Below are 72089 nucleotides of genomic sequence, written 5' to 3' on the forward strand. Positions count from 1 at the left end.
TGACTAGCCAGGATGAGGTCTGTCCCCTTAAATGAACTTCCTGTTGTATAGACAACACAAACCGCGTATCATAAATAACCCGACAAATGACACAAAAAATGAATATAGTTAACAACTGAGATATTTGAGCAAATGCCCTGGCCTCCCACCGATATATTTTCCTGGCTCTCCACAATGACCTGGAGTGATTGAGCTTGCATTCTTTTCTAAAGGCTACTTATACTCATCTACTACTTGTCCTTTACTTTGTCATATTTTGGCTTGTGTGTTGCTGTGGTACAGAAACCTATGCCACTGGTATTTCAAATGTTATTTCAAATACTAGCAGGATCATCGATGGTAGACAGGTTTCAGCTGAGCTTCAAGACAAAGACAGACTAGGAAAAAGGACCTGGCAGTCTACTTCTGAGGAAATCTGTCAGTGAAAACCTTATGAATAGCAAGAGAATGCTGTTGAATATAGTGTGGAAAGGTGAGCCCTCAGGATGGAAGGCACTCAAAATATGATTGGGGAAGGGCTGCTTCCTCAAAGTAGAATCGACTTTAATGACATGGATGAGTAAAACTTTAGGGACATTTATTTGGTGATGTGGCATGACTCAAAATGAGAAGAAACAGCTGCAAACATACACTAATAATCAGGACATGGAACGTATGAATCTAGGAAAATTAGAGGTCATCAAAAATAAAATGGAATGCATAAAGATGGATATCTTAGGTGAGTTGAAATGGACTGGTATTGGCCATTTTGAATTGGACAACCATATAGTCTACTATGCTGGGAATGACAAATTGAAGAGAAATGGTGTCTCATTCAATGTCAAAAAGAACATTTCAAGATCTATCCTGAAGTACAATGCTGTCAATGATAGGATAATATCCAGACACCTACAAGGAAGGCCAGTTAACATGACTATCGTTCAAATTTATTCACCAACCACTAATAAAATAAATAAATAAATAATATGAGGAAATTGAAGGTTTTTACCAACTTCTGCAGTCTGATATTAATCAAACACGCAATCAAGATGCATTGTTAATTATTGGTGATTGGAATGGGAAGTTGGAAACAAAGAAGAAGGATTGGTAGTTGGAAAACATGGCTTTGGTGATAGAAACGATGCCAGAGACCGCATGATAGAATTTTGCAAGACCAACGACTTCTTCACTGAAATACTTGTTTTTACTAACATAACTGATGACTATGCATGTGAACCTCACTGGGTAGATTACATAGGAATCAAATTGACTACATCTATGGAAAGAGATGATGGAAAAGCTCAATATCATCAGTCAGAACAAGGCTAGTGTCAGACTGAGGAACAAACCATCAATTGCTCATAAGCAATTTCAAAAGTTGAAGCAGAAGAAAATTAGAACAAGTCCACGAGAGCCAAAATACAACCTTGAGTATATCCCATCTGAATTTAGAGACCGTCTCAAGGATAGGTTTGATGCATTGAACACTAATGACAGAAGACCAGACCAGTCGTGGAATGACATCAAGGATATCATACATTAAGAAACTAAGAGGTCATTAAAAAGACGAGAAAGAAAGACCAAAATGGATATCAGAAGAGACTCTGAAACTTGCTCTTGAACATTGAGTAGCTAAAGCAAACAGAAGAAATGGTGAAGTAGAAGGGCTAAACAGAAGATTTCAAAGGGCAGCTCAAGAAGACAAAATATTATAATGACATGTGCAAAGACCTGGAGCTAGAAAACCAAAAGGGAAGAACAGTCAGTGTTTCTCAAGCTGAAAGAACTGAGGAAAAAAAATTCAAGCCTTGAGTTTCAGTATTGAAGGATTCTACGGGGAAAATATTAAACAACACAGAAGGCATCAAAAGAAGATGGAAGGAATACACACAGTCACTGTACCAAAAATAATTAGTCAACATTCAACTGTTTCAGGAGGTGGCATATGATCAAGAACCCATGGTACTGAAGGAAGAAGTCCAACCTGCACTGAAGGCATTGGTGAAAAACAAGGCTCCAGGAACTGACAGAATACCAGTTGAGATGTTTCAACAAAGAAATGCAGCACTGGAGGTGCTCACTAGCCTATGCCAAAAAATTTGGAAGACAGCTTACCTGGCTACCGACTGGAAGAGATCCATATTTGTACCCATTCCAAAGAAAGGTGATACAACTGAATGCAGAAATTATCCAACAATATGGGGCAGTTCTACTCTGTCCTATAGGGTCGCTATGAGTCAGAATCGACTCGACGGCACTGGGTTTTTTTGGGGATCATTAATATCACACACTAGTAGAATTTTGCTGAAGATCATTCAAAAGCGGTTGCAGCATTACGTTGACAGGAACTGCCAGAAATTCAAGCTGGATTCAGAAGAGGACTTGGAACAAGGAATATCAATTGCTGATATCAGATGGCTCATGGCTGAAAGCAGTGAATACCAGAAAGATGTTTTCCTGTGTTTTATTGACTTTGCAAAGGTCTTTGGCTGTGTGGATCCTAACAAATTATGGGTAACACTGCGAAGAATGGGAACTCCAGAACACTTAATTGTGGTCATGGGGAACCTGTACTTAGACTAAGAAGCAGTTGTTAAAAGAGAACAAGGGGATATTGCATGGTTTAAAGTCAAGAAAGGTGTGTGTCAGGGCTTTACCTTTTCACCATACTTATTCAATATGTATGCTGAGCAAATAATCTGAGAAGCTGGACTATATGAAGAAGAATGGGGAATCAGGATTGGAGGAAGACTCATTGACAACCTGTGATATGCAGATGACACAACCTTGCTTGCTGAAAGTGAAGAGGACTTGAAGCACTTACTGATGAAGATCAAAGACCACAGCCTTCAGTATGGATTACACTTCAACATAAAGAAAACCAAAATCCTCACACTTGGACCAATAAGCAACATCATGATAAACAGAGAAAGATTGAAATTACCAAGGATTTCATTTTACTTGGATCCAAAATCAACACCCACGTTAAGCACCAGTCGAGAAGTCAAAAGACGCGTTGCATTGGGCAAATCTGCTGCAAAGGACTTCTTTAAAGTGTTGAAAAGCAAAGATGTCACTTTGAAGACAGACTAAGGTGCGCTTGACCATGGTATTTTCAGTCACATCATGTGCCTGTGAAAGCTGGACAATGAATAAGAAAGACCAAAGGAGAATTCATGACTTTGAAATACGATGTTGGCAAAGAATGTTGATTATACCCTGGACTGCCAGAAGAACAAGCAAATCTGTCTTGGAAGAAGTACAGCCAGAATGCTCCTTAGAAGCAAGGATGGTGAGACTTTGTCTCAAGTACTTTGGACATGTTATCAGGTGGCAGCAGTACCTGGAGAAGGACATCATGCTCGGTAAAGTAGAGGGTCAGCGAAAAAGAGGAAGATCCTCAACCAGATGGATTGACACAGTGGCTGCAACAATGGGCTGAAGCATAAAAGTGATTGTGAGGGTGATGCAGGACTGGGCAGTGTTTCGTTCAGTTGTGCATAGGTTCTCTGTGATTCAGAACCTACCGTAAGCCACATAACAACAACAACAAAAATATTTTGGGGCTCTTTCTTTCAAATATTTTCCATATCTATACATACACAAATATTTTACATATGATTTTGTTGTTGTTAGGTGTCTTTGAGTTGGTTCCGACTTATAACAACCGTTTGCATAACAGAATGAAACATTGCCTGGTCCTGCGCCATCCTCACAATCATTGCTATGTTTGAACCCATTGCTGCAGCCACTGTGTCCATCCATATCAGTGAGGGTCTTTTTCTCACTGACCCTCTTCTAAGAAGCATGATGTCCTTCTTCAGGGACTGGTCCCTCCTGATAACATATTCAAAGTACATGATACAAAATCTTGCCATACTTGCTTCTAAGGTTAGGAACTTTCTGGCTGTACTTCTTCCAAGGCAGATTTGTTCGTTCTTCTGGCAGTCCATGGTATATTCAATATTTTTTGCCAAGACCATAATTCATATAATAATTGATACTGCATTTTAATTTATTTTTTCACATAAATATATATGGTAATCATTTTTCTTTCCATTTTACTAAATGAAGATATAAATCAGTATTTAATATTTCACAATGGTCTTTGCTTTTTTTTTATTTAATCAGTTTAAGGAAGTGTCTTTCTATTCCTAGTTCGTTAAGGTTTTTTGACTTATTAATGAGTAGACGTCAGTTTTTATCTAATTACTTTTTTTACATCCATTGAGATTGTCATATTTTCTCTTTTTGTATTCAGTTAAAGTAGTGAAAAATAGATTTTTCTAATATTAAACCAGACTTGCACTTCTTATGTGAGTTCAACTTGGCTAAACTGTATTATTCTCTTAATATATTGCTGAGTTTAGTGTGTTAATATTTTCTTTCAGGTTTCTTTGTCAGTGTCCATGGATAAGATTGGACTATGATTTTTAATATTGACAGTCCTTCTCAGGTTTGGGTTTGAGTTAATGTTGTAGCGAGTTGAGAAGTTCTTCTTCTTATGTTCTCTGGAAGAGTTTGTGAAGTTACTTCTTCTTCAAATAATTTGAAGAAATCTTTACTGTAACCATGTGGGCCAGGGGTGTTTTTGTGAGATGAATTTTGACCATTGGTTTATTCATTTAATGATTATAATGCAATATAAGTTTTCTATTTTTAAGTTGGTTTTAATAGTAGGGGTGGAGCCCAGCCTCTTAAATGGCTCCCAATGATACCTGTCTCCTGGTATTCATGCCATGTGTGTTACCTTATCCTTCAGTGAATAAATGTTGAATTCTTTGATGACTAAGACGAAGGTACTGTCCTTCAGGGAGTATTGCATTTGTTCAAAAAAAAAAAAAAAAAAAAGGAAGCCACAGCATATGGGAATGCTGTCTTTGAGCTGCTGAACTAACTAACTGCCAGTCTGGATCTCTATACCCAACAAAAACAACCTTCAAATACGAAGGTAAAATGAAAACATCTTCAGGAAAACAAAAACAAGATCTACTGCCAATCCACACTAATGGAAATACTGAAGGGCATGTGTCAGAGAGAAAGAAATAATTCTAGTTTAAAGATTGGAAAGGCAAGAAAGAATTAAGGACAACAGTAAGGGTAAATACATAGGCAAATCCAAATAATAACCATAAGATGAAATTACAGAAGAAATAAATCAAGGTTTGAATATAAGCATATATAAAATATATACTGAAATAGAAGTATAAAGTATATAAAGAAAATACGTGGAAAAAAATCTTGTAATTCCGAAGTATGGATAGTACAATTCTAAATTTCTTGCATTATCTAGGAACATGTAAAAGTCTTAAATTATATTAGATTTTGTAGGACAAGGAAAAATGTTAAAATTTTTAAGATAACTGTAGCAGACACTGTTGGTACTCTGGGTATCTTTTGGACCTTGCTATTTCCATATACATTAGTCTACTTCTAACTACCACAATCCGCATATCTTTCACTGAGGTCCCTCTGTAACTGCTGAAGCCACCAAAGCAGACAGAAAATAACTGATAATTAACCAAAGGCAATTGATACCAGAAGTGGTCACAGGAGGCAAGTTCTCAGGGAGGAATTCTGGGTTTGGATCACTCACCAACCAGATGGCAACGAAGACTATGTTGGTGGTAATATGTAAGTAGTGAAAACTCATGGCATGCTTTAGTGTCACAAATGTCAAGACTTTTCTTCTGTGTTGAACTGGGATAGAATACTGGTGGAATGAGATGCTGTGCATTGTGCATTAGCTCCTTTGAAAAAATGAGAGCAATGATAATTATGAGAACTGTGGGATTTGTTATTTGTTTTTAAATGTTATAAAATCAAAGATGGAAGGAAATCACAGACTGAGATCACCCACTCAATGAACAGTGTGAAAACCAGAAGGCCTATATGACAGTGTTTGAAACCCCCTTGCCTTCTGTATACTTTTGTATGTAGCCAAGAGCATGCTGAAAATCAAGCCCAGGGCCAAAGTGAGAGAATAGAAGAATTATAAAGGAGGCTGAATTCACATCCCTGGAAAGTTTTCTACACAAGAGGTTACAGCACTGATAAGAATCCATGGGACACTGAAAGTGAAGTTGGGGAAACCTATGTGGACATGTTGGAGAACTTTAAGACCCTATATTTCCTTGAACTATCTGGGCAGGGAGAAGTGGCCAACTCTACCTTACTAGAGGTTATCAGTTTTCTTTTGCCTGAAGGCCTGTAAAGGCCTTGCCTGTGGCAGATCCTTCACAAAATCATGCTTCCCTTCATTAATACCTGCCCACACCTTTATTGCTTTTAGTCAAATAGTCAGGGTCAAGACATAGCATGGCCTAACTGCGGAGGGTCGGCTATGAAAGGAAAGAGATTATTCACCAAAATGGTAACAGATTTCAAAAACGAGAATGACAGAACTGGGAGGAAATCCTGAGAGTGATTAGGTTTGAGGGGAGTTAAACATTATTAGGCTGAATAAGAGAGAGTTTATTGATATTGCAGCAATATCTTCTGATTCAGAATCTAATACTTTGGCATGCACACCTAGAACTGTACCTAAGATGTTGTTGGAATGACTCTTTGAAGCTAGAAAATAACAGGCCAAAATTAATGAAGTGGGGATGCTAGAATTGCTATGACAGTGTAATGAAGAAAGCATCAAAGTTCAGAGAGGTGGGCATGCAAAAATAAATTTATTATATAAAGCTAGAGAAGCTGTTAGATGACTACATTCCCCAGGCAAGCATAGACAACCCTACCCTCATTAAAACATTAATAAATGCATTGGTGAGGAGATAATGGGCATCATTGAGATGCTCCATGTTGGTTGTCCTCTTAGAGCCAAATTTGACAGCAGCAGAGGTTATTATGGAATAGGGCTTCCTATTGTCAATGTTGATGATAGGATTCCAGTATAGCACACATCAGATGGTGGAACTTAATATCAGAGACAGTGTAAGCATAATTACTCTAACTGGCATAAGATCAGAAGGGCAACCAGAAAATCCTGTCCTGCAGTGATATATGGTGATGACTAAATGACTATAGGGGCCATGAGAGTGAAATAGATGGACAGCCACCAAGGATATTGATTGACTGTAACCAAAACTGATCAAGCGTGGATGAGCAAAAACTGATGTTAGCTACTACATTGGAAAAATGGAGATGTTTTACACCGTTTTCAGGATTGATCAGGTTCTCAGACTTAGGGCTCACCTCTCAAAGGGTGGACATTATCCCCTCAAGGGAAGATCCAAAAGTATATACAGAAATGATTCCTCCAATCCCTTCCCAAAGGAACTAGAGACATTTATACAGACATATACATGCATTTTTATTTTTTTTATCCATACATATATGAAAAGAAAATGCTCAGCCTTTCTAGGGCTGTTCGGTAAAGAATCTGAACCGAAACAGGTATGAGGGTAATCAAAATTTCATCTTTTCTGATTGGATTGTTTGTCTTTTTGTTGTTAAGTTATAGGAGCTTTTTATATATTGGGGGCATTAAACCTTTATGAGGTATATTGTTCCCAAATACTTTCTCCCAGTCTGTAGGTTCTCTTTTCACTTTGTTGACAAAGTCTTTTGATGAAAAAAGTTTTTTGTTTTTGTTTTTTTTTAACATTTTGACAAGGACCCATTTATCTATTTTGTTTTCATTCCTTGTACTTTCAGTGTCATATCTATGAATCCATTGTTAAAAACTAGGTCTTGAAGCATTAGCCCTATGTTTTTTCCTAAGACTTTTATGGTTTTAAGTGCTACATTTAGGTCTTGGATTCACACTGAGATAGTTTTTGTATATGGTGTGAAGTATGAGTCCAGGTTCATTCTTTTGCATGTGGAAATCCAAGTATCAAAACACCATTTATCACTTACACAATTATTTCCCCCTTGAATGGGTTTAGCATCCTTATTGAAAATCAATTGACAGTATATGTACACATTTATTTCTGGACTCTCAATTCCATTCTAATGTTGTCTTGGTTATCTAGTGCTGCTGTAACAGAAATACCACAAGTGTATGGCTTTAACAAGCAGAATTTTATTCCCTCACAGTCTAGTAGGCTAGAAGTCCAAATTCAGGGCGTCAGCTCCAGGGAAAGTCTTTCTGTCTCTGTTGGTTCTAGAGGGAGATTCTTGTTTTCAATCTTCCCCTTGACTAGGTGTTTCTCAGTGCAGGGATCCTGGGTCTTAAGGACACGCTATTCTCCTGGCTCTTGTTTCTTGGTGATACGAGGTCCCCATGTCTCTCTGCTTTTATATCTCAAAAGAGATTGGCTTAAGACACAATCTAATCTTGTAGACTGAGTCCTGCTCATTAACATAATCTAATCTTGCCTTGTTAACCACAGGCAGAGATCAGGATTTACAACACATAGGAACATTACATCATTAACAAAACAGAGGACAACCACACATTACTGGGATTCATGGCCTAACCAAGTTGACATATATTTTTGGGGGGCACAATTCAATCCATGACAAATGTCTGTCATTTTACCAGTCCCAAACTGTTTTGATTACTGTAATTTTGAGATTGGGAAGTATGAGTCCTCCTACTTTGTTCTTCTTTTTCAAGCTTGCTTTGGCTATTTGGGCCTCTTGGTGTTCCAGATTAATGTGAGAATTGGCTTTTCTCTTTCTGTGAAGAAGGCTATTGGAATTTTGACGGATATCCCATTGAATCGGTAGATTGCTTTAGCTAGTATTAACATCTTAACAATATTAACACAACTAACCAACAAGCTAACAAAAAGATGTTCAATATCATTAGGCAAGAGGGAAATGTTTACCAAAACCACAATGAGATATCACTTCGCACCCACCAAGATGGCTATAATTGACAAAATAGGATGCAACAGGTGTTGGTAAAGATGCAGAGAAATTAGACTTCTGATTCATTGCTTGTGGGATTGTAAAATGGTACAGCCACTGTGGAAAACAGTATGGTAGCTTCTCAAAAAGTTAAACTTCAAATTATCATATTACCCAGTAACTTCTCTCCTGGGTATATGCCCAAAAGAGTTGAAATCAGGAACACAACAAGATACTTGTACACCAGTGTTCATTGGAGCACTCTTCACAATAGCCAAAAGGTGGGAACAGCCTAAATGTTCATCAACAGATCAATGAATAAACTCTGGTACACATATTCAATGGAATATTACTGAGCCGTAAAGAAAAGTGAAGTCCAGATGCATGCTACAACATTGATGAACCTTGAAAACATTATACTGAGTGACATAAGTCAGTCACAAAAGTACAAATATTGTATGATCTCACTTATATGAAGTGTCTACAGTAGGCAAGTCTATAGAGACCAAACTTTATCCCCAGGGGCAGATTGGAGGGAAGGGAAAAGGGGAATTCATGGCTTAGGGGACACTGAACTTCTGTTAAGGTGACAGAAATATGTGAAAATGTGTAATATTGATTGTTGAACAACATGATTAAATAATGTCTCTGAATTCTATATTGCAGAAAGTTTAAATATCAATTGTTTTGTTAAATATTTATGTATATATATTTAAAAAATAGAATCTAAGAGGTATTATCAAAAAATCCCAATGAAAAACAGGTGATGAATAGTGTTTCTAGCTTAAAAAAGTTATATTACTTCCAGCTTTAGTAAAAAATTCCATAGGGCTCTTTGATTTATGCTGGTATATAGAAACCAGGTGACAAAGGCATCCTTGCCAACACTATGGAATAGTGAGGATAACAGTTCTGCAGAACACACTATAGTATAACAATGACTAATTTTATAAAGCAGTTTACACTGTGCCAGTAAATAGAAGCACAAGGTTCTAACAATGCAGTCACAAATTATATAAAATAAACTCCATATCTTGATGGAGAAAGTGACGAAGAATGCACTACTGCCTTAATCCACCACAGCCATGAATCTGAAAATGCTTCCAAGGCAAAAACAACATCTAATCAGCTCATCCTTCCACAGTTCTAACCTTTTCTGGAATCTTGGTCCCTCTAATTCTCACTTCTTCAGAAGCAACCTGATGCCTCTAAGCCAATGATTTTGTGTTGTATCTGGCTTTTCTAGTTGTTCTTGGAATGATTATTCAGAAGAGAAAGTGTATCAGTTATCTTTAAAGATTATAGCACTACATTTTTAGTGTTTTTGAGGTTTTTTTGACCAGTTCTTTTTGTCATCATTTTAATGATTCATATTGGAAGATGTCTTAGTCATCCAGTGCTGCCATAAGAGATACTTCAAGTGGATGGCTTTAACAAAGAGAAATTAATTTTTTACAGTCTAGGAGGTTACAATTCCAAATTCAGGGCATCAGCTCCAGGGGAAGGCTTTCTCTCTCTGTCGGCTCTAGAGGAAGGTCCTTGTCCTCAATCTTCCCCTGGTCAAAGAGCTTCTCAGGTACAGGGAACCTGTGTCCAAAGGATGCTCTCTGCTGCTGGTGCTGCTTTCTTGGTGGTATGAGGTCCCCAAATCTCTGCTTGCTTCCCTTTCCTTTTATCTCTTGAGAGATAAAAGGTGGCACAGGCTACACCCCAGGGAAACTCCTTTTACCTTGGATCAGGGAGGTGACCTGAGTAAGGGTGGTGTTACAATCCTGCCCTAATTCTCTCAACACAAAATTACAATCAGGAAATGGAGGACAACCATGGAATACTGGGAATCATGGCCTAAGGAAGTTGACACATATTTTTGGGGGGACACAATTCAATCCATGACAGAAGGGGAAAGGAATATTATTGTATTAATATTCCTTTTGGAAACCCTGGTGGTGTAGTGGTTAAGTGCTACAGCTGCTAACCAAAAGGTTGACAGTTTGAACCTGCCAGGCGCTCCTTGGAAACCCTGTGGGGCAGTTCTACTCTGTCCTATAGGGTCGCTATGAGTCAGAATTGACTCGATGGCAATGTTTTTTTTTTTTAATATTCCTTTTAAAAATTAACAACATTTTTTTGCAAATCTATGTGTTGTTATTGCGAAGGCAGCATTAACTAGGCTAATCTGAAGATGAAGCAGCTCTATATTTCCTGAAAGTCAACGTTCCTATGCTCTTAAAAAAGGAAGACATATTGAAAGAGGTCTAGCCTTGGGAAGGGGAAAATAGTGTCATGGTGAAAATAGTTTCTACACACAAAATTAATTATTAAAGGATATCTAAGAAGATGAAGAAGGGTTAAATGAGTTGCAGATTAGGAAGAGATAAAAAGGATTTGCCAGTTTCAAGACGGTAGAGAAATGCCCATCTGCGTAATGCTGGGTACCTCAGAGTTCTTTCATAGACTTCATTCTCAACTTTCTCTAATGCTCTTTGAGAGTACGTGCAACTCCCATGGCATCAATTTCTATCCACATTTCATCATTTATTTTTTATTCTAATTTGAGTTCCCAATATGCAATTCTCTATTTCTTTGAAAAAAATGCAGATCTTTTGAGGATGTCCTTGAAAGACTGCTTCACTTGTTTGTTTCTCAGGGTGTAAATGAAGGGGTTCAACAAAGGGGCTACAGATGTAGTGAGCAGAGAAACTGCCTTATTTATGGCCACTTCACCCTTTGACGAAGGTTTAATATACATAAATATACAGCTGCCGTAGAAGATAGAAACCACAATCATGTGGGAAGAACAGGTAGAAAAGGCTTTTTTCCTTTGCTGGACAGAGGGCAATCTTAGAATGGTCTTAATGATATATATGTAAGACAGGACTACACACATAAGTGTCATTATGAAGGTCAGCACAGCACAGACTCTAACCAGCTGCTCTATGAACCGTGTATCTGAACATGAATTCTTCAGTAATGGAAGCGGATCACAGACAAAATGGTCAATGACAAAGTCACAAAATTCCAGATGGAGGCTCAAACCAAGTGGTGGAAGAATAATCAATAAGCCAGACACCCAACAGCAGAGAATGAGAATCCTGCAGACTCTGCTATTCACGATGGTCACATAATGCAGGGGTTTGCAGATGGCCACATAGCGGTCATAGGACATGACAGCCAAGAGAAAAAATTCTGTAGCTCCAAAGAGGACAATAAAAAATATCTGACTGAAGCATGCTTTGATGGTGATAGTTCTATTCCCAGTTGATATGATGTGCAGATATGGGGGGACGCATGCTCTCGTGAATGAGATTTCTAAAAAGGAGAAATTTTGAAGAAAAAGATACATGGCTGTTTTTAGATGAGAATCCACCAAGATGAGAAAAATAATAGTCAGATTCCCAATTATACTTAACATATATGTGATAAACAGAAAGATGAAAACCAGAATCTGTAGTTGTGGGTCATCTGTCAGTCCCAGTATGATGAATGTTGTTATTGCTGACCGGTTTCTCATCCCTGACTTCACACTACCGTCCAATCTTCACATAAAAGTTACAGAAATTAAGTCTCAGGAACAATGTTAAAATATGACAGAATCAATCGGTGACAAATAACTGCTGATTAAGCCCTGGAAAACCCAAAAACCAAACCCTTTGCTGTCAAGTTGACTCTGACCCATAACGAACCTATTGGACAAGACATAGTAGAACTGTCCCAAGGGGTTTCCAAGGAGCGGCTGGTGGATTCGAACTGCTGACCTTTGGTTAACTGCTGCACCACCAGGGCTCCCTAATTAAGTCCAATCACATGCAGTTCCTTCTATTACTTGATGATCCATCTTTGATAAGGTGATGACCTCAACTCCACTGAAATGAACCACAGGTAAGCTAATCTTATGGAAGATTTTTCTTGCAAATTATTGCTACCCAATTTGTTTCAAATTTTCCAGGGTCTCCCAATTCATAGAAATACTTCCAAATCATTTGACATTTGAAGCCTATACTTTGGATGAGGTTTTTTTGCATTGGATTGGGAGTTGATCACTTTGAGATGTACTTTGATGGGTCATAGAGTTTCTATTCTCCAAAAATTTTGTATTCAAAAGCTGAATCCTAAAATTCCTTCGTTTCAAGCTGTGCTACTTGATAAAACGCAAATGTAGTGAGGATTGTTATTATAGTGTTCAAGGACTCCAGATTCTTATACGGAACTTACTTACAAGTGTTGAAGTGCCCATGCTGCCATCCTGGGCCCTCCTGCCTTCATACATATGCTCTCTCCCCATCCAGGTGATCTTGTCCAATCACACGATTTAAGTACCATCTAAATTTAATTATGCCCAAATATATATACATATATACGTATAAAGGAATTTCTGGACGAATAATGAGCTTTGCAAGGTTGATGGTTCAAACCTACACAGCGACACCTAGGAAGACAGCCCTGACGATCTTCTTAGGAAAGGTGACAGCCGTGAAAACACTATGGAGCAATTCTACTCTGCATACGTGGGTCATCATGTGTCAGAATCAACTCGACAGTAACTAACGACGACAACAATATATACGTATATATAATTTGCATGTCAAATGCTTACTTCAAATTTAACATACAAAGGAAACTTGAGTTCTCTATGCAGCTTCTCCCTGCCATTGATCTCAGTAAATAGTAACACCATCTGCCCAGCTGCTGAAATAAAAAATTTAAGAGACATAATTATTTCCTTTCTTTCACTCCAACACCCAGTACATCATCAAATATTGTCCACTGCACATTGAAATAAACCCCTAGTCAAACCAAAGCTGGTGACCAGACCAATATCCTAACATCTATCTTAACTCATCTCTGTTTCCCTTCCTGCCAAAAGAGTTGTGACTGTTTCCTTCACGGGAGCTGGAAGGACTTTATTTAAATGTATGTCAGGCCACATCTCTCCCCTAATTTAAAATGCAACAATAGTTACCTAGAGAACATTGACTAGAGTCTATTCCATAGCCTACGAACCACTTCCTGTAATTCTCATTTTCATTCACTACACCCTAGTTCCCTGGCTTACTCTCTGATCTTCAAAGCAACCCAACTTGCTCTGTCCTTGGGGCCGTTGCACATACTGAGCCCTCTGCCTAGAACTCTCTTCTCCTGTCTCTGCAGAGTTGTGGATCTTTCCTGTCACTGTGGGCTCAGCTCAATTATTACCTGCACATCAGCCTCTCTCCTGATCACCCAAACTGATGAACAACCCCTCCCATCACTAACTCACACAAACTTAAACGTCAAACTTTTTTTTCCTTCCCAGTAATCCTCACTGTCTGAATTATCTCTCTCCCCCCATCCCCTACCGTCAACTAAAAGGTGAGTTAAACCTGGACAAGAAAATTAAATATCTTATTATCTCCTCTATACCCAGCACTGAGAACAGTGTTTAGGATATGGAGTATGACAAATATTTGCTGAATTAGTGAATTTTGCTCTTCCCTGGAAAGCTTTAAACAGAATATATTAAATATAAATAAAGATATGACTCAAAATAGTAGAATTTTTTATCTTGGTAAGTAGCAGATGGTTTTAAATCATTTTTAGGAAAAGGTGGGCCAAAGAGAGGCTTTCATGAAATTTTTTCCCCAGTGTCTTTCAAATATGTTTTTAATTGACAAGCTATACCCACTCTAATGAAGAGGATAAACGGCTAATGTTCACTGAATTTTCTTCCCTGCTTTATCTGCCAAGCATATAATTGACCTTCTGTCTCTTAATATAATTTCTTTCTACTCAGTTTGTCAATGTGGTAATAAACTAAAGCCCAAGTACACAGCCACTCTGACTGGAGCGATAACAATAGTTGTTCTTCCAGTAACCCAATTAGCAACATCGATCTATTAAACATTATACTATCTTCAGTCAATGCTGTAGGCCTCGCTACCCAATGTCCACTAACCACATATGACTATCAAGCACTTGAACTGTGAACTGTCTGAACCGAGATTTGCCATAGCTGTAAAATGCACATTTAGTCATAAAACAATAATATGAGATATATCAGCAATATATTTATACTGAATACATGTTGAAGTGATAATATTTTGGATATATTGAGTTAAATAACATACATGATTAAAATTAACACTTGCTTTTTCTTTTTACTTATTTAAGAGTACGGCTAAAACAAACCCAAACCAAACCAAACCCACTGCTGTAGAGTCAATTCTGACCCTATAGGGTCGCTATGAGTCTGAATGGTACGATTAAAAAACTGATTAGAAGATGTTAAATTACAAATGTGGCTCATTTGTGGGTAGTGCTATTATAGGGTTTCACATCTACTCCCATTAAGGAATGAAAAAGGATTTCACCATAGGACCCAATGCTTGTTTTCCTAATCACTGTTTTCTTTTTAATATCTTTCACAAGTCTCCATGGTGTGTATGCTCCCTGCACTGAGGAAAAGGAAGCTCTTTTTTCTATTTATAAAATGATTAGTATCAGCTCCCACCAGGTACAGAACAATGTCAGGTTTACTGACCTCATCAGGAAAAAAAGGAGTATCAAGCTGGGTTTATGAGGCAAATGGTTTGCAAGTATGTGATGCTAGCACAGAAAGGGAGATACTAAAAAAAAAAGAAAAAAGAAATCGTAGAATATTTAAGAATGGTAAATGAGATAGATGACAGAGAGAGAGAGAGGAATGACAGAAACAGAGGCACACAAGGGGGAGCAGAGATCTGAAGAGATCTGGGAGTTGTTTCTGTGTGCCAATCAAATCACCATACCAGACATTTCACCAATTAAATGATGCAAAAAAGGAGTCCTACCCACATTTTTGAATGTTATGAAAGTTTGTGTGCTCTAAAAATAATTTCAGAACTAACTGGCTTTCTTCATAACATACCAAAATTATATACTGAAGCTGGTAAAGGAGCCCTGATGGTGCAGTGGCTAAAGCCCTCGCCCTAACCAAAAGGTCTGCACATGGAATCTAGGAACCTGGGGCGGGGGAAAACGTGGCAGTCTGCTTCCATTGAGATTTACAGCCTTGGAAACCCTGTGGGGCAGTTTTTCTGATTCCTATGTTGTTAGGTGCCCTCGAGTGCCCATTCATAGCAACCCTATGTCGTTCTGTTGTATATAGGTTTCCTGTGAGTCAGAACTCAATTGAGGGCACCTAAAAACAGCATAGGAGTCAGAAGAACTGCCCCATAGGGTTTTCAAGGCTGTAAATCTTTATGGAAGCTGACTGCCACGTTTTTCAATTTCCATTAAGATTTACAGCCTTGGAAACCCTATGGCGGCAGTTCCTCTGATTCCTGTAGGGTGGCTATGAGTCAGAATCAATTCAGTGGCCGTAGGTTTGGTTTTGGTTTTGGTTTGGCAATGCATTTGCTGTACTGGAGGGAAACATCCTCACAAATGTTTTCTCCTTAAGTTACAAACGGGAAGGATCCTAACTTGAAAACCATTCCAGAACTTACCTTTGATATTCTTCATTGTTTCCTCTGGAAAGTGTACCTCAGCAACATGAGTGAACTTGGGAGTTGAACAGACTCTTGCTAGTGGGTAAATCTTATTCCTAATCCCTTGCCTTTAGGAACCTGTGCTCACCAAAAATATATACAAGGCTTTCTGTATTTATGAGAAATGTCATCCTATTTAAAATTAGGAAATGTTTATGTGAACTCATGGTAACCAAAAGAAAGAAAACAATATTCAAAGGGCAAGGAGGAGTTAAGAAGCCTCTCTGGATCTCTAAACTTGGGTTTGAATTTTCTCCCGGCAAACAGATTTTTACATTACAGACCCTTTTCATTTGCTCCATTTGCAACAGGTATGCAGAAAACAACTGAATAAAAAGGTCCTTGGAGGCCCTGATTCAAAAGCCTCTAATGAATGTAAAACGTAATATACTTTGGCAAAATATTTTAACCGAAGCACCAAGAGGAATAGTGTCCTTGGAGAGAAAAAACTGCAAAAATAACAACAAATTCAGCCCAAATGTAGAAAAATAAGATTCTAAAAACAAATCAGAAACCCATTCATTATTTCTTTATATATAGTTTATACAATTCAGTATGACAACACCGTAAAAATTAAAAAAAATTTTTTAGTTTCTAAAATAACACACATAAAACATATTTAATATAGAAGTATTCAAAAGTAGACATGAAAAACTGAAAAAAATCCTATCATCAAGAAATAAATATTATTAATATTTGGGGATTTGTTCTTCCAAATATTGTCAGTATTTATGTACACAAATGTTTTACATATAATATTAAAACAAAACAAAAAAATATTTCAAGCCAACGTACAACTACCACGCCTGCCACCAAGGTTGGTTCATTCATGGGCCTAGTGCGTAGGAACCTGGGCAAGTGGCCAAAGACAAAACCTGCTTGAGTTTTCTGGGCCTGGGTGTTTGGAGGCTCCTTTACGGTAGACGTTCTCTGAGATACATTGATGTGGGAAACAGGGCTCTTTAGCTACTCGTAGGCTCATCCGCATGCTTCTTTCCTAAATTTCTTTTTTCCTGGTCCTCCAGCTGCTCTTACCGTGGCCCTCGAGTCTGTGTACAGCCTTACCGCCCTTGAACTCCCACAAGAAAGTGATTACTGTGTGTACAGCATGAAGTTTTGCCTACTTGGAATTCTACCTACTGCCTTTCTGTGCCACCCAGTGTGGGAATTTACCATGGTTGGTGGCCCATTTTTTAAAAATTATTTGGAGTTCACTTCAAAAACTGAAGAAAATGAAAAGAAGAATAAAATGATGCTATGAACAACTGGGAAACCCCGGCGGCATAGTGGTTAAGAGCTACAGCTGCTAACCAAAGGGTCGGCAGTTTGAATCCGCCAGGCGCTCCTTGGAAACTCTATGGGGCAGTTCTACTCTGTCCTACAGGGTCGCTATGAGTCGGAACCGACTTGATGGCACTGGGGTTGGTTTTGGTTTATGAACAACTGCAAGCAGATAACTCTGACAACTTGGAAAAATGGCGTATTTTCTTGAAAAACACTCCTTACCAAAAACAAAACATGAACGAATAGAAAACATTAATTATGTATGAAATAGTAAAGAATTTGAGCCTATAAATTGAAAAATCAGACAAAAAAATCAGAGTTTTAAGAAAACATTTTCAGTTGCCACCTTGAAAAACCTGTGACAGGATTAAGTGAAGTTAACTTTGGCTATAAGGACATCAGAGTACTACAAGAGGGATGCCATAGCAGGCAATACTGGTGCTCTGCCCTATCTCCTTGGGCCTTACCTTACATTTTCAGTGAACTCTAGCTGAATATTCAACTGCGAGAACATGCATCTCTCTGTCTGAATTTCCCTGGCTTTTAGAGCTCGTTCTACCCATACGCACAGCAGCTAGAACTATGATGGACTTAACACACTCCTAGGGTAGTAATCAAAAAATGACTGACAAGAGTCAACATGTAAATATCTCAGCAACTTTGCTCTTTGGATGGAATTATTCTAAAGTTCTAAGCTGTAGTTGTTCACAGTGGTGCCTCGTTTGATAACTGTGTGGTAATGAATTGCCTTACCTAATATAAGTTGGCCTTTTGTTCTTGGTTCCTGAGACAACCCTGGGGTTTCTCCTGGGTAATTGACGTGTCTTTATTTTGTAAAACCTCTGGACAACACTCGCAAATGAATGGAGACTACAGAGGCCCCACCCAGTCAGCTAACCTCAAGAAGGGAGGGGTATGATTTGACCAATTATGAATATTCAGTGATTTAATCAATCATGACTATGCAGTGAAGCCAATAAATGGCTTTCAACACTGATGTTAGGGGGCTTCCTGGATTGGAGAGAACAGTTGCTCTTGGGAGGGTGGCATGTCCCTGGGGACAATGGAAGCCTTGCACCAGGACATCTTCTTGAACTCGGTTCGTGCATCTTTTCATTTGTATCCTTTTTGGTTTTTAATAAACGGGTAACCATAAGTATAGGTAATTTCTGTAAATTCTGTGAGCCATTCTAGTGAATGAATGAACCCAAAGGCACAATGAGAGCCAGCAGGGGCTGGCATCAGCCTATTTGCTAGTCAGAAGGACTGGGTCCTTTTAACTTGTGAAGACCCAGCTTTGGGTGGCTGGGGGTCAAAGAAGGGCTGCATAAGCTGTTAATTTGAAGGACAGAGTATTCTAAACTGTGAGCTCCAATCCAGCTCTGGGTGGCTGGAAGCTGAAGGGAGTGTGCCACTTCGGTGTCTGGCATCAAAAATGGAGATATGGGAGGGTAAGGACTGGATCCATCTCTAGGTGGCAATTGGACCCATGCTGATCCTTACCACGTAATTAGCAATAAAAGTGGAATTTGCCCACCTTTCCCCTTTCTGAGTGCAATAATATACCTCTTACTATGATCTGGAAACCATGGTGGCGTAGTTAAGTGCTATGGCTGCTAACCAAAATGGCAGCAGTTTGAATCCACCAGGCACTCCTTGGAAACTCTATGGGACAATTGTACTCTCTCATATACAGCCGCTATGAGTCAGAATCGACTCGACAGCAAAGGGTTTTTTTTTTAATTTTTAAAATTATAATCCTACTTTCTTCTACCACTTTTCCAGCAACTCCCCCTAAAATGTTCCTTTCATTTCCTAAATAAACTATTTGCCTGTTAATCATTGTCTCAAAGCTTAGTATTATTGTTTCACCTTTGTATGTGACTTTTTGTTTTTCTCGAGCTGCTTTCAGGATTCTTTCTTTGCCTTTGGTTTTGGCGAGTATGATTCTGATATGCCTTGGTGACTTTCTTTTGGGGTCTATCCCATATAGGGTTCGTTGCGCTTCTTGGATGGTTAGCTTTGCATCTTTCACGATTTAGGGAAGTTTTCAGTTAGCAAATCTTCTATGATCATCTCTGTGTTTTCTCCCCTGTTCTGGAACTTCGATCACAAGCAAATTTTTTGCTCTTGATTGTATCCCACCTCATTCTCAGGTTTTTTTTCATTTTTTCTTTATTCTTTTCTCTGATTTTTCCTCAAAGTGGTATCCAAGGATTTTTCTTCGATTTCATACATCCTGTCTTCCATTATTTCAAATTTGCTCCTAATACCTCCTATTGCCTTGTCCATTACTGAACTCTTGTTGTTTATCTTTTGGATTTCTAATTGTTTTTTTACGATTTCTAATTATCCATTTTGACATTTGTTCCTGTATTATTTTCCTGAATTCTCCCATTGCTTTGTCTATATTTTCCCTGGTTTTGTCTGTATTTTCCATGATTTAGTCTATTTTTTCCCTTATGTTTGTATGTGCTTTCCTTCATCTCTCCTAATCTCTTGGAGAACCTTGAATATTAGACTTCTGAATTCCCTTTCAGGTAGTTTCAGCACCTTTTCTTCCACCTAAAGGTCATCTGGTGTTTTAGTTTGGTCTCTTACTGGAGCCATCCTGTTCTTTTTTTTTCTTAATAAATACGTTTTGATACTGTCTGCTATCTTAGGAACATTCAGGAATTATATTCTTTGATTATTGATTGTAGATTTGTTTGTTTTGTCCTGCTTTTTTGTGTTATTTGGTTATGTCTGGGCAGGTGGGCTGGGTGTGTTTTGTTGCTTGCTCCTCTGTAGGCCTGATATTTTTAAACACCTTGTTTAGGTGGGCAGGGCTAGGTGCTCGGCTATGGCACTGCAAGGCAGGTCTAGCAGGGGGGAGTGGTAGGGATGTGTTGTTAGTGGCACTAACTTGGGCCAGTGGGGTGTGGCCAGGTGTAGTGTGTGGTAGGATCTGGGGGCCCATGCCATTGCCACTCAGGGATGCACGGTGCAGGTAAGCAGGAGGGAAGGGATAGGATGTGATATGTAGAGCTAAGTGGGTATGATAAAGAAGAGAGAGAAATAGAAGCAAAAAAAAAAAAAGGGAAAAAGTGAATGAAACAATGCAGTATGATTTGGTGGATGGGGATGAGGTTGACCCAGTAAGGTTGTGTGCCAGTGGCTCTCTAGCCAAGCAGTGAGGCTCAGCCTATCAAGAAGGGGTGTGGGTGGCACACGGTAGAGAGGTGAGCAGGAGAAAGGAAAGGAAAGGAGGTAAAGAGAGAAAAAAGAGAGAGAAGAAACAAAAACAACAACAAAATAAATAAATATGGTGCTGAGGAAGTTGGCCGTAGGGGTGGGGCAGAATCAGATTGGTAGCAAGTTGGCATCTCTCTTGCTGGGCAGTGCAGCATGGCCCCTCAGGAAGGGGTGAAGGCAGCACAGGGCCTAGGTGGGAGGGAGAAGGAAAAGGGAGAAGAGGAAAGATAAAGAAAAATGAAGACTACGATGTTGAGGGAGCCAGCCAGTGATGGTGGCGCAGATCTGGGTAGGCCATGTGCCAGTGGCTCTGTAGCTGAGTGGTGCAGCATAGCCTTTTGAGAAGGGGTTGGGGCAGTGCACAGGGCTAGGTGGCTGGGAGAGGGGAAAGGAAGGAGGGGAGATAGAGAGAAGAAACAGAAACAATGAAAATGAACTAGAAAAAAAATATCGTGCTGAGGGAGCTGGCCAGTAGGGGCGCTCTACACTTGGGGAGGCTGTGTGCAGGTGGCTTTCTAGCTGAGCAATGTGGCACAGCTCACTGAGAAGGGACAGAGCTGGCACACAGGGCTAGGTAGGTGGTAGAAAGGAAAGGAAGGAAGGGATAGGGAGAGAGGAAACAAAAAAAAAGAAAGAAAAAATATAGTGCTGAAGGAGCTGACTAATGGGGGCCGCGCAGACCCAGGGAAGCTGTGTGCTGGTGGCTGTCTATAGGAGCAGTTTAGCATAACCTGTCAAATAGGGAGGAGGTTGACACATGGGGGCTAGACGAGTGGGAGAAAGGAAAGGAAGGGAGAGAGAGAGAGAGAAGAAACAAAACCAAACCAAAAAACAGAAAAATATGGCTCTGAGGGAGCTGGCTGGAGAGGGCGGCATGGACTTGAGGAGCGTGTGTGCCAGTGGCTCTCTAGCCAAGTAGTATGGCAGGGCCCTTTGAGAAGGGGTGGGGATGGTGCACAGGACTAGGTGGGCAGGAACAAGGAAACAAAGGAAGACAGTGAGAGAAGAGACAACAAAAATTAAGAAAATAATAACAACAAAAAAAAAATAGCACTGGAGGAACCAGTTGTTGGGGGCAGGGTGGGCCACAGAGGGCAGTGAGCTGCTGTTTCTCTGGCCGAGTGACCACGGCCTGTTAGAAAGCAGCTGAGGCAGTGTAGAGGGAAGCAGGGTGGGGGGCAGGAAAGCATGTATCCCTAGTTACCTGGTGCCTTGTCTTCTGTTGGGAGCTCTGTGAATTTGCCTTCCCATACTCCCTGTCCATGGTTCTAAGTAGCTGTGTTCCAAGATGGAGAATCTGTCCCATGTTAGCTGGTAGGGGACCTCCACTCTGTAGCTCTTCTTATTCTCTGTTCTCTGTCAGTTTCTTCTTCCATTTGTTGCTTGGTCCAGTTCTGTATCCCTTCATTTGATGCTTAGGGTTCCAGGGTTGATGTTTGTATCTATTTTACTTAGTTTTTCTGGTCTTTGCTGCAGAGGGGTGGCATGATGCTTCTGTCTATAGCACCATGTTAGCTCTGCCTCCAGCTAGGTTTTCCTTTGTTACCAGTTAAGCTAATGAGGTCATATAGTGCTGAAGGAGCTGACTGATGAGGGCTGTACAGACCCAAGGAAGCTGTGTGCTCGTGGCTGTCTAGCCGAGCAGTGCAGCATAACCTGTCAAATAGGGGCAAGGACAGCACACCAAGGCTACATGAGTGGGGGAAAGGAAAGGAAGGAAGGGCTGTATTCTAGTGCTAATCCCCCTAAGTGCTGTCTTATAAAAGGGAAGAATAGAAGTGGAGACAAAGATGCACAGGAGGAACACACCATGTGAGACTCCATCTGTCTACAAGCCAAGAAACACAATATATGATCAGGGAAAACAGAACGTGAGAAAGACAAGTAAGAATATTCCCCTAGAGCCAACAGACACAGAGTATAGCCCTGGCTATGCCCTCAATTTAGACTTCCAATGTCCAGAAACGTGAAACAATAAATTTATGTTCTTTAAAGCTACCCACTTTGTGTTATTTTTCTATGGCAGCCCAAGGAAATTAAGAAATTGGGTAATCCCAAGTTTACTGGTGTTTTCAGTCCGAACCATGCCAAAATGTTGATGTTAAGATACAAGGACACATGTTTCTTAATTAGTAATGATTTCTCAAATAGGGTATACTAAATGGTAATTGCCATGTCCAAAAGCCTGAGGACATCTTTGCTTAGTGACAATGTCTTCTGTCACAGGCTTCAGTCTCATAATTGTCAGTCGATGACACTTTTAGTTCAAAAGCCTCACTCGAACTAACTGATCTGAGTAGGAGGACCCCCTGTACAGTCTGTTGAATGGTTTCCTTAAGGGCCCCCCCTTTTTTTTTTTTTGCTGTTGTTAGGTGCCATTGAGTCAGATCTGAGTCTCAGTGACCTTATATACAGCAGAACAAAACACTGCCAGGTCCAGTGCCATCCTCACAATCTTTGTTATGCTTGAGCCCATTGTTGTAGCCACTGTGTCAATCCATCTTGTTGGAGGCCTTCTTTTTTGCTGACCCTCTACTTTACCAAGCATGGTGTCCTTCTCCAGTGACTGGTCCCTTCTGATAACAAGTCCAAAGTACGCGAGACGAAGTCTCACCATCCTTGCTTCTAATGAGCATTCTGGTTGTACTTCTTCCAAGACAGATTTATTCATTCTTGTGAGAGTCCATGGCATATTCAATATTCTTTGACAACACCGTAATTTAAAGGCATCAATTCTCCTTCGGTCTTCCTTATTCACTGTTCAGCTTTCACATGCATATGAAGTGACTGAAAACACCATGGGTTGGGTCAGGCACACCTTAGTCTTTAAAGTGACATATTTGCTTTTTAAAAACTTTAAAGAGGCCTTTTGCAGCAGATTTGCCCAATGCAATGCATCATTTGATTTCTTGACTGTTGCTTCCACGGACATAGTGAATCCAAGTAAAACGAAATCCTTTACAACCTCAATATTTTCTCTGTATGTCATTATGTTTTCTATTGGTCCAGTTGTAAGGGTTTTTGTTTTCTTTATGTTAAGGCGTAATCCATACTGAAAGCTGTAGCCTTTGATCTTCCTCAAGAAGTGCTCCAACTCTTCTTTGCTTTCAGCAGGAAAGGTTGTCATCTGCGTATTGCAGGTTGATAACGAGTCTTCCTCCAAACCTGATGCCCTGTTCTTCTTCATATAGTCCAGCTTCTCGAATTATTTGCTCAGCATGCAGATTGAATAGCATGGTGAAAGGATACAACCCTGATGAACACCTTTTCTGATTTTAAACCACAGTGTCTACATGTTCTGTTCTAACAACTGCCTCTTGGGCTATGTATGGGTTCTGCATGAGCGCAATCAGTTGTCCTAGAATTCCCATTATTTGTAGTGCTATCCACGATTTCTTATGATCCACACAGTCGTATGTCTTTGCATAGTCAATAGAATGCCTTTGCATAGTCACTAAAACACAGGTAAACATCTTTTTGGTATTCTCAGCTTTCAGCCAGGACTCATCTGACATCAGCAGTGATATCCCTCATTCCAAGTCCTCTTCTGAATCCAGCTCGAATTTCTGGCAGTTCCCTGTCACGGTACTGTTGCAACTGCTTTTGAATGATCTGCAGCACAATTTTACTTGTGTGCAATATTAATGATATTGTTCTGTAATTTCCGCATTCTGTTGGATCACCTTTCTTTGGAGCAGGTACAAACATGGATCTCTTCTAGTTGGTTGGCCAGGTAGATTTCTTTCAAATTTCTTGGCAAAGACGAGTGAGTGCTTCCTGTACTGCATACATTTGTTGAAACATCTCAATTGCTATTCCATCAATTCCTGGAGCCTTGTTTCTTGCCAATGACTTCAGTGCAGCTTGTACCTCTTCCTTCAGGACCATCAGTTCTTGATCATATTCTACCTCCTGAAATGGTTGAACATTGACCAATTCTTTTTGTTACAGTGACTTTGAGTATACCTTCCATCTTCTTTTGATTCTTCCTGCATTGTTTAGTATTTTCCCCACAGAATCCTTCAATATTGCAACTCGAGGCTTGATTTTTTTCTTCAGTTTTTTAGCTTGAAAAATGCCATGCATTTCCCTTTTGGCTTTCTATCTTCAGGTCTTTGTACATTTCTTTATAATACTTTACTTTGTCTTCTTGAGCCACCTTTGGAAATCTGTTCAGCTCTTTGACTTCATCATTTCTTCCTTTTGCTTCAGATACTCTGTGTTCAAGAGCAACTTTCAGAGTCTCTTCTGACATCCATTTTGTTCTCTTTTTTCTTTCCTGTCATTTAAAAGACTTTTTGTTTCTTCACGTATGATGCCCTTGATATCATTCCACAAATCATGTGGTCTTTGGTCATTAGTGTCCAATACGTAAAATCTATTTTTGAGATGGTCCCTAGCTTCAGGTGGGATACACTCAAAGTCATACTTTGACTCTCGTGGACTTGTTCTAATTTTCTTCAACTTTAACTTGAACTTGCATATGAGCAATTGTTCTGTTCTGAACCTGGCCCCTGGGCTCATTCTGACTGATGATATTGAGCTTTTCCATAGTCTCTTTCCATAAAAAAAATCCATAGATGTAGTTAATTTGATTCCTGTGTATTCCATCTGGCAAGGTCCACTTGTATAGTTGTCGTTTATGTTGGTAAAAAAAGGTATTTGCAATGAAGAAGTCTTTGGTCTTGTAAAATTGTATCATGCAATCTCTGGTGTCCTTCTATCACCAAGGCCATATTTTCCAACTACCAATCCTTCTTCTTTGTTTCTAGCTTTTGCATTCCAATTACCAATAATTATCAATGCATGTTGATTGCATGGTTAATCAATTTCAGACTGCAGAAATTGGTAAAAATCTTCAATTTCTTCATCTTTGGCTTTAGTGGTTGGTATGTAAATTTGAATAATAGTTGTATTAATTGGTCTTTCTTGTAGGCCTATGGAATTATCCTATCACTGAGTGTTATAGTTCAGGATAGGTCTTGAAATTTTCTTTTTGAAATGTTCTTCATTCCTTATTTTTTTTTTAAGCCAATCTTTAATCAATGTTATAATTTCATTCCCCTCCTGACCCACACTATTTTATAGTAACCAAATGCTTGGGCTGATAATGTCTGGTGGCTCCTAGTGGTGCACTCTTCACATTACATTGCCCTAGTGGTGGCATTTCCTCATTGGGAACATCCCTTACAATCAGGAGCAGTATTGTACATATGCAAAGCATTTATTCCCACATAATACATTCACCAGTACCTGCTACAACAGCATAAGTGTGTAGAATGTCAATTAAATATTTTGACTATCGGCCCATTGCTAGGTGGCTTTGCTACAATATCATTGTCTAAATGAAGATGGCCTGAAATGCTGAAAAATTAGCTTGTGGCCAGTGTTGACTGATCATATTGGAACTGCAAAATGATATGGCCAGTTGTGACTGATCACATTGGAACTGCAATATCGTAACATGAAATATTTTGAACAGATTTAAGACATCATCAGTAGTCCTTTGGGGAGTGAAAAGTCTTATGTAGTCAATCTGCCATGAATGGGCACTGACAATGCATCCTGTAATGTGGCTTCCTTCACCACAAGGCAAACAGGCCAATTTTTGGCAGAAGTGACAAGTCTGACATGCAACGGTGGCTTCTGTTTCAGAAACATTAAGTCCCTTCCTTTGTAAAAAGTAGCATTTTTCTCAAACCTCAGAGAGATTGACTGTTGTGAATCTTACCAAATTATTCCAAGGAACTTTACTTGGCAAGGAGGTCCTTGAATTTTATTGGGGTTTTTCAGCAGTCTCAGTTGGTGGAGGTATGGAAACGCCAGAGTCAGGGCCATGGAGATTGAGTGTTCTGATTTTCCAACCAATTGAACATGATTTATATAATGAAAACTTTGGACATCAGAACATAGAGGCACTCACAATAAATCTTGACTTACCCACTGATATCAAATTGTAAGTGAGTTTGTCTCATTATCATTTTTCTGTCTGTGGAAGTACCCTGAATAGGAGAATGTCTTCTGGCTCTTTGTGGGGAATCGTAGGATAAGCATGGAACATATCATTTTCATTACACATTTGGCAATGGAAGCTATGGTGAGAGTACACTGAATCATCTCAGGGCAACAACCAACAAGTCCACATTAGTCTTTTTTTTTTTCACTCTGAGTTTTGTCCAGACCCTATCAATGGAATCTTGGCTCTCTTTCTCTGTAACACATGCCAAAGATTTGAACACTTTCACATTATGATTCATAATGGTTGCCAGCAAATCATGGTATTTTCAGCTAAAAGCTTGGATTCAGAATGGGGCTTAGGAAGAGTATCCTGGGATTTGTGAGGTAGGTGGTCAGAGAAGTGGGGAGGGTTTCTTTTCATTGGCTTTTCACACTGGGGTCAGTGATGCCTCCTCCCCTATATGCCTCACAGTATTAGGAGAGCACAGGGCTTAGCAATTCTTTCTTCTCCCTTACATGCCTCCTTGGCTGTGCTCTGCAGTATCTTGTACTTTAGGCCACATTTATATCCAGCTTTTCCTTCCCCCATAGGACTAGATATGAACGTGACTTGAGTGCCTTGTCCAATAGAGCTATAAAAGTTTCAAGCAATTCTCTACAAAAAGTTTTGCAATATACCTGGCCATTTTTCAAAAACACCTTAGGTCAGGAAAGAAGACCCTGCATGAACACTAAACAGCCTTTCACCTAGCGATGCCAATAATACACTCAGTCTTCATCCCACTGCCCACTGCAGACTACAACCTTTCAATGACCTGGAACACTCATAATTCTCTATCATAGAGGATGGGACTCTGGACATCTGAAAGAATAGTGGTGAAGAGGAAATAAAATAATCTACTCTTGTTCTAGAATGGGATTAAAGAAAACAGGCTAAAAATCTCCACTCTTCCCCTGAAACTGAAATAATGGCTGTATTTTGCATGTAAATAGAAACACACATCTACAGTAATGTTTGAAAGGGACAAAATATATAAAATATACCACAAAATAAAAAACATACATGAGATCCTAAAAATGTTTATAAGAAGTGCAGTGTGTAATTAATCCTAATAGGCTTCAGTGAATATTTAATTCAAAGATCTCAAAATACAAAATTAAAACAGAAAGATATAACTAAAGCTACATTAAGGTAAATAATTTTTTCTAGTTTGTCTTTTTTATTATGTAAAAATATATACAACAAAACTTTTCCAATTTAACAATTTTGACATGTACCATTCAGTGACATTGATTACATTAGTCATGTTGTACAGCCATCACCACTTTCCTTTTACAAATTTTTCCATCACCATTAACAGGAACTCAATATTTCTTAAGCAATGAGTCTATTTCCCTCCCTCTAGCCCACCCCTAATAATAAACTATAGCCTGTATACACTTTCCTATTCTAGATATGTCATATAAGTAGGATCATACAATATTTATCATTTCGTGACTAACTTATTTCACTCAGTATAATGTTTTCAAGGTTCATCCATGTTGTAGCATGACCAAGGCCTTCATTTTCTGTTTACTGATCGTAATATTCATTTGTATGTATGGAAACCCTGGTGGCATAGTGGTTGAGAGGTATGGTTGCTAACCAAAAGGTTGGTAGTTCAAATCTACCAGGTACTCCTTGGAAACTCTACGGGGCAGTTCTACTCTGTCCTATAGGGTCGCTCTGAGTCCGAATCGACTCGATAGCAATGGGTTTGGTTTTTGGTACCACATTTTGTTTATCCATTCATCTGTTGATGGACATTTAAGCTGTTTCTACGTTTTGGCTATTGTGAAGAATGCTGCAATGAATATTGGTGTACAAGTATCTGTTTGTGTTCTTGCTTTCAAGAATTACTGGGTCAACTGAGACTAGAAGGACTTCGGTGGTCATGGCCCCCAGACCTTCTGTTGGCCCAGGACAGGAAACATTCCCAAAGCCAACTCTTCAGACAGGTATTGGACTGGACAATGGGTTGGAGAGGGATGATGGTGAGGAGTGAGCTTCTTGGATCAGGTGGACACTTAAGACTATGTTGGCATCTCCTGCCTGGAGAGGAGATGAGAGGGCAGAGGGGGTTAGAAGCTGGCAAAATGGACACGAAAAGAGAGAGTGGAGGGACAGAGTGGGCTGTCTCATTAATTGTGAGTATGTAGCAAGGTGTATATAAGTTTTTGTGTGAGACTGACTTGATTTGTAAATTTTCACTTAAAGCACAATAAAAAAAATTACTGGGTCATAAGGTAATTCTATGTTTAACTGTTGAGGAATCACCAACCTGTTTTCCACAGAAGCTGTATCATTTTGCAATCCTATCAGCAATGAATGAGAATTCCAATTTCTCGACATCATCACCAACACCCATTGTTTTCCTTCTTTTTTTCCTGCTCATAGCCATTCTAGTGGGGGTGAAATGGTATCTTATTGTGGCTTTGATTTACATTTCCCTAATGACTAATGACATGAGCATATTTTAATGTGGTTTTTGGCCATATGCATTTCTTCTTTGGTGAAAAGTCTATTCAAGTTCTTTGCCCATTTTTTGATTGGGTTGTTTGTCTTTTTTTTTTTTTTTTCTTGTTGTGGTTAAGTTGTAGGAGTTCTTCAAATATTCTGGATATTAAAACCTTATCAGATACACGGCTTCCAAAATTTTTCTCCCAATATGCAGGTTATCTCTTCACGTTGTTGATAAAGTCCTTTCATACACAAAGTTTTTAATATGGATGAAGTCTTTGTTTTATACTTTGTCTTTTATTGGTTGTGCATCTGGTGTCATATCTAAGAATCTAAAGAACCTATCGTTACTAGGTAAGATAAATAATTTTATCATTTGTACTTTAAAAGCACCAAAATACATTTTGAACACCTGGGGATAAAGTCTCGTAGAAAACAGCTGAGAAAAATGAATAATCATTTCTGGAATGTTCATCAAAATTGACCCAGAATTGTCCTATCCATAAAGGGAAATAGGAGGTTATGTTACTGAAGGTTGAAAGAAATGTATAATCCATTATTGATATTATTTGGGCTATTTTACTGAAACACATTTAATGGGATTCACTGATGGAGGTTATAAAAAAAATAGTTAAGTTTAATCCTGGACCATTGTTCCCAGCAAAGAAAACCCACTATTAGAAGGAAAGTCCTGTAGAATTTATGGATATTTGACAGTGAAACTCCAATGCCCCCACCCCCCCACCCACATTTCCCAATCGCTAGGGACAAAGAAAGCGGTGTTGATCAGGACAAAGAATTGCACCTTTAGGCAGGGTGTCTGATCGCGTAAAGGTAGAATCTAAAAGTTTTTTGGACATTGCTTTTAATAGATAATGCAGAAGGTAGGAGAAGCTTTTGAAAAAGCATTTAAAAATTATTACATTAACATAGTATGTAATATATCTCAAGTAATTCATTTTGTCTTGGACCTTTAAGTACAGAATATTATTCTAATATTTTATGTTACGACACAATTTAAACTTTATCTAAATAAATGTAGATTTTTCTTGAGTCAGTCCTTAAAATTACCTTGATGAAATGCATTTCTCTTGGGCATTATCAGGCTCTGAAATTAATACAAGTTTGGAGTCAGATAAAAGTAGATTTGAATCATGGAACCATTACTTATAAAATTACTTAATGTCGATAACCTCATTTTCTCTACCTATAAAACAGATTTTAAAATCACCTGTAAATATTGTTTTGAGGATTAGAAACAGTATATAAAATGATATGTACATAACAGTATGACTAAAAACAGTAGCTTTCTTAACAATTTCTTAAGAATTTAGAGTCTCTCCATTACACATATTTCTCCATGATCATATCACTTCTACCACCTCCCTTGAAAATGCAATATATTTCAATTTCACCTAGTTAATTTTTCCATCCAATATTCGTAACTCCAAGTTTTAGGTTTTTTCTTTTTTAAGTTCTTAGTTTAGCCTTTTTTGAAGTATATGCTATGTACAGAAAGGTGCACAAATTAGAAATCTACAGCTTGAAGAATTTTCAAGTGTTCTAGACACTTTAAGAATCCAAAATGGATTCTCTAGCTCTACAGAAACACTGAAAGTTCTGCCGGTTCCTTGGTCACCATGAATCCCTATGTCCAGGCAGGCACTTTCCTTGAACCTTTATTTTGGTTATCTATTACTTTTATTACTGCTTAGGAACCCTGGTGGTGCAGTGCTCAAGAGCTTACCTGCTAACCAAAAGGTCAGCAGTTTGAATCCACCAGTCACTCCTTGGAAATCCTTTGGGGCAGTTCTACTCTGTCCTATATGGCCACTATGAGTCAGAATTGACTCAATGGAAGCAGGGCTTTTTTTTTTTTTTTTTTTGTATTACTGTTTAAGAAATCACTTCTAACCTTTGTGATTTAAGACAATTTATTATCTCTCATGGTTCTGGAAGTTGACTGGAATCAGCTGGGTGGTTTTCACTCTGGTCTCTCATGTAGTTGCAACCAGATAGTAACTGCCTTTGGAATCATCTGAAGGCAAGGCTGGGTGGTTTATCCAAGAGTGCCTCTTAAATCATATGTTTGGACTGGATGGATGAGATAAATGAGGCTGGCCAGGCGTCTCTCCCTTCACACAAACTCTCCACAAGGTTATCTTGGGCATCCACATTGCTTGGCATTCTCAAGGTTTTCAAACTGCTCACGTGGCAGTTGGCTTCCTCCAGAGCATGTGTTCCAAAAGAGCAAAGTAGAAGCTACAAGGCTTCTTTTAACTTAAACTCTGAAGTCACAGTTCACTTCTACCACATTCTAGCAGTCAAAAGTAAGTCATAGGTCCAACGCAGTTAAAACGGAGAAGAAATAAACTCCATGTCTTGACGGGGAAGGTGACAAAGAATTTGCAACTGTCTTTAATCCACCACAGTCATGAATCTGAAAAGCTACCCAAGGCAAAAGCAACTACATATAATCAGCTCATCCTTCCACAGTTCTACCCTTCACAGAATCTTGGTCTCTCTGGTTCTCATTGTTTCAGCAGCAAATTGATACCCTTAAGCCAATAATTTCTTCTTGTATCTGGTTTTTCTCTTTATTCTTGGAACAATTACTCAGAAGAGGAAGTCTAACAGTTATCTTTAAGGACTATATTGTTACATTTTTCTTTATGTTGCTTAGTTTTTTTTGCCATATGATTTAATAAGTTCAAATTTGAAGAAGCAAGGAATATCGTTATCATGTTGGATAATCCATGTGGCATTTATTGTGAGGGCAGCATTATCTAGGCTGAGTTGAAGATGAAACCAGCTTTATATTTCATGTTGAAAAAGGAAGAGGCTTTGAAAGAGGTGGACCACAAGGAAAGGAAAGCATTTACATGGCTAGAATAGTTTTCACACACAAAACTAATGACTAATAGATATTTGGGGAGACAGCAGTGGGTTTTTGGGTTAAGAAAAGTTAAGGAGCCCTGGTGGCATAGTGGTTAAGAGCTCAGCTGCTAACTAAAAGGTCAGCAGTCCAAATCTGTCAGCCACTCCTTGGAAACTCTATGGGGGCAGTTCTATTATGCCCTATGGGGTCACTATGAGTCAGAACTGACTTGGTGGCACCTAAAAACAAGAAGTTAGAGGAGCCCTTGTGGTGCAGTGGTGAAGATCCCAGCTTGGTAACCAAAAAGTAGGCAGTTCAAATGTACCAGCTGCTCTTTGGAAACTCTACATGGCAGTTCTACTCTGTCCTACAGGGTTGAGTCAGGATTGACTCCATAGCAATATGTTTGGCTTTGTGGGTTGCACAATGGGTAAGCCCTTGGCTGCTGCCAAAGGTCAGAGGTTCAAACCGACCAGCAGATTTGTGGGTGTAAAGGCCTGGTGATCTGCTCCCATAAAGATTTCAGCATAGGAAATCCTCCACGGCAGTTCTGCTCTGTCCAGTAAGGTAACTGTGAGTCAGAATCGACTTGATGGCACACACCAAAAAGAGTTAGTTGAGTTGCATATTAGGAAGAGATAAAAAGTTTTGGCAATTTCAGGACAGTAGAAAAATGCTCATCTGCTTAACGTTTCTTGCCTCAGAGTTCTTTCTTAGACTTCATTCTCAACTCTCCTGAATTGTCTTCAAAAGTACCCAAAACTGTTATAGCACAAATTTCCATCTACATTCTGATGATTTATCTTTTATTTGAGTTCCCAATACGCAATTCTATTCCTTCTATGAGAGAAATGCAAATCTTTTGAGGATGTCATTGAAAGACTGCTTTACTTGTTTATTTCTCAAGGTATAAACGAAGGGGTTCAACAAAGGGGCAACAGATGTAGCGAGTAGAGAAACTGCCTTATTTATGGCCACTTCATCCTTTGCCGAAGGTTTGATATACATAAATATGCAGCTGCCATAGGAGATAGAAACGACAATCATGTGAGAAGAACAGGTGGAAAAAGCTTTCTTACGTTGCTGGGCAGAGGGCAATCTTAGAATCGTCTTAATGATGAATATGTAGGACAGAACCACACACACAAGGGTCATTATGAAGGTCACCACAGCACAGACTATAACAACCTGCTCTATGAACCATGTATCTGAACATGAGTTCTTCAGCAATGGAGAAGCATCACAGTAAAAATGGTCAATGACAGAGTCACAGAATTGCAGATGGAGGCTCAAATTAAGGAATGGAAGGATAATCAATAATCCAGATACCCAACAACAGAGGATGAGAATCCTGCAGACTCTGTTATTCATGATGGTCACGTAATGCAGCGGTTTGCAGATGGCCACATAGCGGTCATAGGACATGACGGCCAAGAGAAAAAATTCTGTAGCTGCAAAGAGGACAATAAAAAATATCTGGGTAAAGCATGCTTTGACAGTGATGCTTCTATCCCCAGATGATATAATGTGCAGGTATTGGGGGACACACGCAGTTGTGAATGTGATTTCTATAAAGGAGAAATTTTGAAGAAAAAAATACATAGCTGTTTTTAGATGAGAATCCACCAAGATGAGATAAATGATAGTCAGATTTCCAATTACACTTAACATATATGTGATAAACAGGTAGATGAAAACCAAAATCTGTAGTTGTGGGTCTTTTGTCAATCCCAGTACGGTGAATGTTGTTACTGCGGAGTGGTTTCTCATTGCCAACTTCACACTACTGCCCAATCTTCACATAAAAGTCACAGAAATTAAATCTGAGAAACAATATCAAAATATAACAGGATGAGATAGTTACAAATAAGTCCAAATTAATCCACTCACATGCATTTCCTTCTATTACTTGATCATTATTCTTTAATGAGGTGATGCCCTCAACTCCACTGAAATGTTCTACAGGGAAGTTGATAGGAAATTTTTTCTTGAAAATTACTGCTATCTAAGATTGTTTCGAATTTTCTAGGTTTTCCAATTCATAGCAATAGTTCCAAATCACTTTACATTTGAAGTCCATACTTTGCATGTGATTTCCCTCAGTGGAATAGGTGTTAGTCACTTGAGATATAATTTGATGGGTCATACTCTCTTTATTCTCCTAAAACTTTTGTACTCAAAAGTTGAATATCAACATTTCTTTGTTTCAAGCTATGCTATTAATAAAAACTTAAATATATTGAGGATTGTGATTATACTGTACAAGGACTCCAAATTCCTCATCTAGTGAACTAGGCAATTTTTAAAACTCAAGGTATATTTCTACCAGAAAACAGCCACTGACTTTCTCTGAGTTTTTTGGGTATTCTTTTATTTGCCATCTTGTTCACAGCACAGATGGTTAGATGCATATAATTTCAAAGAACTTTGAATAAAGTATAAATAGCTGAAGGATATCGTCACATACTTTGTTTTCACGCCTGTTATTATGGCAGGCAAGAACAACCTGCTATATGCAGATGACACAACCTGGCTTGCTAAAAGTGAAGAGGACTTGAGGCACTTACTGATGAAGATCAAAGGCTATAGACTTCAGTATGGATTCCATCTCGTGATATATATATGAGCAAACCCTCACAACTGGACCAATAAGCAACATCCTGACAGATAAAATATTGAAATTGTCAAGGATTTCATTTTACTTGGGTCGACAATCAATGCTCATGGAAGCAGCAGTCAAGAAATCAAATGACGTATTGCACTGGGCAAATCTGCTTCAAGACATTTCATTAGTGTTAAAAGGCGAAGATGTCATTTTGATGACTGAGGTGTGCCTAATCAAAGCCATGGAGTTTTTAATTGCCTGATTTGCATGTGAATGCTGGACAGTGAAAAAGGAAGACAGAAGAAGAATCAATGCGTTTGAATTATGGTGTTTTCGAAGAGTATTGAATATACCGTGGACTTCCAGAAAGAATGAACATATATGTCTTGGAGGAATACAGCCAGAATGCTCCTTAGATGTGAAGACGGTGAGATTTCGTCTTGCTCACTTTGGACATGTTATCAGGAGGAACCAGTCCGTGGAGAAGAACATCATGCTTTGTAAAGTAGAGGGTCAGCAAAAAAGAAAAAGACCCTCAATGAGATGAATTGACACAGTGACTGCAACAATGGGCTCAAACATACCTACTATTTAGAGGATGGCACAAGAACAGGCAACGTTTTGTTCTTTTGTATATAGGGTTGTTATGAGTGAGAATCAATTCTATGGCACCTAATAACATCAACATTATGACAGAAGTGTGATACATGTATTAGCATAACACAGGGATTGAGTTCATCGACCCTGGAGCCAGCTTGTTTGGGTTTAAAGCATACCTCTGTTAGCCACTAGCTGAGTGACCTCAGGCAACCATTTAACCTCTCTGTGCTCCTAGTTTCCTAATCTATAAAATGGGGTTAACAAGAATACTACATCATAGAGTTATATGAAGTTTAAATGAGATAAACAATAAGACATGCTTACAACAGTACTTACTGTATAATACACTATAGATATTTGACATCATTTTCCTGATTTTCTGAAGTCAATCTCTCCGATCATCTCAAGAAGGCACGTGACGCTTCAAGAAGCTCTTGCATAACCTCTCTCTTTCTTCTTCTGTCTGCCTCTGTTTCTCTCTCTCTCATCACTTTATTTCTTCCACTTTTGTAGATTAATTTCATCATCATACAAAGATGTCATGATATTTGGCTATCTTTAAATTAAAGAAAAAATCAACCTTCCCATCAGGAAGTGATACACTTCTATTGCATAGTTTTCACATAGTAGCATATGGTTTTCATATAATTTGACTTTTAGTAACTTGTTCATCTACATATTTAAAAATAAAATTGAATGAATAAATATGGGAGGGGAAACTAAAACGGATAGCAAATTAAAACAAATGAACCCAACTGTGTATCAGATTAATACCATAACCATACCTTGTTGTTGTCAAACTGATTCCGACTCATAGTGACCCTGTAGGACAGAGTAGAACTGCCCCGTAAGTTTCTAAGCAGTGGCTGGTGGATTCAAATGGCTGACCTTTCGGTTAGCAGCCGAGCTCTTAACCACTGTACCACCAGAGTTCCACCGTAACCATATTGAGGAAGAAAAGAAAGAATTAATCCAAGTAATATATGAATATGCTTATTTGATTATATAACCTCAGTCTTGGACTGGATGGAGGGTGGGAAGAATTGCAAACAAATTCCGAACCCATTTTTTTTTGTGTGTGTGTGGTGGTAGAAGCAAAGATGTCTTGGAACTATTTTAGGTCTATTATAGGATTGAGCAAATGAGTACATGTACTGATATTGTGGGATGTCAAAGTTTTCACTAAGTAAGAGATACAAATATATATTTGGAAGAAGGCAACATGGATTGGATTGGAATTAGAGGTATAAGTATAAACTAATAATTTCTAAAAATATGTGTGTGTATCTATGTGTTCTCGTGTGTGTGTCTATGTATGTACATTTGTTTGTATATGTATATCTGTATATCTGTATATTGTGTACAGATCATACACACATATATTTCCTCATTTTCCTAAAATGTTTAAGAAAAAACACCTCTGAAACAATGGGAAATCTAGAGCTGAAGTTTTCGTCTTTATTCTGGCATTAAAACAAACCAATATTCCTTAAAGAAAGGGCTGATTCCAGGCTGAGTAAGGGAGGTACATAGTGAGCTGAAGGCATCTTTTTACACCAGAATATAAAAAAGTACTCAAATGAAAAATGGAGGCATGTTACAGGATCCACAGCGGCCAGGCTGAACGGGCTTCAACTAACTAAATGTGGAACAATCTGAGCAAAAAAAATACTTCAGTACACTAAAGCACTATATAAGCTGCTGAAAAATACAATTTCATGAGTCTATACTGATGAGAAAACCCTGGTGGCATAGTGGTTAAGTGCTATGGCTGCTAACCAAAAGGTCGGCAGTTGGAATCCACCAGGTGCTCCTTGGAAACTCTAGGGGAGGTTCTACTCTGTCCTATAGGGTTGCTATGCATCGGAATTGACTTGACGGCAACGGGTTTGGTTTGATCTGATTTTTAAACTGATAAACAATCAGTAAAATTAAAAAAGAAAGAGAAGGGAGAGCTCTTATAGTAGAATGCCAAGGACCAACTGGTGGGTGGTGAAGGGAGGAATGGGTTGGAAATCAGCCTTTTGCAATCACAATAGTAACTACTACGTCAGGCAAGGACCATCAATACATGAAATGCAAAATCTAGGTAAAATTTTGTTGACCAGCTATTTTGTCAAAACTATTTTAGACCTGTTATAAGCAAACAAAATGTGCATGGTTTTAAGGTATCTTCTCATTGACTGCTTTTAATTCCAAGACAAAAATAGTAATCAGACAATGGAGGAATTTAAAATACTCTGACCTGGTGATCAAAATTAACTTCACCAATAAGAGGTAGATGGATACTGTGTGTCTCCAATTGTGGCACCCTGAAAGGACACAATGTCACCTATTTAGTATTCTAGTGAAGAATGTGTAAACTGAATCTAATCATGACAAAACATCAGACAAACATAAAATGAGGAAGTTCTCTTAAAAAAAAGGGGGGGGGGAGAGTTGGGGTAGGCTGCATTCTTCAAAAATGTCAGTCTCAAAAAAAAAAAAAAAGGGAAATCAGATAAGGATTTCATTTCCAGAATATATTATTACTAAAAAAAAGTCTACAATTTAACAACAAAAAGACAAACAACCCAATTAAAAAAAAAATAGGCAAAGGTCTTGATAAATATTTCAACAAAGTAGGTATACAAATGGCAAGCAAGCACATGAAGAGGTGCTCAATATCATTAAAAAAACCCAAAACTCTTTGCTGTCAATTCCAACTCATAGCAACTCTATAGTGCAGACTAGAGCTGCCATAGTTTCCAAGAACACCTGGTGGATTTGAACTGCTGACCTTTATTGGTTAGCAGCCGTGGCTCTTAACCACTATGCCACCAGGCTTTCTTCAATATCATTAGTCACTCCCAAAATACCCACTGTCGTCAAGTCAATTCCGACTCATAGCAACACTATAGGACAGTGTAGAACTGCTCCACACGATTTCCATGGCTGTAAATATTTACAGAAGCAGATTTCTACATCTCTTTCTCACAGAGCTGCTTGTATGTTGGAATGGCTGACCTTTTAGTTAGCAGCCAAGTGCTTTAACCGTTGCACCACCAGGGCTGCTCCATTAGTCACTAGGAAAATTCAAATCAAAAGCACAATGATTTACCTTTTCACCCCCACAAGGATGGCTATGATCAGGAAAACTGAAAACAACAAGCGTTGAAGAGAATTGGAGGAAAAGGAGCTCTCATGCATTGCTGGTGGAATTGTAAAATTATACAGCTGCTGTGAAAAACAGTCTGGTGGTTCCTTAAGAAAGTAAAACATAGAACTACCATACACAAAACCAAACCAAAACCCATTGCGTCAAGTTGATTCTGACTCATACCATGTGACCTAGCAATTCTACTCCTCGGTATATATCCTAAAGAATTGAAATCAGGAACGCAAACACGTATTCGTACACCAATGTTCCTGGAAGCACTGTTCACAATAGCCAAAAGGTAGAAACAACCTAAATATCCATCAACAAATGAATGCATAGACAAAATGTGGTATACATACAATTAAATATTATACAGCCATAAGGGAAATAAAGTCCTTGCTACATGATGAAAAATTATGAATAAACCTTAAAAACGTCATGCTGAGTGAAATAAGTCAGTCACAAAAGGCAAATAGTGTATGATTCCACCCTTATGAAATATCTAGAATAGGCAAATTTATAGGGAACAAAATTTATTTTTTAAAAAAGGAAAAGATAGACTGTGGAAATATTCCAAATTAGGAGGCTAAAGGGTCATAACAACTAAACGCAATACCTGTCCCCAGAGAGAATTCTATACTAGAGGGATAACACATTTCATTAGGAACATTACTGAACCAACTGACAAAATTGAAATTTATGCTAAATTAAGTAAAATAATCACATCAGTATTAAATTTACTAAAGTTGATAACTGTACTATGCTTATAATAAGCAAATACCTCTATTCCTAGGATATACACACTAAAATATATTGGGGTAAAAGGTCATAATGTATGCAATTTACCCTCAAACGGGTGGGAAAAAAATTTTATGAAGATGGATAGAAGGCAAATGATAAAGTCCTGCACCCGTTGCTGTTAAGTAGATTCCGACTCAGAGGACAGAGTAGAACCGTCCCCCACAGGGCTTCCAAGGAGTGGCTAGTGGATTTGAACAGTCAACATTTTGATTAGCAGCTGAGCACTTAACCACTCTGCCACCAGCGCTCCAAATGATAAAGTAGATGTTAAAAATAGATGAATCTTGGTATTTATGTGTTCTTGGCACTATCCTTATTTTTGCAAGTTTTCCAAATAAAAAGTTAAAATTAAAACATAAAACCTTCCACTGCCATTTATGACTATCACCTCATTTTTCCACTTCATTTAATAGAAAACTTTCTCCAGTATCACCTCCAGTCACTGTTTAATTCTTGCTTTCCATCCACTCTTCCTAGTTTAATCTGGCTTCCATCCCTCTACGCCATCAAAAATTATCAAAGTGACCAGTCTCCCCACTTTTATCACATCGAGTATACACAACTCAATATTCAGGTTTTCAAACTCTCAATTACACTTTATCCTCAAACATTTGCTATCACACTCTCAAGATTTTCTTCCTAACCCACTGGTTGCTCCTTTTCAGCACTTTTATACCCAATACTTACAAATTAATCATTGCCTCCATCCTGGAGCCTTTGGCTTCATATTTGTGTTCTCTCCTTATGTGATCTTGTCCAATCACATGATTTGAATAAAATCCAAATTTTAATGATGCTCATATATATATACATTTGCATGTATATATGCTGCATCCTTAGTATTCATTTGCATGTCAAATGCTTATTTCAAATATAGCATACACAAATAGAAATTCTTGAGCTGCCCACCAAGCTTCTCCTCCCTTCGATCTCAGAAAACAGCAATACCATCAGCCCAGTTGCTGAAATCAAAAACTTAAGGGACATGCTTAGTTCTGTCCTTTCCCTCATTCCAACACGCAGTACATCAGCAAATACTCTCTGTTCTGCGTTAAAATACATGCCTAATCCAACCACAGCTCACAACTAGACTAAAACTCCAACATCTCTCCTAACTCATCTCTCTGTTTCCCTTCCATATTCCACCTAAAACCATTTCCTTCATGGCAGCTGGAGGGACTTTTAAAAAATGTGAAACAGGTCGTGTCCCTTCCCTAATTTGAAATGCAAGAATAGTTTTCTAGCATGCATTAAACTATAGCTTACCAGTCACTTCCTATAATACTCACTTTCTGTCTCCACACCCTTGTTCCCTGGCTTACTCTCTGATCTTCAAAACAGCCCACTTGCTCTGTCTTTTGTACTGTTGCACATACTGAGTGCTCTGCCTGGTTTGCTCTTCTCCTATCTCTGCAGAGTCCTGGATCCTTCTTTTCGCTGTGGACGGACTCAACTTAATTATCACCTGCTCATTGGCCTGACCACTGAATTTGATGACATCCCATACCATTAACTCATTCATTTTATATCAGGGCGTTTTTACTTCCTTCCTAATAATCCTCACTGCCTGAAATTATTTGTCTTCCCCTCCTTTACTACCAACTAAAATAGAAATTCAACTTGGGCAAGGAAATTAAATAACTTATTCTCTCCTCTATACCCAGCACTGAGAAGTGTCTGGCAGATAGTTGGGGCATGATAAATATTTGCTGAATTAATGAATTTTAATCTTCCACAACTGGAATCCTTTAAACAGAATGTATTAAATATAAACAAAAGAATGACTCACGATAGTAAGATATTTTGGTTTGAGAACATTTTAGGGGGAAGGTAGGCAAAAGAGAACCTTATGGAATGGTTTATTTTGCTTTGTTTTCAGTGTCTCTTAAATTATATTTTTAATTGACCAACCATACCCATTCTAATGAAGAGGAAAAACGACCAAATGGTCACTGAATTTTCTTCCCTGCTTTATCTGCCAAGCACATAATTAACCTTTTCTCTCTTAATACAATTTTTTTCTACTCAATTTATTTGTCAGTGTGATAATAAGACCAAATTCCTAGTACACGGCCACTCTGAATCTGGGACAATAGCAAGATAATAGTTGTTTTTTCAATATCCTAATTAGTTACATGGGTCTATTCAACTCTTTACTATCTTCACTCAATGTTCTAGGCCTCCATTATTTAATACAACAGCCACCATTCACATATGGCTATTGAGCACTTGATATGTGACTAGTCCAAATTGAGATAGGTAGATAGATAAGACTGATGATAGATGCTTGATAGATAAATCTGAGACAGACAGAAAAAGGCAGAGAGGGAAACACACAGGGGGAGAAAAAGAGAGATTTGAAGAGGTCTGTGAATTGTTTCTATGTGTCAACCTAATCACTGTACCTGGGATCCTACCCATTGAACAATACATAAAATAAGTCCTGCTTATTTTTTTTATCTGATGTGAATGTTCATGTGCTCTATAGATAAATTCAGATATGACTATCTTAATAAAATATCAAAATCGTATTTTGAACCTAGTCATTCATTTGCTTCAACAGAAGGAAACATCATTACAAATGTCTTCTCCATGAGTTACAGTGGGAAAGGTCCTGACTTGAAAACCATCCCAGTACTCACCTTTGACATTCTTCGTTGTTTCCCCGGGAAGCTGGACCTCAATGACCTGAGTGAACCTCAGAGTTGAACAAAATTGTGCTAGTGGGTTAATCTAAGTTATTCCTATCCCCTTGTCCTTAGGAACCTGTACTCACTATAAATATATACATATGGCTTCTGTATTTGTAAGAAATACGATCCTATTTAAAATCAGGAAATATTTCTGTGAACTAAGGACAGTTAAAACAAAGAAAATTAAGTTCAAAGTTCAAAGAGGAGTTAAGAAGCCTCTCTGATTCTGCAAACATGACTGTTCAATATTATCTAGGCAAATTGTTTTCTGCACTAAAGACTCTATTTACTTCTTCCATTTGCAACTGGTGTGCAGAAAACAATTGCATACAAGGTCTCTGGAGACCTGATTCAAAAGTCTCTACTGAATTAAAAGTGCAATTGTAAAAACAGCATGGGGGAGGTGTCATACCTCCTCCAACCCCACAAGGGGGAAGGAGAACCAAGATCAATAGCCCAAGGCTGATGTCTGTAAGGTGGAGGTCAGACATGTCTCCTCTCTCTGCCATCTCTACCAATTCTGACACCAACCATCCCTCCCATAGCACTCTCTGCTGGGTTCAATAATTCATTGCAATGGCCACACAGAACTTATAGACCAAAGTCACAACTGTGGGGTTTATTAGGGAAGTAACAGTTACAATTCAGGCTCAGGAACACTCAAGATACAGTTCTTCCATTAGGATAGCCTCTTCCCCAGCCATGCATGCAGGTGTGCCTCTCCCTGGCCCTCAGTCTCTGCCCAAAGGCATTCAGCTTTCTCTTTCTGTGGGCCAGGAATCCTGCCACGCTGTCTCCTCAACGAACCCCAAGTAGGATAAGTCCAAAAAAGATTTACACCAAGGCAAATTATAATGAAGCACTCAAAAACTAAAGGCAAAGAGAGCATCCTGAAACAATAAGACAGAAGTAAACAGTCACATACGAAGGATCCCCAGTTAGGTTAAATCCCCGTTTCTTCTTAGAAATCTTTGAGGCCAGAAGGCAATGGAATGACATAGTTAAAACATTGAAAGAAAGAACTGTCAATGGAGAATATTTTATCCAGTGAAAGTATCCTTCAAGAATGAGGGCAAACTTAAGATACTTCCAGATAGTTGAAAACTGATAGAGTCCATATTTACTAGACTAGCTCTACATGAAATGGTAAAGATGTTGCTTATAGAGCACTGAATTTCAATTTATGATGATGGAAAAATCACTTTGCGTAAGGGTAGGGTTGAACAGTTGATTAATGTAATTGCTGTCAATAAGTTGTATACCTGTAAAAAGTTGAATTGGCAAAAGTTGTGTAATAAGTATATTTTCAACAACAACAAAATAAAAGAGTAGCTGCTGAGGCTGCTGATGGGATTCAGTTGCTTGGTTTGGAGGTTTACGGTCATGGTTTCATAAGACATTCCAGTCAATTGGCTTAATACCGTGTTTAGTGCTTCTATTTACATCCTAGTTTGTTGCGTAGCACCTGGGTTCTTAAAGGCTTGCAAGTGGCCATCCAAGTCACAATCGTTGGTCTTTATTCACCTGGAACAACACAGGAAGGTGAGTCAAGAATAGGAGGAGGACAAGGAATGAGTGGCTAACTGCTTCCATGAACAATGGCCTCTTTTGCCATGGGACCAGAAGAACTGGATGGTGCCCGGCTACCATAACTGAACATTTTGATCAAAGATTCTATAGAAGAATCCTCATCAAAAGGGGGGAAATGCACAACAGAATTTCAGATTCTCAAGGAATCCAGTCTTTCTGGAGGCATAAAGGCTGGATGAACCCCTGAAACTATTGCCATGACATAATCTTTAAATTAAACCAAAAATATTCCTGAAGTCTTCTTGAAATCAAATAGTGGCTTATCTTAACTGGTAAAAAAATGTCTGCCTTGAGCTTTGTTCTCTTTTAATAACTATCTGTATGGGATCAAATTGACAACAGCAGCTCAAAAGATTAGACAGGAAACTTAGGGGGCAATGAGTTTATGTCAATGAGGGAGAAGCACTTCAGAAAAGGAGGGTGAGAATGGTTGCACAATTGGAAGAATGTAATCAATGTCACTGAATTGTGCATGTAGAAATTGTTGAATTGGTGTATGTTCTGCTGTGTATAGTCTGAACAACAATAATAAAATTAATTAAAAAAAAAAAAGAAATGCCAAAAGGAGTCCTTCAGATAGAGAAGAGAGGACACTGGAAAGTAACTCAAATATACATGTAGAAAGAAAGATCTCCATTAAAGGTAACTGCATGAGCAAGGATAAGTGCAAATTTTAAGGTACTTTTGCTTAATAATTCTAATTTTTATGTTCTTCATGGTTTATAATTACAAACGCATAAAAATAAATTTATGTTACACAAAACACATAATGTATAAAGATGTAAATGCTGATAGCAACATAAATAGGGGGAGGAACTGTATAGGTAGCATTTTGTATGTTACTGAAGTTAAATTGTTTATCAGTTCAAGCCAGGTTGTTATAGATGCAAGAGGTTAAATGTAACATTCATGTACCACTAAAAAAAACTAAAAAATAGGCAAGCATAAAAAAACAGAAGGGGGTCAAAATGGCTCACTACAGAAAAGTATTCTTTCTATATATACTTCAAGTTACTTTCTAGTGTCCTTTCTTTCCCATCTGAAGGGCTTGTTTTAGCATTTCTATTTTTTTAAATTAATTGTATTTATTTTTTTTGTTATTGTTGAGAACATACACCAATGCAACAATTTCTACACTTACAGTTCATTGATGTTGATTACATTCTCCAACTTATGCAACCATTCTGCCCTCCTTTTCCTTTTCTGAAACGAAACACAAAAATTGGTAGTGTTAGAGATAATAAGGAACAAAAAGGGTATGAGATACATACACAAAAATAAATAAATAATAACAGGATGGCAGAAGTCCTTCTTTATGGGCAATTCTGGTGAATATGAATGGACTAAATGTTCTAATCAAAAAGTAGGATTGACAGAATGGAATAAAAAACAAACAAATACAAAAAAAAAAATGATCCAACCATATTCTGTCTATAAGAGAAGCATTTTAAGGCCCGAGGACACAAATTGGTTGGAAGTGAAAGGTTGGGGAAAATATTCCATGCGAATAGTAACCAAAAGAAAGCAGAGGTGACAATCATAATATCAGACAAAATAGACTTTAAATCAAATTTGTTAATAAGAAACAAGGACATTATATAATGATAAAAGGGTCAACTCATCAAGAAGATATAATAATTATAAATATATATGCGCCTAATATCAGAGCACATAATTAGATAAAGCAAACACTGAAAGAATTGAAGGGAGAAATAGACAGCTCTACAATAATAGTTGGTAACTTCAAAACACCATTTTCAATGGTGAACAGAACATCCAGAAAGAAGATGAATAAGGAAACAGAGGGCCCGAATGGCACTATAAACCAACTAGACAGAACAGACATATACAGAACATGTATAGAACACTGAACTAAACAACAGCACAATATACATTCTTCCTCAGTGCAAATAGATCATTTTCCAGGATAGACCACATGTTAGGTCACAAAGCAAGTCTCTATAAATTTTAAAAGATTGAAATCACACAAAGTATTTTCTCATATCACAATATTCAGGACTTATAGACTAATAACAGGAAAAAAATTGGAAAATACACAAATATATGGAAATTAAACAACATACTATTGAATAACCAATGATTCAAGGAATAGATTAAAAGAGAAATTAGAAAATGTTAAGTGAAATGAAAATGAGAGCATAACGTATTAAAATTTATGGGAGGCAATGAAAGCGGTAGTCAGGAAAAAAATGTATAGTGGTAAATGTCTATGTTAAAAAGAAAAATCACAAATCAATAACCTAACCATAAAATATGAGGAACTAGAAAAAGAGCAAAGCAAACCCAAAGCAACCAGGAGGAAGAAGACAATGAGATCAGAGCATAGATAAATGAAATAGAAAATAAAAAACAATGGAAAAAAATTAATGACACCAGTTGTCAGTTTTTGGTAGCTAGACTGGAAAAGAAAAAAAAGATGCAAATATCTAAAATCATGATGCGGAGACATTACAAATGACCTTACAGAAATAAAAGACAAGAATAGTACAAATAATTTATGCCAAAAAAATCAAATAATCTAAGGGAAATTGACAAATTCTTAGAAACATAAACTTCTTACATTGACTCAAGAAGAAATAGAAGATCTCAACAGACCCATCACAAGTGAGGAGTAATCAAAAATGGTGCAACAAAGGAAAGCCCTGGACCACATGGATTCACTGGGGAATTCTACCACACACTTATTGCCCCCCAATCCTTCTTAAACTTCTCCAAAAGCTAGAATAGAAGGAAGAACTTCCAAAACACATTCTGTGAGACTGACATTACCCTGATTCCAAAGCCAGACAAAAATCACAAGAGAACTATGGACTAATATCCCTAATGAATACAGATGCGAAAATCCCCAGTGAAAAAAATAGCAAACGGAAAGCAAAAACACATTAAAGGGATTATGTGCAATGATCAAGTGGGATTTACCTTTAAGAATGCCAGGCTGGTTCAACATTAGGAAATCAACCAACGTAGTTCACCACATTAATAAAACAAAGGAAAAGAACTATATGATTATTGGAACCAACACAGAGAAGGCATTGGACAAAACTCAATACCCTTTCATGATAAAATTTTTCAACAAGCTAGGAATAGAAGGGAAATCTCTTAATACATCAAAGGTCATTTATGAAAAATCCACTCAGTGCAGGACTGAGCACGTTCCCTTTAAGATCAGCAACAAAACAAGAATGCCTGCTATCACCACTGCTATTCAATATTGTACTGGAATTCTATCCGGAGTAATTAGGCAATGTCTTAGTTTTCTAGTGCCGCTATCACAGAAATACCACAAGTGGATGGCTTTAACGAACAGAAGTTCATTCTCTCATAGTCTAGGAGCCTGGAAGTCTGAATTCAGGGTGCCAGCTCCAGGGGAAAGCTTTCTCTCTCTGTTGGTTCTGGGGATATGTCCTTGTCATCAATCTTCTCCTGGTCTAGGACCTTCTCAGGACACAGATGCTGGGTCCAAAGCACTCCTGTGCTTTCTTGCTTGGTGTATGATGCCTCCGCACCCCTCCCCCACTCCCCACCTTGATTCTCTCTTTTTATTCTTGGAAGACATTGACTCACCTAAATTTTGTAGATTGAGTCCTGCCTAATTAACATAACTGCCTCTAATCCTGCCTCATTAACATCATAGAGGCTAGGATTTATAATACATAGGATAATCACATCAGATCACAAAATGGAGAACAACTGCACAATACTAGGAATCATGGCCTAGCCAAACTGACCCACACTTTGGGGGGCACAATTCAACCCATAACATTCTACACTTTGACTCACAAAATTCACATCCTTGTCATATGTAAAACAAATTCATCCCACCTTATCATAGCAAAAGCCTTACATCAACTGCAAGTCCAAAATCTCCTGGGGAAAATTCCCTCTTCATCTGTAAAATCTAGAATACAGGCTATCTGATTCCAAATCACAACAGTGGAACAGGCACAAGGTAGACATTTCCATTGCAAATGGGAGGAATTGGAGGGGAAGGAAGATGGGATAACAGGCAGCAAGCAAGTGAGCAGAACACACTACATTAGCTCTAATGTCTTGAAAATAATCTTCTATCCTCTTGGACCATTTAGGCAATAGCCCTGCCCTCCAGAATCTGGGTATTGGCCATACTGTCTGGATTCTGGGTGGAGACCCTTCAGCCCTGGGGTTCAGCTCAGTCTTCCAGGCCCACTGGATCAGCAACTCTATTCCCTCGCATTTGGGCAGCCCCATTCTCCTTGTCCCTCTGAGTGGCGACTCCATCCTCATCCTTTCTCTCCCTGTTGGCTCTGGGAAAATGTCCTTGTTATCAATCTTCTCCTGGTCTTCTCAGTACGAGGACCCTGGGACCAAAGGACGTGCTATCCTCTCCCTTCATTTTGGGTGGCGTGAAGCCCCTCTATCTCTCTGCTTCCTTCTCTCTTTTGTATCTCAAAAGGGATGGACCCAAGACACAACCTAATCCTGTGGATTGACTCCTGCCTTTAAAGTAACGGCCTCATTAGTATCGCTGTTGTTGTTGTTAGGTGCTGTTGAGTCGGTTCCTACTCATAGCGCCCTATGCACAACTGAGTGAAACACTGCCCAGTCTCGCGCCATCCTTACAACTCTTACTATGCTTGAGCCCATTACGGCAGCCCCTGTCAATCCATCTCATTGAGGGTCTCCATTTTTTCACTGATCTTCTACTTTACCAAGCATGACGTCCTTCTCCAAGGACTGATCCCTCTTGATAACATGTCCAAAGTATATGAAATGAAGTATCAACATCATTGGTTCTAAGGAACATTGTGGTTGCACTACTTCCAAGACAGATCTGTTTGTTCTTTTGGCAGTCCATGGTATATTCAATATTCTTTGCCAACACCACAATTCAAAGGCATCAATTTTTCTTTGGTCTTTCTCATTCATCGTCCAGCTTTTGCATGCCTGTGAGGCAATCGAAAACACCATAGCTTGAGTCAACGAGCGGCATCTTAGACTTCAAGGTGACGTTTTTGCTTTTCAATACTTTAAAGAGGTCATTTGCAGCTGATTTGCCCAATGCAATGCATCTTTTGTTTTCTTTTTTTAATTTTTATTGTGCTTTAAGTGAAAGTTTATAAATCAAGTCAGTATCTCATACAAAAATTTATATACACCTTGCTATATACTCCTAATTGTTCTCCCCCTAATGAGAGAGGACACTTCTTCCCTCCACTGTCTATTTTCCTGTCCTTTTGGCCAGATTCTGAATCCTTCTGCACTCTCATCTTCCCACCACACAGGAGATGCCAACATAGTCTCATATGTCTACTTGATCCAAGAAGCTCTTTCTTCACCAGTATCATTTTCTATGCCATTGTCCAGCCCAAACCCTGTCAGAAGAGTTGGCTTTGGGAATGGTTTCTGTCTTGGGCTAACAGAAGGTCTGGGGACCATGACCACCGGGATCCTTCTAGTCTCAGTCAGACCATTAAGTTTGGTCTTTTTATGAGAATTTGGGGTCTGCATCCCACTGCTCTCCTGCTCCCTCAGGGGTTCTGTGTTGTATTCCCTGTCAGGGCAGTCATTGGTTGTAGCCAGGCATGATCTAGCTCTTCTGGTCTCAGGCTGATGTAGTCTCTGGTTTATGTGGCCCTTTCTGTCTCTTGGGCTCGTAATTGCCTTCTGTCTTTGGTGTTCTTCATTTTCATTTGCTCCAGGCATGTTGAGACCAATTGATGCATCTTAGATGGACGCTTGCTAACGTTTTAAGACCCCAGACGCCACTCTCTAAAGTGGGATGCAGAATGTTTTGTTAATAGATTTTATTATGCCAATTGACTTAGGTGTCGCCTGAAACCATGACCCCCAAACCCCCGTCCCTGCTACGCTAGCCTTCGAAGCGTTCAGTTTATTCAGGAAACTTTGCTTTTGGTTTAGTCCACTTGGGCAGACCTCTGCTGTATTGTGTGTTGTCTTTCCCTTCACCTAAAATAGTTCTTATCTACTATCTAATTAGTGAATACCCCTCTCCCTCCCTCCCCTCCCTCCCCCTCTGGTAACCATCAAAGAATATTTTCTTCTCTGTTTAAACTATTTCTCTAGTTCTTGTGATAGTGGTCTTATACAATATTTGTCCTTTTGCAACTAATTTCACTCACCATAATGCCTTCCAGATTTCTTCATGTTACTAAATGTTTCACAGATTCATCACGGTTCTTTATCGATGTGTAGTATTCCATTGTGTGAATATATCATAATTTATTTATCCATTCATCCGTTGGCGGGCACTTTGGTTGCTTCCATTTTTTTGCTACTGTAAACAGTGCTGCAAGGAACATGGGTATGCGTACATCTGTTTGTGTAAAGGCTCTTATTTCTCCAGAATATATTCCAAGGAGTGGAATTGCTCAATTGTATGGTAGTTCTATTTCTAGCTTTTTGAGGAAGTGCCAAATTGATTTCCAAAGTGGTTGTACCATTTTACATTCCCACCAGCAGTGCATAAGTGTTCCAGTCTCTCTACAAACTCTCCAACATATATTATTTTGTGTTTTTTTGATTAACACTAGCCTTGTTGGAGTACGATGGAATCTCATTGTAGTTTTGATTAGCATTTTTCTAATGGCTAATGATCCTGAGCATTTCCTCATGTATCTGTTAGCTACCTGAATGTTTTCTTTAGTGAAGTGCCTGTTCATATCTTTTGCCCATTTTTTATTGGGTTATTTGTCTTTTTGTGGTTGAGTTTTTGCAGTATCATGTAGATTTTAGAGATCAGATGCTGATTGGGAATGTCATAGCTAAAAACTATTTCCCAGTCTGTAAGTAATCTTTTTACTCTTTTGATGAAGTCTTTGGATGAGCATAGGTGTTGGATTTTTAGGAGCTCCCAGTTATCTAGTTTTTCTTCTGCATTCTTAATAATATTTTGTATACTGTTTGTGCCACGTGTTAGGGTTCCTAATGTTGTCCCTATTTTTTCTTCCATGATCTTTATCATTTTAGATTTTATGTTTAGGTCTTTGATCTATTTTGAGTTCATTTTTTCCTTGGTGTGAGGTATGGGTCTTGTTTCATTTTTTCATAGATGGATATCCTGTTATGCCAGCACCATTTGTTATAAAGACTGTCTTTTCCCCATTTAACTGTTTTGGCGCCTTTGTCAAATATCAACTGCTCATATGTGGATGGATTTACGTCTGGATTCTCAATTCTGTTCCACTGGTCCATGTATCTGTTGTTGTACCAGTACCAGGCTGTTTTGACTACTGTGGCGGTATAATAGGTTCTAAAATCAGGTAAAGTAAGGCCTCCCACTTTGTTCTTTTTCAGTAATGCCTTATTTATCCAGGGCCTCTTTCCCTTCCATATGAAGTTGGTGATTTGTTTCTCCACCTCATTAAAGAATGTCCTTGGGATTTGGGTCAGAGTTGCATTAAATGTATAAATTGATTTTGGTAGAATAGATATTTTTATAATGTTAAGTCTTCCTACCCATGAGCAAGGTACATTTTTCCACTTATTTAGGTCTCTTTTGGTTTCTTGCAGAAGTGTTTCATAGTTTTCTTTGTATAAGTCTTTTACATCTCTGGTAAGATTTATTCCTAAGTATTTTATCTTCTTGGGGGCTACTGTAAATGGTATTGATTTGGTGATTTCCTCTTGGACGTACTTTTTGTTGGTGTAGAGGAAGCCAACTGATTTTTGAGTATTTATTTGGTATCCTGATACTCTGCTGAACTCTTTTATTAGTTTCAGTAGTTTTCTGGAGGATCCCTTAGGGTTTTCTGTTTATAAGATCATGTCGTTTGCAAATAGAGATACTTTTACTTCTTCCTTGCCAATCTGGATGCCTTTTATCTCTTTATCTAGCCTAATAGCTCCAGCTAGGACCTGCAGCACAATGTTGAATAAGAGGGGTGATAAAAGGCATCCTAGTCTAGTTCCTGTTCTCAAGGGGAATACTTTCAGACTCTCTCAATTTAGGGTGATGTTAGCTATTGGCTTTGTATAAATGCTCTTTATTGTTTTGAGGAATTTTCCCTCTATTCCTATTTTGCTGAGAGTTTTTATCGTGAATCGTTGAACTTTCTCAAATGCCTTTTCTGCATCAATTGATAAAATCATGTGGTTCTCGTCTTTTGTTTTATTTTTATGCTGGATTACATTAACTGTTTTTCTAATGTTGAACCATCCCTGCATACCTGATATGAATCCCACTTGGTCATGGTGAATTATTTTTTTGATATGTTGCTGAATTCTATTGGCTAGAATTTTTTGAGTATTTTTGCATCTGTGTTCATGAGGGATATTGGTTTATAATTTTCTTTTTTTGTGGTGCCTTTACCAAAAAAAAAAAAAAATTTTTTTTTTTTTTTACCTGGTTTTGGTATCAGGGCTTCATCAAATGAGTTTGGGAGTATTCCGCCCTTTTGTATGCTCTGAAATACCTTCAGTAGTAGTGGTGTTAACTCTTCTCTGAATGTTTGGTAGAAGTCTGCAGTGAAGCCATTCCAGCCAGGCCTTTATTTTTTTTTTTTATTCTTGGGAGTTTTTTTTTTATTACCTTTTCAATCTATTCTTTTGTTATGGGTCTATTTAGTTGTTCTACCTCTGTTTGTGGTAGTTTAGGTAGGTAGTGTGTTTCTAGATATTTATCCATTTCTTCTAGCTTTTCAAATTTGTTAGAGTACAGTATTTCATAATAATCTGATATGATTCTTTTAATTTCAGTTGGGTCCATTGTAATATTGCCCATCTCATTTCTTATTAAGGTTATTTGCTTCCTCTCCTGTTTTTCTTTTGTCAGTTTGGCCCATGGTTTATCAATTTTGTTAACTTTTTCAAAGAATGAGCTGTTGGTCTTGTTAATTCTTTCTGTTGTATTTCTGTTTTCTATTTCATTTAATTCTGCTCTAATTTTTATTATTTGCTTTCTACTGGTGCCTGAGGGTTTCTCTTGTTGGTCTCTTTCTATTTCTTCAAGTTGTAGGGATAATTTCTTGATTTTGTCCCTTTCTTCTTTTAGTATGTGTGCATTTATTGATATAAATTGACCTCTGAGCACTGTTTTCACTTTGTCCCAAGGGTTCTGCTAGGAAGAGTTTTCATTCTCATCGGATGCTTTGAATTTCTTTATTCCATCCTTAATGTCTTCTATAACCCAGTCTTTTTTGATCAGGGTATTGTTTAGTTCCCAAGTGTTTGATTTCTTTTCACTGCTTTTTCTGTTATTGTTTTCTACTTTCATGGCCTTAGTGTCAGAGAAGATGCTTTGTTATATTTCAGTGGCTTGGATTCTGCTAAGGCTTGCTTTATGATCTCACAAGTGGTCTATTCTAGAGAATGTTCCATGTGCACTAGAGAAGAGAGTATACTTGGCTGCTGTTGAGTGGAGTGTTCTGTATATGCCTATGAGGTCAAGTCGATTTATTGTGGCATTTAGATCTTCCATGTCTTTATTGAGCTTCTTTCTGGATGTCGTGTCCTTCTCCAAAAGTGGTGTGTTGAAGTCTCCTACTATTATTGTGGAGCTGTCTATCTCACTTTTCAATGCTGATAGAGTTTGTTTTATGTAACTTGCAGCCCTGTCACTGGGTGCATAAATAGTTAATATGGTTATATCCTCCTGGTATATTGTCCCTTTAATCGTTATATAGTGGCCTTCCTTATCCTTTGTGGTAGATTTAACTTTAAAATCTCTTTTGTCAGAAATTAGTATTGTCACTCCTGCTCATTTTTCATTGTTGTTTGCTTGATACATTTTTTTCCATCCTTTGACTTTTAGTTTGTGTCTCTAAGTCTAAGGTGTGTCTTTTGTAGGCAGCATATAGACAGATCATTTTTTTAAATCCATTCTGCCACTCTGTGTCTCTTCATTGGTGCATTTAGTCCATTTACATTCAGCGTAATTATGGATAGGTATGAATTTAGTGCTGTCATTTTAGTGTCTTTTTTATGTGTTGTTGTCTGTTTCTTTTTCCTATTTAATTTTATGTGCTGAGTAGATGATCTTTATATCTTGTCTTTTCTTCTTATTCGTTGTTCTTGATTTTGTTTCTGCTGAGTCTCTATTTTTTTCTTGTATTTTATTTTGATGTGCAGGGTAGTTTGTCTTCTTTGTGGTTACCTCATTATTTACCCGATTTTTCTAAATTTAAACCTAACTTTTATTTCTTTGTATTGCCTTGTCTTCCTCTCCATTTGAAAGGTCTATGACTACATTTCTTAGTCCCTCTTTATTGTTTTAATATTGTCTACTTTTACATAATAACATTGGTGTTTCCCTGTTTTTTTTAACTTGATTTTTTTTTTTATTTCCCTGTCTGGGTTGACATCTGATTGCTCTGTCCAGTGTTCTAGTCTTGGATTGATACCTGATATTATTGATATTCTAACCAGAGAACTTCCTTTAATATTTCTTGTAGTTTTGATTTCGTTTTTATGAATTCCCTAAACCTCCGTTTATCTGGAAATGTCCTAATTTCACCTTCGTATTTCAGAGACAGTTTTGCTGGATATATGATTCTTTACTGGCAATTTTTTTTCCTTAAATTTTTTATATAAGTCTTCCCATTGCCTTCTTGCCTGCATGGCTTCTGCCGAGTATTCCAAGCTTATTCTTACTGACTCTCCTTTGCCAGGGTGCCTTTCCATTTATCCCTGGCTGCTCTTAAAATTCTCTCTTGATTGTTGGTTTTGGCAATTTTGATTATAATATGTCTTGGTGACTTTTCTTTAAAATCTACCTTCTGTGGAGTTTGATGAGAATCTTGGATAAATATCTTCTCATCTTTCACGATATCAGGGAAGTTTTCTGCCAACAAATCTTCAATAATTCTCTCTGAATTTTTTGTTATCCCTCCTGTTCTCATGCTCCAATCACTTGTAGGTTATTTGCTTGATGGAGTCTCACATGATTCTTAAGGTTTCTTCATTTTATAAAATTCTTTTATCTGATTTATCTTCAGATATATTGGTGCCATTTTGCTGCACATCATTCAAAAAGAGCTGCAGTAGTATATTGACAGCAAACTGCCAGAAATTCAGGCTGGTTTCAGAAGAGGACGTAGAACCAGGGATATCATTGCTAATGTCAGATGGATCCTGGCCGAAAGCAGAGAATACCAGGAGAATGTTCACCTATGTCTTATTGATTATGCAAAGGCATTTGACTGTGTGGGTCGTAACAGATTATGGATAACATTATGAAGAATGTGAATTCCAGAACACTTAATTGTGCTCATGAAGCTATTGATTGGTTTAAACTCAGGAAAGGTATGCCTCAGGGTTGTATCCTTTTGCCATACCAGTTCAATCTGTATGCTGAGCAAATAATCTGAGAAGCTGTACTATATGAAGAATGGGGCATCCGGATTGGAGGAAGATTCATTAACAACCTGCGTTGTGCAGGTGACACAACCTTGCTTACTGAAAGTAAGGAGAACTTGAATCACTTACTAATGAAGATCAAAGACCATAGCCTTCAGTATGGATTGCACCTCAACATAAAGAAACAAAAATCCTCACAACTGGACCAATGAGCAACATCATGTTAAACGGAGAAAAGATCGAAGTTGTCAAGGATTTAATTTTACTTGTGTTCACAATCAATACCCATGGACGCAGTAGTCAAGAAATCAAATGATGCATTTCATTGGATAAATCTGCTGCAAAGGACCACTTTAAAATGTTGAAAAGCATAGATGTCACCTTGAAGACTAAGGTGAGCCTGACCCAATCCATGGTACTTTCAATTGTATCATGTGCATGTGAAAGCTGGACAATGAATAAGGAAGACCGAAGAAGAGTTGACACCTTTGAATTGTGGTGTTGGCAAAGTATATTGAATATACCACGGACTGCCAAAAGAACGAACTAATCTGTCTTGGAAGAAGTACAGCCAGAATGCTCCTTAGAGGCAAGGATGGTGAGACTGCGTCTTACATACTTTGGACATGTGGTCAGGAGGGATCAGTTCCTGGAGAAGGACATCATGCTTAGCAGAGTACTGGGTCAGCGGAAAAGAGGAAGACCCTCAATGAGGTGGATTGACACAGTGTCTGCAACAATGAGCTCAAGCATAACAACGATTGTGAGGATGACTCAGGACTGGGGAGTGTTTCATTCTGTTGTGCATAGGGTCGCTTTGATTCGGAACTGACTCGACAGCACCTAACAACAACAACAACAACAACAACAACCATTTTGCCTGGACTGGAGCTGCTTCTGCCCTGAGTTCCCAGCTTAGGGAAGCTGGAAGATTATTTTTTCCCAATTGTTAATTTATTCCTTCTCCAAGGCCAGGAGAATGGCTCAGCATACAGAGCAGAACCTATCCTAGGCCCAGGGAAATCAACAGCCACTGAAGCCAGCTTGTGGTTGGGGGTGCAGTATATTAGATGCAAGTACTTGCCTTTTGCTGAGAGTGCTGTTCTTCACTGATTTTGTGTGGCTCACTGTCCTTCCCTGAGGAAACCATGTCCTTATCACTACTGCCAGCCCTGCCACAGTCGTGCCAGGGGATCACACCTGAGGGGCTTCAGTTTCTGCTGAGTCAGGTGTGGCATCTCCTCACTGCTTCTGAACTGTCTCTCTCTTCCTTTGTCACTCAGCCCGATTTCCAAACTTTGCCTTTAATATTCAAGGTTCCTAGCTTGTCACATATATAATCAGTTCCCTTGTTTTTTGGGTCTTTGTTGTAAAAGGGATCACCAGAAACGTCTGACTATCATCTTGGCCCTGCCTCCGGACATTGAAACTGTGTAATTGTATTTGGAGACATTTTAAATATCCAAGCGCATGGAACGGTATACTACATTTATGGGCTAGAAGTCTCAAGGTCTTAAAGATACCAGTTTTCACAAGTTTACTATGGAGTCAATAAAAAACAAAACCTAGTGCTGTCGAGTCGATTCCGACTCACAGCGACCCTATAGGACAGAGTAGAACTGCCCCATAGAGTTTCCAAGGAGTGCCTGGCAGATTCGAACTGCCGACCATTTGGTTAGCAGCCGTAGCACTTAACCGCTCCGCCACCAGGGTTTCCATGGAGTCGATACAGTCCCAATAAAAATTCTAATAGATTTGTTTTTGTGAAGGTTGATAAGCAAAATTTCTGGTGAGTTGAAAATTATTAAAAATAGCCAACACACTCTAAAATAAAAATAACAAATTGAGAGGGTTTGTTCTACCAGAGGTCAGTAATTATTCTAAAACTATGTTAGCTGAAATAGCATGGAATTGGTACAAGAATGGGGCTGTAGTCGTGCAGTGGTTAAAAGCTTGGCTGCTAACCAAAATGTTGGACATTTGAATGGACCAGGTCAGGTGCTCCTTGGAAACCCTAGGGGCAGTTCTATTCTGTCCTATAGGGTTGCTATGCATTGGAATTGGCTTGACGGCAAGGTGCAACAGGGCTACCTACAGTATGGGAATATATAAAAAGACCAATGGAAAAGAAGTGAACCCAGCAAGTAACCAATGTATTTATGGGTCCTTGATTTATGATAAAGGCATCACTACAATGGGAAAGAGACAGTCTTATCAAGAAATGGTGTTGGGACTATTTGGAGGTCATATGGAAAAAATACAAAATTGTGAATCAATTCAGGAGAAATAAATTCCAGATGGGTTATAGACATAAATTTGGAAGACAAAGCATTAAGTTTTAAGAAGATAATGTAGGAGAATATCTTCATGGCCTTGGGATAGGGAAGAATTTCTTAAATGAGACACAGCAAATAATTGATAAATTTGCCTAATTTATCAGTTTGAAAAATTGATAAATTAAGAAGTCTGTTCATAAAAACAGACCACAGACAGAGCAAAAAATGGGATTCCAGCTTATACAACAGAAAGTAACTATATTTAAATATATAAGGAACTCTGATATATCACTAGGAAAAAGAAAATCCAAAACACATTGCCGTCCAGTCGATTCTGACTCATAGCAACCCTATAGGACAGAATAGAACTGCCACATAGCGTTTCCAAGGAGTGGCTGGTGGATTTGAACTGCTGACCTTTGGGTTAGCAGCTGAGTTCATAACCAGTGATCCACCAGGGCTCCATAGATAATCCAATGGGGTAAATTTGGGCAAGAGGAATACAAATGGCCAAAACAGATGTAGAAATTTTTTTAGCTACACTAATAATCAAGGAAAAAGCAAATCAAAACCATAATTGTTCCACTTTAAATTGGACAGATTGGTAATCATTGACAGCCTGAGAATTCTAAGTGGAGAGATTTGGGACAGAAGGAAATTGGACACTATAGAGATGGTGATACTGCAAATAATTCAACTACTTTGAAATCAGCCTGGCATTAGCTAGTAAAGTTGAATTATACATATCCAATAGCCCAGCAATTCCACTCCTGGATATATATCATAGAGAAAATTTTGGACATATGTAGCAATATAGCTGTACGTTTCATAATTTCCCCAAAATAGAAAAAAAAATTCCCATCAACTGAATGAGTCAATAAATTGTGATGAACTCATAAATGGAATTCTGTAATGAACATAGATCACTCACAGCTACGAGCAACAACATGGATGAATATTAAACATAAAATCGAACAAAAGAAGCAAGACAGAAAATAATACATGCAATGCAATTTCATTTTTATAGAGTTCAAAAACAGGCAACACTGAACTACATTGCTTAAGGACTCATACTTAAGGGAAAAAATGATAAACATAAGAAATTTACCCATTGTAATTTTCTCATGTGTAAATGGAGCTAAAAATAAGCAGACTCAAAAGATTTGCTAGGATGTTTAAATAAGGTCATGCATGTAACAGACTTGGGCCCTGCTTAATAATAAGCAGAAAGCACTTTATATATTTTCAGTTACACGTATTTTCCCCTTTGAGAATGATCTCTGTACTTTATTTTTGTAATGGCACATGATGAACAAGGCAAAAGGAGTGAACAGAAGATGGTAATGAAATAATATATGCTTACATTTCGGGGTGGGTGGTGGATAGATGATTTAATCACAATTTGAGAAGTGAATTGATTTCTGATGAAGTTGCAAGTAGTGATCTGGCCACTCATTCTCCTTTAAATAAAAGGACTTCTCCTGTTTTAAAAAAGTAGTTTATGAAATATTTTTGGAATGTGAGACTTGTCAATGAATTTCAACTTGTGTCATCAATGCAGTGGTATGTTTTAGTAACGACCAAGTTATAATTATTTCTAACCATCCACAGAAGTCTTACCACATTGCTCTCTGCTTCTCCTCAGACTCTTAGGCTGTGGCTGATTCTCTCATTGTACATTCAACGTGGTCTCTCTGGGCTTTCTTTCCCCAGACATATGTTCACAGCTTGTTCACAAAGCTGTCAACATTTGAGGTTCATTAGCACCTTCTCAACTTGAGTCCACATGGCATCTTTCCCTCCAGGAAATTATTCCCCATGTACCTGTCCTAAAAGGAGCAGATAAAGTTTTCGTCATTCTAGCCAAGAAAAAAATCTGCCAAGAAGTCCATCTTCTGCCTTTAAGGACACCAACATAATTTATCATAGGTCACAAAACCTGCGGGATTGTTAGTCTGTAAAAGTCTTCTCTTTTAAATCTATCACTGCTAGTTTTTCATCTATATTTTTTGTTTTCTTTCTTGCTCCTCTTAAATAGACTCTCTCTCTCTCTCTCTTTCCCTCAGGAACTTAGATTTAATTCTAGTTTGCATTATTTGGATTAATAGAAAAATGAGTAATCCAGTTCTTATCCAGTCTTGAAAGGTGGGATGATTGCATGAAAGCATGGCAGGAAGTGGTCAGGTAATGTATAAATTTTTTTTTTTTTTTACTATTTGGAGGCTCTTTGTATGACATCTCATCTTTGATTCACCTCTTAGAATCAACAGAGTAAACAACCACTGTTGTCATTCAGATTGTGAAGGGTATGAGTGAGCACTTTGTTTCCAGTTTCCAAAATCACTAATGCCATAATTCTGTGGATATGGACCTTGAAATTAAACCACTGTGAAATTATGGAAGAAAATGGAAAGCATTTCCAAAGACCACAGGTAGGTAAAACTAGAGAATTGTCAGAAAGACTTGGTGGTTCATCAGCCTAGAAAACCCTATGGGGCAGTTCTACTTTGTAAGTAGAATTCAACTTGGCAGCACCTAATGACAACAACCTGAGAAACTCTAGTTTTCTTCACTGATCTCACTTTTCCCTTTAGATCTACCAAAAGTCAACAATGAAAAACCAGACCACATTTACTGAATTTATCCTGCTGGGCCTTACATTTCAACCTGAACTCCAAGTGGTGATATTCATCTTTCTGTTACTTGCCTACATGCTGAGTGTCCTAGGAAATTTGGCCATCATCATACTCACTGTCATTGATCCCCACCTCAAGACCCCAATGTATTTCTTTCTGCGGAATTTCTACTACTTAGAAGTTTCCTTCACAACCATTTTCATTCCCAGATTGTTGACCAGCTTGACAACAGGAAATAAGGTCATCAGCTTTACTGGATGCTTGACTCAGTATTTTTTTGCTATATTCCTTGGAGCAACAGAGTTTTACCTCCTGGCCTCTATTTCTTATGACCGCTATGTGGCAGTCTGTAAACCCCTGCATTACTTGACCATCATGAACAGCCAGGTCTGCATACGACTCGTGTTTTGCTCCTGGATGGCAGGAGTTCTGACTGTCTTATCCCCAATTATCCTGATAAGCCAGTTGGATTTCTGTGCCTCCAATGTGCTGAATCAATATTACTGTGACTATAGACCCCTTGTGGAGATCGCCTGCTCAGACACAAGCCTCTTACAACTGAGAGTCATCCTCTTAGCTGTTTTGACTCTGGTGGTGACTCTGGTGGTGACTCTGGTGCTGGTGATACTTTCTTATACACACATTATCAGGACCATTCTGAGGATCCCTTCTGCCCAGCAAAGGACAAAGGCCTTCTCCACTTGTTCCTCCCACATGATTGTCATCTCCCTTTCTTATGGCAGCTGCATCTTTTTGTACATTGGCCCATCAGCAAAGAAAGGAGGTAACTTTGACAAGGAAGTGTCTCTACTCATGACCTCAGTTAGTCTCTTGTTGAACCCCTTTATTTATACCTTAAGGAATCAGCAGGTAAAGCAAGCTTTCAAGAACACAGTAAAAAAGATTGTGAAGTTTTAATAACCAGAATTTATTACTTTTAATTAATGAAAATTTTAACTAACAAGTATTTTAGTAAGTATTTATTGTCTACTATGTTTCAAGTGGTAGGCTCAGCATTGAGAATATAAATATAAGAAACATACGTCCCAATTTCTAGGAACCTCCAATCTAGTATCATAAAACAAACAAACAAAAAACCTGTTGCTGTGGAGTCAATTCCGACTCACAGCAACCCTCCTAGGCAGAGTAGAGCTGCCCCACAGGGTTTACAAGGCTGTGAGTTTTCACAATGGCACACTGCCACATCTTTCTCCCATGGAGTGGCTGATGGGTTGGAATCCCCAGCCTATGGTTTGCAGCCTAATGCTTTAACCACTTCATTACCAGGGTTCCAAATACCTGTTGCCCAGAGGTGAGGAAATTTTCTAATGTGGAAGCCTGTATGTTTGATAGAGCCATAAATCAAAATGAAGGCTTCAGAAAGAAAATATTTCTAAGATCACAATAAAAAAAAAGAAAAAAATCTTTTTTTTGATCACAATAAGCTATGTTTAATTAGATTTAATTTGAAACCACAGATAAATAATAAACATATGTTTATGTATCAGTTTACAGATTGACTCCAGCTTTAGAAGAACACGTGAAATATGAAGATAACCTTAAAAAGAACACGTAGAAACTTTTGAATTGGTGTATGTTTTGCTGTGTATATTCTGAACAACAAAAACAACAAAAAATTATAGCCAAGAAAAAAAAAGAAAGGAAATATGGATAAGCAATGCAACAAGGGACAAAGTGGAGTTTGTACGGAAAGGTTTTGTTTGCCTTTCAGAACAACTTAAAAGCATAGACTTGGGGAAAATCTTCAGGTATAGCTTCAAATTAAGAATATTCCAAGATAGAGTCTACCAATAGTAGGCATTAGATAGATGACGATAATGACAATGATGGAAAAGGAGGAGAAAGAGAAGGAGGAAAGGAGGAGAAAAATAGAGAAGAAAAGAGTAGGAGGAGAAAGACGAAACAAAGAAGAAGAGAAAGAGGAGGAAAGAAAGGAAGGAAAGAATGAAAGAAGAAAGGAAGGGAGGGAGCAAAGAAGGAAAGAGTATAATAGATATAAAAATAAAAACTCCCCTGGCAGTCAGAAATTATGTGCCTAAGAAATGTCAGAGCTGGAAGCAGAGCCAGTGGAATTGGGAATTCAAAAATAGGGAGTATCAAGCCTAGAAGGCTTTGGTATTCTTTCAGAGTTTTAGGTGTGAAAAGCTATGAATATTGTTTAGAATTTGTTTTTGTTTTGTTTTTAAAGTTAGATAATGTACTTATGAAAGAAAAGTCCAAAATCATTTCAGTCTAGTAGTGCTAGAAAATCAGAAGTCAAATGGAGGATAGAAAGATTGTCACACCTAGTTAAAAGGGAAATAAAATTTTAGCCCCGCAAAGTGGACACTAAATGAAAATCATGAGAAGAAGAAAAACCTTGAAGCTTTAGGTAAAATTATTAAATCGTCAATGTTTTCCTTGGCATTCAGGAGTGCTTGATGCGTCACTTTTCATAGGAGTAATCTACCTTCTGTCCTGTTTGATATTTCCCCCTAGAATTAGTGTCTAACAGTAACTTCTTTAAAAAGAGTTTCCCCAGTTGTGTTGTAAGATCACAGATGGGAGATTTTGAACACTGAAAAGACATTAGCAAAATCATAGAAAAAAAGAAGCTGAGATTCTCATTGCCTCAACCTACTACCTTTCTTTGTAGTTGGTAAAATGTGGGTCTAGATTTGGAAATCATCACTTCTGCAGTGAAAGGTTGTTGTGGAAGGGAAATGTTACTTAGATTTGTTTGCAGCAGCAGCAGCAGTCTTCTCATTTGGTTTGGGGAAGAAGGGGACTTTAGGTAGAAAGGAATATAGATTACAGGACTACCTAGACCTAGTTTTGAGCCCTGAGTTTACCATTTACCAGTTGTGTACTTGGACAAATGACTTAATAACTCAGACCCTTAATTTCCTCATCTTTAAAATGGGAACATTTTCTCTCTTCTAGTGTTGTTATAAGAATTCCAGATAATTCATGCAGATTTCTCACTTATTGCACAAGACGGGTATATAGAAATGGATATTTATTTTCCTATACTTAATGAAACTTAGTTTTTGAGTGCTTGTTTCTGCTAGGTAGAGAGAATTTTAATTCAGTTCATTCTAGGTTTTCTCAGTGAAAACCAACAAAATCCAGTGTGGACACATGGCGACAACATGTGTGTCAGAGTAGAACTGCCCTCTATTGGGTTTTCAATGGCTATAATCTTTCAGAAGTAGATAACCAGGCCTTTCTTTTGTTGCATTACTAAATGAATTCAAACTACCAACCTTTCATTTAGGAGGCAAGTACAAACTGTTGGCATCATGCGGGGAGCTCTTTCCTAGCAAAAAACCAAAAAAAAAAAAAAAACCCAAACCCATTGCCCTCAAGTTGATTCTGACTCACAGCGACACTATAGGACAGAGTAGAACTGCTCCATAGGGTTTCCAAGGAGCACCTGGTGGATTAGAACTGCTGACCTTTTGGTTAGCAGCTATGGCTCTTAACCGCTACGCCACCAGGGTTTCATTTCTTAGTGAAGTGCTATGAAAAGTTAATTCATGAACTCAGCTCTAATGTGTTTTCACTCTAAGTCAGTTCAAGATTTTGGCCTTTGCCCTCTTCTCATGTTGATCAGAGATGAGGTTTCCATGCCATCCTGGAGAAGTACATGTGTGATCCTTTGCTGTTTGTTTTTTTTGGCATCCTCACAGTATTAACCACACAAATCCTTATTGTCTATGTAGCTGTCTTATACCTTCAAGTATATAAGTACATACTTTTTAATCTCATTTTCTAGTTCTTAGGGGGAATTTTATCAGAAGCAGAAATTTCTGCTATTAATACTTTACTTAAAAGTTTTGTTAGGAATGGTTGTTGAATATTATCAAATACCTTCCTTGACTTCCATCCAAACTTTCTGAAATGTAAGCAAATGAACTTTATTTTTTTTTATTCTGGTAAATATATGCATAATAAATATATGCATTTTTATATTTGCCATTTCAACACTGTTTATATGCACAATTCAATGACATTAATCATGTTCATATTGGTGTTCAATCATCACCTCTATCCATTTCTAAATTTTTGCCTCACCCTAACTGAAGCTCAGTGTCCCCTAAGGAATGAGTCCTTCTTTCCCTCTCTCTCCCTCTCATCCCTGATAATCACAAATAACCTTAGGTCTTGCCTATTCTATATATTTCATATAAGTAGAATTATACAATATTTGTCCTTTTGTGCCTGACTTATTTCACTCATGAAATAAATGAAATATGTGATCTTTCACACATATCACAAAATTCAAACATGATGTTTTCAATTCTACTACATTCATGTAGTAGCATGTATCAGAACTTCATTTCTCTTTATAGCTAAGTAAGATTCCACTGTATGCATGTACCACATTTTGTTAATCCATTAATCTGTTGATAGACATTTAGGCTATTTGCATCTTTTGGCTATTGTGAATAATGCTACTATGAATATTGGTGTACAAATATCTGTTTGCATTCCCATATATCTATAGTCAATTGATTTTTGACAGAGGTGCTAAGTCCAACCAGCAGAGAAAGAACAGTGTTTTAATACATTGGTGCTGGGACAACTGGATTTTCACAAGCAAAAGAATGAACCTGGACCCATATGTCACACCGTATATGAAAACTACCTCATATGGATCCAGGGCCTAAATGTAAGCACTAAAACCATGAAACTCTTAGAAAAAAACATATAGGTAATATTTTGGGACCAAGTGTTTAATAATGGATTTTAGATATGACACCAAAAGCACGAGGAACAAAAGACAAAATAGATAAATTGGACTTCACTAAAATTAAAAACTTTTGTTTATCAAAGGACTTTATCAACAAAGTGAAGAGACAACCTACAGAGTAAGAGAAAAATTTTTGGAAACCATATATCTGATAAGGATTAATATCCAGAATACATAAAGAACTTCTGCAATTAACAACAAAAAGAGAACTGAATCAAAACATATGCAAAGGACTTGAATAGATATTTCAACAAGGTAAAAATATAAATGGCCAACTCTTATCTTTTAAACACTGTTAGCTGGAATTTCTGTTATTTGAAGTCAAATACAACCTTAAATTATGCAGCTAGAATTTTCTGTTTAGCCTAATCTAGTGCTCTTTTACTGAGAAAATTTAACCCATCACATTTATTTTGAGAATAGATTACTTGATTTTTTACTTCTCATTTTATTTTATAGTCACATATCATTTTACTTTGATATTTTTTCCTTTTCCTTACTTTGCTAACTTTATCAAATTCCTCTACATTCTTCCTTTCACTCCTGTTATTTTATAAGTTTTTTTATATTGTCAGTTCTGATATCAAATTACTTTTCTATTCTTAACAATTAAAGGTGAATTAAGCTGTTTATATGTTCATGTTAAATAACTGCAATATTATCTTTGAGATGAAACTTTAAGAATACTTTTATTTCCACACTTATCTCCACCAAGCTAAGGCATGTAGAAAAGGTATTTCCCCATTATTCTCTTAACATCTCAACTCTTAAATTTTGTTGAAATTATTAAAAAATTTTAGTTTAAGACTTAAAGTACATCCTGAGAATGTATGCTTAGATGGAAAGCATAGATAGAAAGTCTCAGAGTGACTTTGCTTACACAAATGTGCATTTCCTTAGACTTGACAGCTAAATAATTTTATCTCACGGGGATGGGATCGATTTTTATACACAAAGTAATATATATACACAGGCAATCCCCAGGTTATGAACATCTGACCTCTGACTTACAGACAACTGGTACTTAAGAACAGACTGCCATAAATATTTATAATATTAAAATTTGAGTTAAATATAATGGTTCATAATAAAGAATACACACGCTACTTTGTGATGTTCATGAAAACATTGCTTGGTTTGAAAATGCTTCTTAAGTGTTATATATGCATAGAAAGGAGAAATATGTACTATATACTAAGACAAATGTTTGACTAAATTAAGCTAAATAAGAACCATATACGTATCTAATCTGACTTACCCACAAATTGGACTTAAACACAGACTTAGGAACAGATCTCCTTTGTAACCTGGGAACTGTCTATATTAGGTATATACAGTATTTTTTCATAGTAGTAAGTGCTCATGTTAGAAAGTCAAGTACTACCAATGCCTCTCTACAATTGTCAATGATCAAACATCAATAAAGGAGCCTGCCTCTTTATTATAATTTTCCCCTGATGGTTACCTGATGATGGAACGCTGCCAAGTTTCACTTAGTTGAATTTGGACTTGGTTTATTATGACTTTAAGAAACTATGTGCCTATGTTGCTACTATGAATATAAGTTGTTGTTGCTGTCATTGTTAGGTGCCACCAAGTTGGCTCCAACTCATCGCGACCCTATGTACAACAGAACTAAATACTGCCCAGTCCTGCTCCATCCTCACAATTGTTGCTATGCTTGAGATTATCATTGCAGCCACTGTGTCAGTGCATCTTAGTGAGAGTCTTCCTCTTTTCTCCTGACCCTTTACCAAGCATGATGTCCTTCTCCAGGGACTAGTCCCTCCTGATAATATGTCCGAAGTATGAGAGACGAAGTCTCGAAATCCTTGCTTCTAAGGAGCACTCTGGCTGTAATTTTTCCAAGACAGATTTGTTTGCTCTTCTGGCAGCCCATGGTATAATATTTTTCAACAGCATTTTCAACTGTTTTCAACGGCGTTTCTCAAACTGAAAGAACTGAAGAAAAAATTCAAGCCTCGAGTTGCCATAGTGAAGGATTCCATAGGGAAAATATTAAATGATGCAGGAAGCATCAAAGGAAGATGGAAGGAATACACAGAGTCATTATACCAAAAAGAATTAGTCAATATTCAACCATTTCAAGAGGTGGCATATGATCAGGAACTGATGGTACTGAAGGAAGAAGTCCAAGCTGCTCTGAAGGCATTGGTGAAAAAGAAGGCTCCAGGAATTGATGGAATATCATTTGAGATGTTTCAACAAACAGATGCAGCACTGGAGGTGCTCAATCGTCTATGCCAAGAAATATGGAAGACAGCTTCCTGGCCAACTGATTGGAAGAGATCCATATTTATGCCTATTCCCAAGAAAGGTGATCCAGCTGAATGTGGAAATTATAGGACAATATCATTCATATCACATGCAAGCAAAATTCTGCTGAAGGTCATTCAAAAACGGCTACAGCAGTATATCGACAGGGAACTGCCAGAAATTCAGGCCAGTTTCAGAAGAGGACGTGGAACCAGGGATATCATTGCTGATGTCAAATGGATCCTGGCTGAAAGCAGAGAATACCAGAAGGATGTTTTCCTGTGTTATATTGATTATGCAAAGGTATTTGACTGTGTGGATCATAACAAACTATGGATAACACCGAGAAGAATGGGAATTCCAGAACACTTAATTGTGCTCATGAGGAACTTTTACATAGATCAAGAGGCAGCTGTTTGGACAGAACAAGGGGATACCGATAGGTTTAATGTCAGGAAAGGTGTGCGGCAGGGTTCTATTCTTTCACCATACCTGTTCAATCTGTATGCTGGACAAATAATGCAAGAAGCTGGACTATACGAAGAAGAACGGGGCATCAGGATTGGAGGAAGACTCATTAACAACCTGTGTTATGCAGATGACACAACCTTGCTTGCTGAAAGTGAAGAGGACTTGAAGCACTTACTAATGAAGCTCAAAGACCACAGCCTTCAGTATGGATTGCACCTCAACATAAAGAAACAAAAATCCTCACAACTAGACCAATGAGCAGCATCATGATACATGGAGAAAAGATTGAAGTTGTCAAGGATTTCATTTTACTGGGATCCACAATCAACAGCCATGGAAGCAGCAGTCAAGAAATCAAAAGATACATTGCATTGGGTAAATCTGCTGCAAAGGACCTCTTTAAAGTGTTGAAGAGCAAGGATGTCACCCTGAAGACTAAGGTGTGCCTGACCCAAGCCATGGTATTTTCAATGCCATCATATGCATGTGAAAGCTGGACAATGAATAAGGAAGACCGAAGAAGAGTTGACGCCTTTGAATTGTGGTGTTGGCAAAGAATATTGAAAATACCACAGACTGCCAAAAGAACGAACAAATCTGTCTTAGGAGAAGTACAACCAGAATGCTCCTTAAAGGCAAGGATGGCGAGACTGCATCTTAAATTCTTTAGACATGTTGTCAGGAGGGATCAGTCCCTGGAGAAGAACATCATGCTTGGCAGAGTACAGGGTCAGCGGAAAAGAGGAAGACCCTCAATGAGGCGGATTGACACAGTGGCTGCAACAATGAGCTCAAGCATGACAACGATTGCAAGGATGGCGCAGGACTGGGCAGTGTTTCACTCTGTTGTGCATGGGGTCGCTATGAGTCAGAACTGACTCGATGGCACCTAACAACAACAACATAATTCAAAGGCATCAATTCTTCTTTGGCCTTTCTTAGTCATTGTCCAGCTTTTGCTTGCACATGAGGCAACTGAAAATACCATGGTTTGGGTCAGGTGCACTTTAGTCCTGAAAGTGACATGTTTGCTTTTTAACACTTTAAAGAGGTCTTTTGCAGCAGATTTGCCCAACGGAATGTGTCATTTGACTTCTTGACTGCAGCTTCTATGGGCATTGATTGTGGATTCAAGTAAAACGAAATCCTTGACAACTTCAATATTTTCTCCATTTATCATGATGTTGCTTATTGGTATTGGTCCAGTTGTATTTTGTTTTCTTTATGTTGAGGTGTAATCCATTCTGAAGGCTGCAGTGTTTGATCTTTATCAGTAAGTGCTTCAAGTCTTCTTCACTTTCAGCAAACAAGGTTGTGTCATCTGCATGTAGTGGGTTGTTAATGAGTCTTCCCCCAATCCTGATGCCCCGTTCTTGTTCATAGAGTTTGGCTTCTCAGATTATTTGCTCAGCCTACAGATTAAATAAGTACGGTGAAAGGATACAACCTTGACACACACCTTTCCTGATTTTAAACCACACAGTGCCCCCTTGTTTTGTTTGAATGACTGCCTCTTCGTCTACCTATAGATACCTCATGAGCACAGTTAAGGGTTCTGGAATTCCCATTCCTTGCTATGTTATCCATAATTTGTTATGATCCACACAGTTGAATGCTTTTACATAGTCAATAAAACACAACAAAGTATCTTTCTGGCATTCTCTGCTCCAGCCAAGATCCATCTAATATCAGCATTGATATCCTTCATTCCGTGTCCTCTTCTGAATATGGCTTGAATCTGGCAATTCCCTGTCAATGTACTGCTGCAATTACTTTTGAATTATCTTCAACAAAACTATTCGCGTGTGATATTAATGATACTGTTTGATAATTTTCTCACTTGTTGGGTCACCCTTGTTTGGGACGGGTACAAATATGAATCACTTCCAGTCAGTTGGCCAGGTAGCTGTCTTCTAAATGTCTTGGCATAGACAAGTGAGCACCTCCTGGGCTGCATTCGTTTGTTGGAATATCTCAATTGGTATTCTATCAGTTCCTGGAGACTAGATTTTTGCCAGTGCCTTCAGTGCATTTTGGACCTTTTCCTTAAGTACCATTGGTTCCTGATTATATGCTACCACCTGAAAAGTTTAAACATTGACCAATTATTTTTGGTACGGTGACTCTGTGTATTTCTTCCATCTTCTTTTGATGCTTCCTGTGTTGTTCAGTGTTTTCTCCATAGAATCTTTCAATATTACAACCTGAGGTTTGAGTTTTTCCTTCAGGTCTTTCAGCTTGGGAAATACCAAGCATGTTCTTCCCTTTTAGTTTTCTAACTTCAGGTCTTTGAACATTTCATTAGAATACTTTGTCTTCTCTAACCAACCTTTAAAATCTTCTGTTCAGCTCTTTCGCCACATCCAAAAGCAAGTTTCAGAGTTTCTTCTGACACTCATTTTGGTCTTTCCTTTCTTTTTAATGACCTTTTGCTTTTTTCATGTATGATGCCCTTGATGTCATCCCACAAACTTGTCTAGTCTTCAGTTATTAGTGTTCAATGGGTCAAATCATTTCTTGAGATCATCTTCAAGTTCAGGTGGAATATACATAAGGTTGTATTTTGGTTCTTGTGGACTTCTTTTAATTTTTGCAGCTTCAACTTGAACTCATAGGAGCAACTGATGGTCTGTTCTGCAGTCAGCACCCGGTCTTGCAAGAAATCTGTCTTGGAAAAAAATGCAACCTGGATGCTCCCTAGAAGCAAGCTTGGTGAGAGTTCATCTCATGTACTTTGGGCATGTTATCAGCAGGGTCCAGTCCCTGGAAAAGGACATTATGCTTGGTAAAGTAGAGGGTCAGTGAAAGAGAGGAAGATCCTCAAGGAGATGGATTGACACAGTGGCTGCAATAATGGGCTGAAGCATAGTAACAATTGTGACAATGGTGAAGGATAGGGCAATGTTTTATTGTTATACATAGGGTAGCTATGATTCGAAACTGACTTGGTGGCACCTAACAACAACAACAACAATTTCAACTAAGTGAAACATGGTGTTCTATCATCAGTTAAACATCGAGGGTGAATTATAATAAAGAGGTAGACTCCTTTATTGATGTTTGATCATTGACTACTGTAGAGATATGTTGGTAGTATCTGACTTTCTAAACACGTGCACTTACTACCATGAAAAAACAGCATATACATTTAATTAATAAGTCAGTCCCTGGGTTACAAATGAGATCTCTTCCTAAGCCTGTCCTTAAGCCGAATTTGTAGGTAAGTCGGAACAGGTAATACAGTTCTTATTTAGCTTCAGTTAGGCAAATGTTTGTCTTAGCACATAGTATATATTTTACCTTTCTATGCATATAAAACACTTAAGAAACATTTCCAAATGGAATGTTTTCATGATCATTAAAAACTAGTGACTGTTTGTTATTACGAACCATTGTATTTAACTCAAATTTTTAATATAATAGGCTTTATGGCAATCTGTTCTTAAGTACTAGTTGTCCGTAAGTAGACTTTTGTAACCTGAGGATTGCCTGTATATATAATATGTTACTCTACGTGTAATAATTGGTGCCATCCACCTGAGATAAAATTATTTGTCTGTCAGGTCCAAGGAAAGGCATATTTACATAGGCAAAGCCACTCAGAGACTTTCTATGTTTCCATTTGAGCATATGTGCTCAGGATGTACTTTAACAAAATTAAAGATAAATTACAGCGGCAGTATAGGCAGTATAGAGGTAGATAAAATTAAAGAAGACAGGAAAAGTAGTGAGACTTTAATATGCGATACGCGATATGCAATAGTTAAATTGCAATGAATGATGTTAATATGACCAGAATGTTGCAATATTAGTCCTGGGTTCTTTAAACAGAAGGTATATACTCTAAGGAAATATATATTAAAAGTCTTAAACTGAAATTTTTAAATGATTTCAGTAAAATTTAAGAGTTGGGATGGTAAGAGAATAATGGGAAAATATTTTTTCTACATCTTAGCTTGGGGCGATGAGCGTGGAAATAAAAGTATTCTTAAAGTTTCTCCTCAGAGATGATACCCATTGCTGCTGAGTTGATTTCGACTCATGGAAACCCTATAGGAAAGAGTAGAACTTACCCATAGGGTTTTTAAGGGGTGGCTGGTGGAGTCAAACTGCCGACTTCTTGGTTAGTAGCAGAGCTCTTAACCACTGCCCCTCATAGACCATAGAGTATAGTTATTTAACATGAATATATGAACAGCTTAATTCAACTTTAATCTTAATTGTTAAGAATGGGAAGGTAATTTGATATCGCAATCGGAACCTTAATAAAGCTTATAAAATAACAGGAGTGTAGGGGGAATATAAAGAAATTTGGTAAAATTAGCAAAAAAATAACTTCACCTTTCCACAAAAGGTGAAAACAGCCTAAATGCCTATCAGCAGATAAACGGACTAACAAAATGTGGTACATACATACAGTGGAATCTTATTTAGCTATAAAGAGAAATGATGCATGCTACTACGTGAATGAATCTCAAAAGCATCATGTGTGAATTTCATTATATGTATGAAAGATAGCATATTTCACTTATTCCTTGAGTGAAATAAGTCAGTCACAAAAGAACAAATATTGTATGATCTCACAGGAAATATCAGGAATAGAGAAGACCTAAGGTTATTTAGGATTACTAGGGATGGGAGGGAGGGAGAGGGAAAGAAGGACTCATTGCTTAGGAGACACTGAGCTTCAGTTAGGGTGACAGGAAAATTTGGAAACCATTAGAGGTGATGACTGAACACGAGGAACCTGATTAATGTCACTGGATTGCACTTACAAACAATGTTC

The 72089-nt window shown here is 38.1% G+C and overlaps 3 protein-coding genes across 3 annotated transcripts; 1 reads left to right on the forward strand and 2 right to left on the reverse strand.

The window, feature by feature from the left end:
- Window positions 1–11362: 11362 nt before the first annotated feature.
- On the reverse strand, window positions 11363–12298 carry LOC126076426 (olfactory receptor 6C2-like). The gene has a single exon (XM_049884944.1). It carries the CDS (start codon window positions 12296–12298, stop codon window positions 11363–11365), a length of 936 nt encoding a protein of 311 aa, XP_049740901.1.
- Window positions 12299–32986: 20688 nt separating this feature from the next.
- On the reverse strand, window positions 32987–33571 carry LOC126076427 (olfactory receptor 6C2-like). Its single transcript, XM_049884945.1, has one exon. It carries the CDS (start codon window positions 33569–33571, stop codon window positions 32987–32989), a length of 585 nt encoding a protein of 194 aa, XP_049740902.1.
- Window positions 33572–59775: 26204 nt separating this feature from the next.
- Window positions 59776–60717, forward strand: LOC126076428 (olfactory receptor 6C4-like). The gene has a single exon (XM_049884947.1). The coding sequence runs from the start codon at window positions 59776–59778 to the stop codon at window positions 60715–60717; it is 942 nt and encodes a 313-aa protein (XP_049740904.1).
- Window positions 60718–72089: the final 11372 nt, after the last annotated feature.

The sequence above is a fragment of the Elephas maximus genome, chromosome 4, assembly GCF_024166365.1.
Source record: "Elephas maximus indicus isolate mEleMax1 chromosome 4, mEleMax1 primary haplotype, whole genome shotgun sequence".
Taxonomy (NCBI): Eukaryota; Metazoa; Chordata; class Mammalia; order Proboscidea; family Elephantidae; genus Elephas; species Elephas maximus.

Excerpts from the sequence above, each read along its gene's own strand:
- LOC126076426 (XM_049884944.1), bottom strand. The coding sequence starts at position 12,298 with ATGAGAAACCGGTCAGCAATAACAACATTCATCATACTGGGACTGACA.
- LOC126076427 (XM_049884945.1), bottom strand. The coding sequence starts at position 33,571 with ATGTCCTATGACCGCTATGTGGCCATCTGCAAACCGCTGCATTACGTG.
- LOC126076428 (XM_049884947.1), top strand. The coding sequence starts at position 59,776 with ATGAAAAACCAGACCACATTTACTGAATTTATCCTGCTGGGCCTTACA.